At 34.4% G+C, this 72,089-nt stretch overlaps 2 protein-coding genes across 10 annotated transcripts; both read left to right on the top strand.

The window, feature by feature from the left end:
- Positions 1 to 7,899: 7,899 nt before the first annotated feature.
- Positions 7,900 to 30,371, top strand: LOC120782267 (tachykinin-like peptides receptor 86C). 9 transcript variants are annotated; one of them, XM_040114441.1, is made up of 11 exons: positions 7,900 to 8,341; positions 9,368 to 9,583; positions 12,751 to 13,057; positions 16,086 to 16,231; positions 22,504 to 22,717; positions 24,542 to 24,676; positions 24,979 to 25,059; positions 25,129 to 25,215; positions 25,286 to 25,546; positions 25,613 to 25,728; positions 29,853 to 30,371. In XM_040114441.1, the coding sequence occupies exons 3-11, from the start codon at positions 12,876 to 12,878 to the stop codon at positions 30,134 to 30,136; spliced, it is 1,506 nt and encodes a 501-aa protein (XP_039970375.1). In that variant the 5' UTR covers positions 7,900 to 8,341; positions 9,368 to 9,583; positions 12,751 to 12,875; the 3' UTR covers positions 30,137 to 30,371. The 9 variants fall into 9 exon arrangements, with proteins under 9 accessions (XP_039970375.1, XP_039970384.1, XP_039970379.1 ...); XM_040114450.1 differs by having other exon boundaries at positions 29,856 to 30,371; XM_040114445.1 differs by having other exon boundaries at positions 12,824 to 13,057.
- Positions 30,372 to 43,545: 13,174 nt separating this feature from the next.
- LOC120766611 (synaptic vesicle glycoprotein 2B-like) lies at positions 43,546 to 47,955 on the top strand. Its single transcript, XM_040092218.1, has 10 exons — positions 43,546 to 43,626; positions 43,681 to 43,920; positions 45,140 to 45,302; positions 45,358 to 45,536; positions 45,689 to 45,870; positions 45,937 to 46,151; positions 46,221 to 46,492; positions 47,184 to 47,343; positions 47,705 to 47,832; positions 47,900 to 47,955. Exons 1-10 carry the CDS (start codon positions 43,623 to 43,625, stop codon positions 47,953 to 47,955), a joined length of 1,599 nt encoding a protein of 532 aa, XP_039948152.1. The 5' UTR covers positions 43,546 to 43,622.
- Positions 47,956 to 72,089: the final 24,134 nt, after the last annotated feature.

The raw sequence follows: 72,089 nt of genomic DNA on the forward strand, positions 1-72,089 counted from the left end.
TTATAAATTAAGGGTACCCTGATATTTTTAAAACATCTGGGTTTCTTTGATTTTCCTATGAGGAGCAAAGGTATTTTGTGGGTCCCGGCAGCATTAGCGCAAACTAATATTGTTACTCGCTCTTTGCTTGTTTTATATCCTGGAGCTGAATTCTCTCGCCAAGAAGCTAAAGATTTTGAAGGTAACGACTTCCAGTTTAATCCAGTTTCATCAGCATTGTAAACAAAATCCAAGTCATAGTTATTTTCATTCAAATTCTTCTTAAAATTATCTTTAAAAGAGTTTGCTGCATCTACATTGGCTGACATTTTTTCACCTTGTATTTCCAATTCACGAATTCCATGACGTGATTTAAATTTGTACAACCATCCGTTACTTGCCACAAATGATTCATCGCCGCCTAATTTTTTATTTAACTGTAATGCTTTTTCACAGAGCAAAGGTCCAGATATCGGTTGCCCAGTTGATCGTTTTTGTAAAAACCAACAATACAGAGCTTCTTCTAAAAGTTCATGTTTCGGTCTCTTCCTCATTTTCCGATTTGTACTCCCATCTTCACTATCTAATTTGCAGGTGTACAACAAAATTGAATCGGTATTCTTCTTAATATCACTTATCGTGGATGTACCTACACCATACTTTTCAGCTAACTTACGGCCGGTTTCTCCTTTTTTTAGTGAATCAATGATATTTATTTTGTCTTTAAGCGATAACACCACTCTCTTACGCTTTGGCATGTTTAAATATGTAAACGTGACACACACGTCAGAGCGGAGTCACAATTGCAAACGAACTAAAACAATAATGAAACGCGCGGGGCAGCGGCAGCGACCCCACACGGCGCGAGCGGAATATGCAAGTTCCAACACGTTCATGATTCCAAAATTTCGACCTGTAGGTACACTTGTGCTCACATAATTAAGCCACTGCATAGCAAAATAACGTTTCTGAAAATAAGTTCACCGAATTATCTGTTCATTTGTATAACGGTATGCAAAAAGTTCTGTTATATGTTGGGAAGTTGTTAAGATCATATTCAGAGAAATAAGTATATAAATTGGTCGCGGTTGGTAGTCCGGATAATCGCGAATCCGTATAACTGAGGGCCGGATAAACAAGTTTCTACTGTATTGATAATTTAAAAGTAGCACGTAGTCATATTTTGTATAATTACACTCTTATAAGTTAATATAATAATTACTTAATGAATTATATTTATAATTACGCACTTTCGTAACAAACATATTTAAAGCTGTTTTTTTCTTTAACCTAATTAAAACTAATACAGTTTTCATCATACTTAAAAAAAAGTTCTTAACTAAAATTGTATTCTGTAAGCCATCCCGAACAAAAACAAAACCACTTCACTTTGGTAGTTTGTATTGGTGGAAAGACTGCCTGTAGATAATACACATGTGACAAAAAAAAATTTTTGAATTAATAAAAGAGAGATTTTAAATTTTTATAATGCACACTTTTATGTATGCACAAGAACTAATATGCATTAAGGAACTATACCAGTGTGACACTTTCAAAAAATCGTTTTTCATTTTGCTTTTTCGATAGTTTAAACGACATTTTCAAAATTGCAGACATCATAACTCAACGAGATATTGACCAATCGACTTCAAATTGAAAGTGAGTGTTCTATAGTATATTATTTATTCAAATTCAAATTCAAATTCTTTATTAAGTAGAAAAAAAAAATATCACATTATAAACTTAAATAGCGTACAATTCACAGAATATGGTATATAAACCTTAATTCTACAACATTTTTCTTTTTGTTATCACATATTTTATTTATTCTATAAAAGGTATTTCAGAGGAAAGTACTACTATATAAAAACCTCTGCTATAAATCTTACAAACTAGTTTGTATTGTTCGACTAGATGGTGAAAATACTAAATTATTATGGATGTAGATTAGATACTAATATATAGTCAGAGAAAGCACAACGTATCACGAATCTGTCAGTCAATACTTGAATTTGTTCTGATATTAGTTTGATGTTAGAATGATTATGGTAGAGAAATCCCATTATTTACTATACAATGACCTACGATCTTTTTGATTGGTTGAAAATTGTCAATTTGCCATTAAAATAAAGACTATTTTTTTTTACCTAAAAAAAAGACACTTTTTTTCAGAATTACGCCATTTTGTTAAATTTTGATACAAAAATTGTAGGTCATTATACAGGAAATACCTTCAACTTTAATAAACTTTTAGAATTCTTTTGTATCAGCTACTCATTCGACCGAAATCATGTCAGAAGTTGAGGAGCTTTTTTTTGGCACCTCCGAAGACAGCACAGAACTTCGTTATTTTTCAATATTTTTGTAAAAAAAAAAACTTAAAATATAGCTGAAAATATACCTTATTATGTGCAAAGAACTTCGAAATATTCGATTGAGTACTTTCTTTAAAAAAATCACGAAATTCGCCTAATTTTCCATGGGTAACACTGGTATAGCCCCTTAAACATTTGATGAATGTACAGGTATATGCATATTGATAAAAATTCACCCAAGTATCACTAAAATACCTAACACATATTCCAAAATAAATTCATACCTTGTTAATTCTCGTTCCGATGGGAGTTTAAAGAAGGATTCAGTTGCCGCACATCTGCACACACAAGATTTAGGCATTCTTCTGTAAACACAAATTTATTAAAAACTTCGACATAATTGACAATTTGTCAATTTTTATATGTATGTCAAACGACAAATTACCACCCAAGGATTGTATCCTATTGCATGCAAAAATTTAGAAATACTTGAAAACAACTTTTTTAACATTAAACAACAAAATTGAACAAATATGAAAAGCAATTCAATATAATCACTTGCATTATTTAATATCTTTTAAAGTGTTGCTCATCAAAATTCAGAATTTATATGTAGCTTAAATGCTAACACAACACCCTGATTACCAAAAAAAGTGTTACACAACACTCCAATATTTTCCAGAGTTCAGTATATGTACTTATGTATGTAAACAAAGCAATGGTTTAATACATCGACTCGGACCACTATCTTGTTGCCGCCTCTGTGCAAGAAAGGTTCTACGTCGAGAAGCCGCAATACTGTGAGACGGTATTTCAAGATCTTGACGTACAGCTGCAACCGAAACCATTGGTTTTCGGAAGATGCAAAAGAACAGCTGGTACGATGACGATTGCCGTGTCGCAGTGTAGGGAAAGCAGACTGCCTACCTAGCAACGTTGCAATCGATCACAACACGTGCGGAATGGAATAGATACCGAGAGTTGAAGAGGGAAGCGAGACGCTTTTGCAGACAGAAAAAGAGAGAGGTCGAAATGCGTGAGTATGAAGAGCTTGACAATCTCGCCGACAGGGGTAATGCTCGAAAATTCTGCGAAAAGATGCGACGACTAAAAGAAGGTTTCAAGACCGGAGCATACTCTTGTAGAATCAAAAGAGGTGACTTAGTGACTGATGCCCAGATCATACTAAAATTAAGCAGGAAACACTTCTCCAGCCTGCTGAATGACAGTGACAGTATAACGCCAAGAGAAAGCGAACCTGATTTCACAATCGATGACGATGAAGTAGACGTTTCATTGCTCGACCATGAAGAAGTTCGAATAGCAATTACGCGTCTGAAAAACAACAAAGCGGCGGAGGCCGAATTCAAACACGGCGGCGAAGAACTGATAAGGAGCATGCAGCAACTTCTTTGTAGAATATGGTCGGGCGAAAGCGTGCCCAACGATTAGAATTTAAGAATTCTCTTCCTAATTCACAAAAACGGAGAAACCGCAGTCTCCGCCAACTACCGTGGGTTTGTTTACAAAGCCTTATTAGTTTTGCGGCTTTGTAAACTGATGTTGATCAATACCCTAAGATCCGTAAGGATCGGAAAGGATCTCTCCAAGCCGTTCGATACAAAATAGGTTTCAGACAAGCCGGCTCCCTATCGTACGAATTCTTTAACACCCCAAAACTGTCTTTTGGTTCGCTGAACTATGTCAATGTCGTCATATATGTATGTATCTCATACAGCTCATCGTTTCATCGAATGCGACATTCGCCGTGGCCAACGCGCAGAGGACCATAAATCTTTCGTAGAACTTTTCTTTCGAAAACTCGCAACGTCGACTCATCAGTTGTTGTCAACGTCCAGTCCTCTGCACCATATAGCAGGACGGGAATTATGAGTGACTTGTGGAATTTGGTTTTTATTCGTCAAGAGAGGACTTTGCTTCTAAATTGCCTACTCAGCCCGAAGTAGCCCCTGTTGGCAAGAGTTATCCTGCGTTGGATTTCCACGCTGACATTGTTGGTGGTGTTTATGCTGGTTCCAAGATAGACAAAATTATCTACGACTTCAAAGTTATGACTGTCAACAGTGATGTGAAAGCCAAGTCGCGAGTGCGACGACTGTTTGTTTGATGACAGGAGATATTTCGTCTTGCCCTCGTTTACTGCCAGACCCATTTGTTTTGCTTCCTTTTCCAGTCTGGAGAAAGCAGAACTAACGGCGCGGGTGTTAAGGCCGATGATATCAATATCATCGGCATACGCCAGCAGCTGTACACTCTTATAGAAGATGGTACCTTCTCTATTTAGTTCTGCGGCTCGAATTATTTTCTCCAGCAGCAGGTTGAAGAAGTCGCACGATAGGGATTCGCCTTGTCTGAAACCTCGTTTGGTCGTTCCCGATCAGCGGACTGACGGAGCTTTTCGTCTTGCTCAACGTCAGTTTACACAGCCGCCTCTTTCTTTTTCTGTCTGCAAATTCGTCTCGCTTCCCTCTTCAACTCTCGGTATCTATCCCATCCCGCAGGTGTTGTGGTCGATCGTAACGTTGCGAGGTAGGCAGTCTGTTTTCTCTCCACTGCGACATGGCACTTCTCGTAGTTCCAGCTGTTCTTTTGCATTTTCCAAAAACCAATGGTTTCGGTTGCAGCTGTACGTAAGGAGTTTGAAATGCCGTTCCACCGTTCCCTTATACCGAGTTGTTGACGAGTGCTCTCAGAGAGCAGGAGTGCAAGCCGAGTAGAAAATCGTTCGGCTATCTGTTGTGATTGCAGCTTCTCGAACCTCCCTTGTGTTTGTTGACGTGCGTTTTTTGCTGCTCAGAGGCGGGTGCGCATCTTGGCTGCAACAATATCGTGGTCCGAGTCGATGTTAGGACCTCGGAGCGTACACACGTCTAGAACACTGGAGACGTGTATTCCGTCTATCACAACATGATCGATCTGGTTGGTGGCTTTTCGATCCGGATCACGATTTTGACATCGTGGCGGGGGCAGCTCTCATAAGTGCACTCCAAGCGCTCATAGAAGGCATCTTTGGTCACATTGTCCTTTTCTTCCGTCGGGGCGTGGGCGCAAATCAGTGATATGTTGAAGAACCTCGCTTTGATTCGGATTGTGGCTAGACGTTCATTCACCGGAGTGAATGATAGAACTCGGCGATGGAGTCTCTCTCCCACCACGAATCCCACACCAAACCTGCGCTCCTTTATATGGCCACTGTAGTAAATGCCACAAGGACCTACTCGTCTCAGTCCTTGTCCTGTCCATCACATTTCTTGGACGGCGGTGATATCTGCCTTTATTTTCACGAGGCCATCAACCAGCTGGGCAGCTGGTTCCCAATTAAGGGACCGGACATTCCAGGTGCATGCTCTCAATTCGTAGTCTCTATTTTGTTTGCCATGGTCGTCATCAAATGGGTCACTAATCCGATGCTTGTTGCTCCTTTTCATTGGTATGATTTTTTACGTGGCGGGTCCCAAACCCAACGCACAACCCTGCGGAGGGGATATTTCGCCTTCTCACTTTAGCTCGCCTTCAAACGGATGTTCTTAGAATACCCAGAGGATACTTGGTCAAAGAGCGGAAGTCGTGAGCTGCTTGAGTCATATGTAAAAGAATCGTTTCTGGCCACTCCCAAGTGAATGGCGATCAGGGAACTTTCCTCACGTACGTGAACCTCTACACATGACTCAATCCTCTTCCTGGTAACGTATTACATTCACTCTAAAATTTTTAAAAGGAGACAAATTCGGAAAAACTTATACAACTTTTCAGCATTTCTGCGGACAAAAACGAATATCAGGACTTAAACTGTGGCTAATATTTTAAAACCGCCAACGTTACACTATCGTCAGAATCATCATCTTTTTCCGAAAAATTTAAAATATTCTTCCAGCGATTAGCTAGGTACTTATTACAGTCTTTAATGTTACTTTCTTCATTGACCGGGGCAAATCAGATTTCGTCGCTGCTATTGAAGCTAGAAGTCTGTTTTTGTAGTGATCCATGTGTTGGGAATGAGGAGAGTAACGTTTAGTGGCATAAACATTGCGATCCCCTATTAGATTACTCATCCCCTATTAGTTCAGCTTCATCTGGAAGGAGCATCGTCGATTAAAAATAGGTCTTTAATTGGCATGTTTCAAAACAAAATTCGACATCATTTTATCAGCCTTTAGCTTTTTAATTGCATGCAGTATTGACAAAAAATGTATCAAATCTCTCAAAACTATCTCCTATATACCTAACATAAGATCTTCGAACTTTTCAAAGTTACAGTTGGCTTTATATCGTATATATCGGTCAAAATGTAAGATATCTTTTGAAAAGTAAGTGAACGTATAACACTGGATGTACTATAAGTTAATGCCAAGAATGTGAGAAATCGATCCACCAATTAACCCAGTTCCCATTACATACTTCATAAACCTTTTCGTTGTTCTGAGGCCAAATACGTCGGTCAGTGTGTGAGTTATGTATATGTATAGTATTCATTAAATTGTTTGGAAGCATTGTCAAAAGTTAATGCAATCGGTCCAGACTTTTCTTTGCCCAATATATCCATATAGTGATTTCATTTATGTTATTTAAAATGTGAGTTATTTTTTTTAATTTTGTGAGAATTTTGTTTTAAACTTCATATCTCTAGTATAATGAATTCCGATCCTCAGGTCGACGTTTTCCACATCAAGCGAATATGTATATTAAATTTTTGTATCTTAAGTTGAGTTATATGTACATATGTGATATGCAGTAAGGTTATTTATGATATAAGTGAATCATGTGAATTTATTTAAGAATGTATCATACTAGTGAACGAAAAAGTCAGACCGAATTCACGGAGATCTTTATCAGAAGATAAATCAATGTTCAATACCGGCCTTAAACGTAGTAATTTAATTTTACGGTAATAGTAAGTCCAAAAGACTCCGGAAGATTAAAGGTAGATAGGGCAGAGTAAGAGCCGTTGAAAACATTGACAAATTAATCCATTCATCAGATGGTTGGACTTCAGTTACAAATAAGATTATTTCTTTGTACTATGTCATATTTTTCACACCTGTTGTTGTGAAAAAATGTAAAATACATAAGCGAATGTTTCTAGTATGTCCATATTGTGTGCCCTTTGCCATCATCTACAGGTCATTCATCATTTCAGACAGCTCGCAACTTATGCATACGTACATACGTTTGAAAGTGTAAATATAAATATATATCCAAGGTCATGTGCTCTACTCAAAAAATATACTCCTGTTCGAAATAAATATTATATATTCAGACTATACAAGTGTATAAATATACACATATGTACATACATAAATGACCAACTAAAATTTATACAGTTTTATATCTGAAAACCCATATACATATATATTTGTAATATCTAATACATCCAAATACGTACGTACATACATATCCTTGTGAAAGCACAAAACAACCAGTTGATAATGTAAGGGTAAGTGCAGAGAACACATGGTATATACATAGGTATGTAATATAGAGAAGCGAAGCTTTTTCCGTAAAAAGTTCCTATAAAAGATGATAGGAAGCTCGTTCAAAAATTTCCAACAAGTAGCCAGACATTCTCTCAACAGATGCATGTGAGCATGAGTACAGTAAAGTCATAAGGATGAAAATTTTTGTGGTGTTCTGAAGCAATTGAAAGATATAAAAAGTCATACTCTCGACTCACGGGAACCAAATCAGCCAATGCAACATTAAATGTGTGGATAAGCAAGAGTACAATAAAAATGTGCATACAAAGATGACTCAAAAACAGCTCCATTATGGTTAACGTGACCACAGGTTTTAGCAGAGGCAAAACTCACGAATACGAATTCGCGAATTTCAGTAGAAAATGAAAGTTTGACAGAGACTCGTTCGTGCTATATTCATAAAATGCATACAATTTATCCAATTTTAATTGCTGTTAAGCAAAAAAGTTAATTGCCAAGAAAAATTGTGCAAATTTTTTATTTGTTTCGAATAAATTCCATAATCAAATCTTTAACGAGCTTTCTGTGATGTGTTTACAAATGTGTACATAGGTATGCGTTTAGAATATTATTAGGTTAATGTGATAACAAAGAAAATTTGTGATGAAACCATTAAAATATGCCTTAATATTTGATCGAAGTTGAAGTTTTTAAAATAATGAAGTGCCAAAATTTACAAATTTACGCCAACGCACTTTGCAGTCTACCACATAAATACTGAAGTACATACACACTCACGAATGTATGTACATACAATGTATGTACATATATACAAATGTGTTATAATATTTCTGTGCATACATATTCATAAGAAGTTGGTGCTCAGGAGCAATGCATGTTGGCGAGCAGGCTCTGCTCTCGCTGTTTTTGTCATCAAATCATCAACTTTGGTACCATCATTCTATTGACAATATGTATATAGAAGACGTACTAAGTACGAAATTATCAAAGATGTGAAGAAGAGACTAACGGTAGATGTGTCAAACACCTTACAGCGCCATAATGTCTGTCAAAAAAAATTTAACGTCAATGTTTAGTGAACTAACATTGAATTAATTAAATGAAGTTCAAAACAAATTAAATACAGATTACAACAAAAATTTGTCCTCTTTGTTTATTCTATCTTACAATTTAATTTTGAGTTCTTAATTCTTTTTTTATTAGTAAAATATATGTATATGTAGTAGAAGACTCACAAAGTGATATGAATGCCTAAGCGTTTGCAAAATTTGATAAAAATTTGTTAAATACCTATTTGAATTTTTTAATGTGACTTCCAAATATATGCAATTTCGTTATATTAAACAATATTTCGTATAGGACACATTTTTTATAATTCCTTATATAATAATTATATTATAGCGAGAGTTGGGGCAGAAAAACTCAAAATTTTAACGAACAAAATCGTATTACAGGGTTACAATTTACCTAAAAGTGAGAAAAAAAGTTAGTGGAGAATTAGAAACAAAAAACACCCCACCAACTTTTTCATATTTTGATATCCGAAGTATAGACAAATGTATGTGTATATACTTACGTGTAGACATTTAGAAATATTTGCATTGACCTGCATTTTAGAAGTTACTGCACTCTTTCAATGGCACCTGCAATTCAATTGAGAAATTGAGAGAATTATTCGTTAAGTGCCTAACATCGAACTATCTTCTTGGGAAAAATCTTAATGCAGTAAAATAAATTTAAAATTTCTAAGACGAATACTGAAATTTAACAGGGTTATGAATTTACACAGATTCATTTTGCGGTAAAAAAAAATAAATTTGTTATCATTCCCAGGTATGTACCATATTTATTTATGTGTTGGACTTGTATGAACAGTGAAATCTACCATAATTTTAATTTTCAATTTGTCATAAGTCTAAAATAAATAAATATCCGCGTTCTTTTTTGCACTATATGTCACTATAGCGAAATGAAATCACTTTATTATTTTAACTGCAGGTCATATAGAGTCACGTCAATGCCGTTTCCACTGATTCTTCTTCTTTACTGGCGTAGACACCGCTTACGCGGTTATAGCCGAGTTAACAACAGCGCGCCAATCGTTTGTTCTTTTCGCTAGGTGGCGCCAGTTGGATATTCCAAGCGAAGCCAGGTCCTTCTCCACTTGGTCCTATCCCATCCCGCACGTGTTGTGGTCGATCGTAACGTTGCGAGGTAGGCAGTCTGTTTTCTCTCCACTGCGACACGGCACTCCTCGTCGTACCAGCCGTTCTTTTGCATTTTCCGAAAACCAATAGTTTCGGTTGCAGCTGTACGTAAGGAGTTTGAAATGCCGTCCCACAATTCCCTTATACCGAGCTGTTGACGAGTGCTCTCAGAGAGCTGGAGTGCAAGCCGAGTAGAAAATCGTTCGGCTATCTGTTGTGATTGCAGCTTCTCGAACCTTCCTTGTGTTTGTTGACGTGCGTTTTTTGCTGCACAGAGGCGGGTGCGAATCTTGGCTGCAACAAGATAGTGGTCCGAGTCGATGTTAGGACCTCGGAGCGTACGCACGTCTAGAACACTGGAGACGTGTCTTCCGTCTATCACAACATGATCGATCTGGTTGGTGGCTTTTCTTTCTTGTGCTGGAATCTAGTACTACAGATAACCATATTTCGGGCCCCGGCGAAGTCGATCAGCCTCAACCCATTTGGGGATGTTTCGTCATGGAGGCTGAATTTACCGACCGTAGTGCCAAAGATACCTTCATAGCCCACCCTGGCGTTAAAGTCGCCAAGCACGATTTTGACATCGTGGCGGGGGCAGCTCTCATAAGTGCGCTCCAAGCGCTCATAAAAGGCATCTTTGGTCACATTGTTCTTTTCTTCTGTCGGGGCGTGGGCGCAAATCAGTGATATGTTGAAGAACCTCGCTTTGATGCGGATTGTGGCTAGACGTTCATTCACCGGTGTGAATGATAGTACTCAGCGATGGAGTCTCTCTCCCACCACGAATCCCACACCAAACCTGCGCTCCTTTATATGGCCACTGTAGTAAATGCCACAAGGACCTACTCGTCTCAGTCCTTGTCCCGCCCATCACATTTCTTGGACGGCGGTGACGTCTGCCTTTATTTTCACGAGGACATCAACCAGCTGGGCAGCTGGTTCCCAATTAAGGGACCGGACATTCCAGGTGCATGCCCTCAATTCGTAGTCCTTATTTTGTTTGCATGGTCGTCATCAAAGGGGGCTCACTCATCCTATGCTTGTAGCTCCTTTTCATTGGTATGATTTTTTACGTGGCGGGTCCCAAACCCAACGCATAACCCTGCGGAGGGGATATTTCGCCTTCTCACTTTAGCTCGCCTTCAAACGGATGTTCTTAGAATACCCAGAGGATACTTGGTCAAAGAGCGGAAGTCGTGAGCTGCTTGAGTCATATGTAAAAGAATCGTTTCTGGCCACTCCCAAGTGAATGGCGATCAGAGAACTTTCCTCACTTGCATGAACTTCTACACATGCCTCCATCCTCCACTGTTTAACCGCAGATTATTTTACGAGAATGAGTAATTTGTGTAGATTGATTGATCCTAATATTTACATTAACGTATATTTATACTCTTGCAACCTGTTGCTACAGAGTATATCTGTTTTGTTCACCGAAAGGTATAGTATGTATCATCTAAAACTAAGCGTGATAGATATAGGGTTATACAAATACATATAAGTATATATAAATGATCAGGATGACGAGAAAAGTTGAAATCCGGGTGATTGTCGGACCGTCTGTCTGTTCGACTATCCATGCAAGATGTAACTTGAGTAAAAATGAGGATATCTTGATGAAACGAATTCGTAGATGGTCGTAATCGAAATCGTATAAAGTACCATAAAAAGCAGTAAATTAAGATATAAAACTCTAAATTGGTGCAGGGAATCGCAGTAGCAAGGGACACCTGTGGCAAAACTTTTGAAAAAGTGGGCGTGGTCCTCTAATAAGTGTAATGTACATATCTCCTAAACCAATAAAGCTACAATAACCAAATTCGCCCACTTTAATCCTATAAGAACTCCTACCGATAGTGTGAAAATGTATGAAATCGGGAGATAACCCCGCTCACACCCCATACAACGGTACTTTTAAAAACTACTAAGAGGGCTTTATAAGGGCCGGTGTGAAAATTGGACAAGGGCGTGGCTCCGCCCACGTTTTGGTGAAATCCCCTTTCTCGGGACCCGACCACCCGATTTCGACAAAAGGACGTGGTCTTCTTCACTTATTCCTACGTCACGGACTACAACTGCGCCTACTTCCCATAGAGCACAATTTTAAATTCCACTTGATTCTTTCACTGTCCAGTGTACAAATCAAAAAGCAATTCATATAACGGGATAAAACTTTGCACGAATAATGCATTGAGTGTATGCCACCTTACGACCACAAATTGTTAAAATCCAACAAAAGCTGTTCCAGCCCCTAGGTACGGAATATTTGAAATTCAGGGACAATGGTTCGTCTTTAGGTAACAAATGGGTTGAATCGGACTAATACTTCCCTTAGTACCGCATTTATCGGCCAATATGTGAGTTATCTCAAAGAAAATGCGAGCGCGTGTTTTACTCATAACAATCTAACTGTGTGCCTAAAAGAGAACATCCGGCTAACTTTGCTCTATATGATTGCTTTTTTTAGTATGTGGCATTTTAATAGTATGTGATATTAGGAAAAAAATAAAATACTATCCTATTGGGTAGTCCAAAAAGTTTTTTCATAGTTATATATAGATGTGTATAAATGAAATTGCTTGGATTTCGACTCACTGGTTAACGTTTTACACCTTAAAGTATTTCACTGGCTATGATTCTTGCAAGTTGCTCGAGTACAAAATGTTCTGTTGCACCTGAACTTAGCCCTTATGCTTTAAGTGACACTATCTTAGATTATTATTGTATATTGTTCATTCACTTTTACACATTACATAAAAATAACTGTCTTTCTGCATACATATACACAAGAAAATATAAAACGAACTTTCAAAATGCGGTTTGCTATATGCATATCTAAATATGTACATATATATGTATATAGTTAAAAGACGAATTATTTAGTTGTGCGGTAAAGGTACGGTTAATTGTCAAAAATGTCGGACATCGTGGATACGGAATTACTAGTGAATTGTACAATACTCGCCGTCAGGCGTTTCGGACTTAACACTATTGTAAATTCATCTCTATTGAGCAGCCTGAATCGATCGGAAGTTATCAATCTACTTTCTGGAATAATAGAGAATAAGGACAACCTAGACAACATTAATGATGCAAAGTGAGTTTATAACATTTACATTATTTATTTATATAATTTTATTCAAAGTCAGATACAAATAATAAAACAAGTGTAAATAAACCAACTTTTGCTGCCATGGTATTGCGAAGTTTTAAAATGTGGTATTTTCTTATTAAATAACATTGTTTTTAGATACAAGTATAACTTATATAATTTTTTCCTAACTGTGATCAGAATTTCCCACTATACAAATAAAAACAAATATTAATGCCAAACTCTAAAACCTGCAAAATATTTTTACCTCTTTTTGTTCACACAACTGTACAATTCCGACATGAAGTAAATTCCCGCTCTTTAATTTGTATGCAATGCATTGTAGGTTTACACAATGATGCAATGTCAGTATTGCCGCAACCATTCTGCCAGAGATAAAGAGATGCCCTACTTATTTCTCATTGGAAGTGAGAGAGCAATTGCTAAACGTCAAAACCTCCTGAACTCGATCAGCTGTGAAAGTTCAGGAGATTTTGACGTTTAGTAATTGGAAACGAGCGATGGCCAGATTGAAATCTTACCAAAAAAATATGTAAACGGAGGGATTTGTTGCATTGTTGAAGACCACTTATAAAAAATGCAAAACAATAAAAATTAAATGAATTTGTGAAATTTAAATGTATTTTATGTAACGTTTTGTAATGTCAAGCATCATAGTATTATTTTCAATGGAAAATGATTAAAAACATTTATTGATTGAGGGCTAAAAAGCTAAAATCCCTTTATTGGGTATTGAAAGGTCAATAGTCGGTTCTTTTAACATACCAAGAAAAGATTTAAATCAGAGATCTTTAACTCCTCTCTCACTGGAAGTGAGAGAGCAATTGCTAAACGTCAAAACCTACTGAACTTTGACAGCTAATCGAGTTCAGTAGGTTTTGACGTTTAGCAATTGGAAACGAGCGATGGCCAGATTGAAATCTTACCAAAAAAATATGTAAACGGAGGGATTAGTTGCATCGTTCAAGACCACTTATAAAAATGAAAATTAAATGAATTTGTGAAATTTAAAGGTATTTGATGAAAGGTTTTGTAATTTGAAGCATCATAGTATATTTTCAAGGGAAAATGATTAAAAACATTTAATGATTGAGAGCTAACAAGCTTAAATCCTATTATTGGGTATAGAAAGGACGAAAGTCAGTTCTTATATTATTCTTTAAAAAGATGTAAATAGTTTCTCCATATAATAAATAACCACTATTTAGTAATTTTTATTCGTACTAAATGTTGGGTATTGGTTTGATAAATGCCCAAAAATTGTAATTTTGTTCAATCTGGCCATAATGCAAAATGTTATAAAAAACGCTAATTTTGAGGCGCTCTCACACTGGAATAAGTTTAACAACCCTTTATTCCTGATTTAAATAGTTTCTCTCTATATTAATTAACCACTATATAGTAATTTTTATTCGTACTAAATATGGGGAGTTTTAATTTAAATGTTCAAAAATTATTATTTTGTCCAATCTGGCCATAATGGAAAATGTTATAAAAAACTCTAATTTTGAAGCGCTCTCACACTGGAATAAGTTGGACATCCCTTTATCCCTGATTCTGCGATGAGCATCAATGTCGTCAACAGCTGAGATCACCTGATCGAAATAGTTAATTTATCGGCACAGAGATTTAAATAAAATGACTTAAATATAGTAAAGAGGTTGCAGTAAAGGCGCGTTAATGATATTTTTTGGGTGTTAGGTTCCCCTGGAAGCCTCTTTTCACCTATATAATATATACAACACTAAACAAAACTGTTTGTAATAATTTAAACCAAAAGTAGATATATGCTTCAAAAATTAAAAAAAAAAATAGAACAGATTTACCAATATTTTGATACAATTAATAATATTTTAATCAAAACTAGGTAAATTTAATATTTATGAATTTGAATAATCGAAATATATTTGAAAATGTAACAAAAACGTACTTAAAGTAATAAATTGTATAGCGTAACACGGCAACACACTCTTGCCTTATTTAAGGCATTTGACAGTTTTAGTATGTAGTAGAATATTTAAAAAACCCTAATGAAGTGCCTGGCCTTTTGTCCTGAGTCTCCCTCATTCCATGGCATTCTTAATGTAATTTCTGTCATTCTATTAGCTTTCGCCTGCGTATGTATGGGTGAAAATGATAGGATTTGTTACTTGTAGGTTTCTACAATGATTGTTATGGCACATGCAATATTTAATAGTAGTTTTCTGAATTTAGAGTTGAGTTGTGGCACTTTATAAGTTTTCGTTCAATGGCATTTTGTGTGCGAGGCTATCGCCCGATTGCGCCAATCTGCATTAGCTACCTCTTTATTTAGACAAGGATTACGATGCCACATTTTTACTCAAGTTATCGCAGGATTGCAACCCTTCATCCTGATTATTTATATTTATATAACTGTATATATATGTCCATATATATATCTCGATTAGTTTTAGATGATACAAACCACCGTTAGGTAAACAAAAATGTTATACTCTATAGCAACATTTTACAAGAATATAAAGATTATATGGATTGCAGTATATGCAAAGTAGAAGTGCTTGTAGATAGAGTGATCTTTGTGCAATGTTTGAAGTAGTTCCTGAGATATAGAATTTTACCCGAAGGTGAGTGGTGTCACGATCACTTTCCAATTTGTATACCGGCTTCTATGAAGCCCTTTAATGTTTAAAATTTTAAATTTCGTATTCCCTTATTAAGTTATCGCACTGTTAGTAGTTTTCAACATAACCGTTATATAATGAGTAGACGTGGGTATAATTCGATTATACCCAGCCGGACAATAAACATGCAGAATTTAACCCTTGTCCTCATTCTCATTATATGGATATCGTGGTTAATTTGAACAATTAAAATAACCGTTAGATGAACCAAACAAAAAAGTATGTGACAGCATGTTGCGAGAGTATAAAAATATAAATTAATGAAATATTCATTTTATTATATACTATAATATTACAGTTCGAACTTGCTTTGAATATATTTTGTATGAATAAAAAATTTGTCTTCACAGGGACTTTTTAACCGAATGCTTATTTCCGTCACCGACGAGACCGTACGAATTGCCATGGGAACAAAAAACTATTTGGGCGATTATCTTTGGTATGATGCTGTTTGTGGCAATTGCCGGAAACTGCATTGTCTTGTGGATTGTTGCTGGTAAGACTTACATAATAGATACCACAATTTCGATTTAAAAATATTTAAATTATGTTCGTTATACACTTTTTACATATGTACATACAAGTATATCATCAAGCATAATGCGAGCTAATATAGCACCACTTTTATTAAGTTTGAAGGAGAAGGAAAAACTATAGAAAATATAAATTACTCATATTGAAACAAAATTTTATTCGGCTTATGATTTGACAATTGTTCAATTCACAACCTGTCGTAAAGCATCGTAAAATCGTAAAATTATAAATTTTTACACTTGTTTTTTTATAATTTTACGTTTTTACGATGCTTTACGACAGGTTGTGAATTGCTCAAATATCTGATAGGAAATGTTCTAAAATACATTTTATGTATACGATGGAGCGAACCAATAAACTACTCAATTACGAATTTTATAATGATATGTTGTTTTGCTCTGTAAACGATATGAATTATTACTAAAAATGTAAATATCTACATATATATATAAAAATTCCGAGTCTCGTTTTCTCCGGGGTAAACTCCTAAGCTACTAAACCGATTGTAGTACATCATTGGATACCACCTAGGTAGGTAGGTAGGTAAGTGGAGTGGCCTTTAAGAGGCCCATTGTGATACCACTGTTAGTAGAGTCCCCTAAACTCTATTGGGTCCTCTTTGAACCACCCCAGATAAAGTTCATCACTACGAAAGGTTTTATCTGCACAACTTGGGGGACCTCGTCACGTAACCCTCGACCGATAATTGCTATAATTTTCCTACATAGAGCTTTACAATCCCATAGAAAACATTTAATTCTCTCTTTCTAGAGTTCTTATATCATTCCCTTTAAATTTTAATAGTCAGCATGTCCGAACCATATTCCATTCGTGCCACGTTTGCCTGTCGAGCAACCGAGACTCGAATATGTTATGTTGATTGTTCACTAAGAGAACAATAGATTCTTTCACTAACTTTGACAAATCAAATTTGGTATCATATTAACTTTTGAAGACCATAGAATCACTTAGTTTTATTACTATATTTTGCTTCCCATCCCGAAAAGTAAACTAAAATCGTTGGACATAGAAATGGAAGTGCTGATTTCATAAATTTTTTACATTGTTCAAGTATATTTAAAAACATATTTTCAAGCAATTTTATAAATATATATGTACATATACGTTCAAAAATTGAGTAAGGTCAGCTGGACGTTTCAAAATCATGAAGATCTGGAAGTTCGAAAATATTTATATAAGGAATAAGGAAAGTACTGATCCGATTCAACCTATTCTACAATCTGCTGCTGGAGAAAATAATTCGAGCTGCAGAACTTAATCGAATAGGTACCATCTTTTATAAGAGTATGCAGCTGCTGGCGTATGGCGATGATATTGATATCATCGGCCTCAACACCCGCGCCGTTAGTTCTGCTTTCTCCAGACTGGACAAGGAAGCAAGGCAAATGGATCTGGAAGTGAACGAGGGCAAGACGAAATATCTCCTGTCATCAAACAAACAATCGTCGCACTCGCGACTTGGCTCTCACGTCACTGTTGACAGTCATAACTTTGAAGTTGTAGATAGTTTCGTATATTTGGGAACCAGTGTAAACAACACCAACAATGTCAGCCTGGAAATCCAACGCAGGATAACTCTTGCCAACAGGTGCTACTTCGGACTAAGTAGGCAATTGAAAAGTAAAGTCCTCTCTCGACGAACAAAAGCCAAACTCTATAAGTCACTCATAATTCGCGTCCTGCTATATGGTGCAGAGTCTTGGACGATGTCAACAACGGATGAGTCGACGTTGCGAGTTTTCGAGAGAAAAGTTCTGCGAAAGATTTATGGTCCTTTGCGCGTCGGCCACGACGAATACCGCATTCGATGGAACGATGTGCTGTACGAGATATACGACGACATCGACATAGTTCAGCGAATTAAAAGACAGCGGCTACGCTGGCTAGGTCATGTTGTCCGTATGGACGAAAACACTCCAGCTCTGAAAGTATTCGACGCAGTACCCGCCGGGGGAAGTAGAGGAAGAGGAAGAACTCCACTCCGTTGGAAGGGCCAAGTGGAGAAGGACCTGGCTTCGCTTGAAATATCCAATTGGCGCCACATAGCGAAAAGAAGAAACGACTGGCGCGCTCTTGTTAACTCGGCTATAATCGCGTAAGCGGTGTCTACGCCAATTAAGAAGAAGAAGACTTTCGACAGATTTCCGTATTTCATTCTCATTTTCCTTAATGGCCTTGATAGTAGCTTCGTTTAAGCCAAAATCCTTGCCCGCATATGTTGAACCTTCACCTCTTGCCAGACAATGCAAGATTTTTAATTTAATTTAATTTTATTCTCTTGCTCTTGCCAAACCCTAGCACGGTGCATGAATTGCATATATATATTGCGATATATGAGCGCTTGGGCAGAAAGCGAAAACTTTGACTCGGTTTTTCATTTTTACGATTTTTCTTAATTGGCGGGCAGGATTGAAAAAAACTAAACGTATGGAATTGGGGCAAAGTTTATTATCTTTGGCATTAAACTATCTTCTATTTAAACTAAAAAAAATTAACAAAATTTAAGTTTGAACATATGTTTAAGCATCATAAAGTAACATTTTTTTGGTCGAAAACCACTTTTTAAAAAATTTAGAATTTTATTTTTTGAAATTTCCCTAGTTTAACTTGAACATAAGTTATTGACAAATATGAATCTCTTTAAATGTTTTGTTTCCGACAGAAATTGCGACCTGCATACTTTCCGCCGTCCGACAAATGCATACGCGAGATGCATCGGGCAATCGCTTCCCTAAGGCAGAATATCAAAGAATTCGTATCCAAAAAATGTTCGGGTGATGTTTAAATATATAACTATAAACCCTAAAAAGTTCGCTTTAATCAATTATTTCTTTCCCTCCCAAAAAAAAACATCAAGCCTCTAAAGCGGCTCCCCTTCTTAAATGTCCGAATTTTTTTTCGAAAACTCAATAATTAAAACATTTCGTACTTTATTCTTATGTTTTCTTCCATAGAAATAAAGATAAATCAATTCGTAACAATAAAATAACTCGATTTCTTAACTTACATTTCAAATCAGCAAAACCGATAAAATTGGTTTCTGTGACACCCAAAACCGAAAAAAATTCTGTTTCGAATATCAACCCAATAATGTCTGAATTCATGACACCTACTGCTTTTTTTGATCGGTTTCAATTCTGATTCCGACAACTACTGTTTACAATTTTTTTTTCAACCGTGTAACTTCAAACCAGTGTAAAAAGAACCGTGTAAAAAAAGAGTTGGGTGTAATTCTTCTTATATAGTATAAATGCAAGAGATAAACGTTAACCCGTAATTTCTGTCTACGATCCAAATTCCAAATAATATCAAATCGTTTTTACTGAGAACAATTCTGTTGGTATTTCTGACAAGGGAAAACTTCTTTTCATTCGCCCTTTCGAAGTTAACTTAAAGGAATACATCAAGTAAAACTTAAAGACTTAAGCATGATCGAAAGTTTACAAGTAATTTTATTCTATTTATAATAGGCGTATTCTCTTGCTCTTGCAAGACCCGGTGCACGGTGCAAGAATTGCAGATTTACAACGGCACAACAACAAACACACGCAGAAAAATATTTGCAAGGGCTGTAAAATATGTCAGACCAAAACCTATGTATATTTGCGTGCAATGTCACGCAAAAATATAATTGCAACCCTGTTGTAGTTGCCATTTTACATAAAGACATATGTATTTCATCGTTAAATTGTTGAGAAAGGTAAGTTTTAAATAGATTTTAAAATTTCTTTTTAATTTCTAAAGAATTTTTACAGTTTTCCACAAATATGAATAGCGAAGTTGCGCCACCAGCGAAGAGGAAAAGGCAGCAGCCAAACAAAAAGTGGAAGGAGAGTGAGGTGCACTCTATAATAGAGTTTTTAATGGAAGAGGCCGAATTTGAGGTAAGTTGATACGTTTTTTTTTATTTTTTATTTAATTCGGTTTTCTATTATTTCAGGCTCCAATTGCGCAATTGTTTTACAAACGATTTTTACATAACTCGCAGTTGGATGTCTCATGGGATCTGGTGCGGTGGAAGGTCCGGCATTTGAAGGCGCAGTACCGTAAAGCTAATGACTGGCTCGCGTCAACTGGTGCAGGACTACAAGATGGAGCTGACGGCAGAACCATCGAAGGTTAGTATTATACAGATATTTTAAATTTATTGTAAATAAAGCATTTTTTTTACTAATTTCAGCAAAAATTGCTAAAATTTGTCCATACTACGACCAGCTGAGGGATATATTTGAAAAGCGGTTGCCGGCCACGCAACCGTTACTGGTTGAAAGCAACCTTCCTTCGCCTCAATTATGTCCAGATAGTCCTGCACCAGAATTCGAAGCAGAATTCTTGGAAGAATGTGTACCTGCTGCGCCATCAAATGCCGCATCTCCGATCGCACCGATCTCCACACCGGTATCAACATGCCAACGGTCAATTCGTCCTCCGAAATCATCCGTTGGACAATTGGCGGCTATCCAAGCAGAAAAAATTGCTATGGAAGCGAAAAAACTGGAGTTCGATAAGTATAAATTCGAGGAGGAAAAGAAAATTCAAGAAAAAAAAGTTAGACATTGAGTCAAAAAATTAGATATAGAGTTGAAAAAAAAAATAGAAACTGAGGAAAAATTCAAAATGTTAGAATTAGAAAATGAAAGAAAGAGTAGCAATGTTTGAAATTGAAAAAATATGAAAATAAAAACAATTAAATATACTAAATAACATTTGTATTTATTTATGATTATTCATGGCAGTTAGATTATTTCTTTAGGTTTTGTAAGTATGAACTTATATAAATAGTTATATCAAAAATATAGTTGATATACCTAATACCAGTAGTATAACATACATATATTACTAATTAACGTTTTATTGATCACCAAACATTATTGTGTACAAATATATGCGCTTGGCTTTTGCCTCAGTTATTCGGCGGCCATTTTCATGTGAAGGAAATTCATCTGATTCTTCGTCGTTATCGAAAACTATATTGTCTACGTATTCAATATCGTTAGAAGTAGCTCGGAAGATGTTATGCAATATACAGCAAACAATAATCCAGTTAGAACATAGAATATGACTTTGTTCGTCTTGAATACGTGTTCTTAATTCTTTGAGGCTGCCAAAGCGTTCTTTTAGAATCCCAAAGCAATGTTCAATCCTCACGCGATATCTGCTATGACGCAAGTTGAATGCTTTACGCTTTGAATAGTCCATTTGTTGTGAATTTGTTCGAAATGGCGTGATAAGAGTGGTCAGCAATGGATAAGCAGAATCTTCTGCTAGCCATTGAGAAGAAGAAAAAAGTGAGCCTTCCTGAGTGGAGAGAGCACTGGTACGAAACATGCGAGCATCGTGTACACTACCAAAGTGTCCCGCTACTACATGCCGAATCCTTAATTGATAATCGCATACAACTTGTGCTTTTATGGAATAGATTCGGCTTTTTGAAAAATAAGCCGAATGGTTAACAACTGGTGCTTCTGCAAGTTTCAATTCAGTACCATCAATATATCCTATGCAATGCGGCAGCTCATTGTACGTTGTTTTAACGATATTTTGTCTTTCATTGGTATCAGGCCAAGTGATATATCTCAATTTTAACTCCAAAATTAACGAAAATACTCTCTTTGTAATCTTGTAAAGCGTTTAAATTCACCGAATCAGCCGTTCATATATCACTAGATTCTGCAATGGGTGCTCTCGTGCTCTTGTATATTTTGGTATAGTATTTTTGCAATCTGCAATCTTGCAAGAGCAAGAGAATACCCCTAATATGTATTGAAACTATTTTAGACAAAGTATATAATTTTAGAAGTTATATACATACGTATGTATGGATATTAGCGTTTTCTGGTGAGAAAGAATGATCGGTATTACAACAAAAACATATGCTCTCTCAGTCTCTCTTTGTAAATATAATACAGTTTTTCGTTAATTACTAAAGAATATTTGTACAGTTTTAAAATCAATGTTAACTCAATTATTGAAAAATGTTTATGATAATTCATATAGGAGTTCCATATTCTAGAAGAAAGAGAAAAAATCCGAAATTACACATTTTTCAATTTACAAAATAGTGCCATTTACTAAAGTTTGTATATTAATTATGCTGATAATAAAAATAAATCAGTCATTAGGTTAAAACTATGAACTATTGCTTGTGTTAATTTAATGTTTTATTTCTGTATTTGTTTACTACGCAATACTTCCGACGGATCCTTACCAAAGGTCATCGCAGTATGCGCACTGTAACAAACTACTTTTTGCTCAACTTGAGCATAGCCGATTTGCTGATGTCCTCGCTCAACTGCGTTTTCAATTTCATCTTTATGCTGAATTCGGATTGGCCCTTCGGTTCTATTTACTGCACAATAAATAATTTCATGGCGAATGTGACTGTCTCGACGTCGGTATTTACCCTTGTGGCTATATCACTGGATAGGTAAGGAACCGAACTGTTAAAACTGTAAATAACATAACGGAATACATACATAAATATGTTACACATTAGCCCATAAATAACATTTTCCTTGAACAATAAAAGGCAACGAACTGTTATTTTTGATCTAAGCCCCGTGGACCCGCATGATATGTACCTACACACATATGTATGTTAAGGGGTCCCGGTGGTCTAGAACCCTCAAATTAAGGTTGTTTTCTGGATTTTTTTTAAGGTTTAAAAAAAAAGCAATCGATTTAAAATTTTTACAGTTTATTTATAAACTTATGAAAAGTACAAAAATATTTTTTTGTTAAATAAAATTTTTTTTTTAACAATATTAAAAATGACGTCCAAAAAAGCTATCTTAAAAAATGACCCCCGGTGCCGTTGTTGATTTTGACTCTTCAGAACTTTGTTTATTTACTTAAAAAAAAAAGTGAAGTAAAAATGAATAAGGGAAATTATTAATAGAACGTTTTACGAAAAAATTCGTTTATTATTAACTATATTAAAAGATAATAGAGTGAAATTAAAAGTAATAATTCATTGTAATACGAATAAAGTGTGCGAAAAAGTTAAGAATATTGGAAAAATGGATAGCAAACTGTGTGTTGTTTATTTTCTGCCATCTAAAAATATTAAAATTTGTGTTTGTTAATATACTTGCGCATAATTTAATTAGCAATATAAAACTGTTTACCTCTGATGCTGTAAATGCAAAGGAGGCGGCAGGCTTCAAGCGACATCTGTCAAAAAATAGCAAACATCAGTCATTTTTGAGCAGTGTTGCCTACTCAAATTTGGTAAATTCAGCTAAATGCACGAAATTCGTGTGCATTACAAACTTGCACATGGATCAAATGCGCAAATAAATGTAAATTAAGCCCGCTAATGCATATTAGCGCTGTCGTCTGTCAGGGCTATTAGATCGAAAATAAATGGAAGTTCTTAAAATTAAAATTTAATCGTAGTCCCAGCGATAGATATTGATCTTATAAACACCATATTAAAATTTCAAGTGATTCGGATGGATAGTTTTTTTTCATCAACGGCACGCCGAAAAAAGTAGTTTTGAGATAAATGACGTCAAAGCATGCATGCATTGAGCCCCTTGACCGCGCGCTACCGGCTAAAACGGCTGTAGAAGCTAAAATAATGTGAATATTCTTCCAAAAATGTTACAGTATATTCTTAAAGGACGATAATTTCGAACTACATATCAAACAAAAAAAAATCGCTTTTTTGAAAATTCTTGACCACCGGGACCCCTTAATTGTTACTCAAGATGTATTTTGCACGGAAAAACTTATAGACAAACAGTTCGGCACCCGGAAAAAGTTCAAATCTCAGTTGTTGAGAAAAACCGTTAGCCGAACAAAATTATTAAACCCCATGCAAGAGACTGTAGGGGCTTTGCCTTATTAAGGCAAAATCAAACGGAGTAAAACATTTACTACTTTCGAAATGTTGACAAGGGCACAAAAGGTTTTAACGTTTTATAAAAAAAATGTGTATAAAGGCGGCTGTCGAAAGTAAGTATCTATTAAATCAATTTAATTGTTTGGTTTGTAAAACCAGATGATGAGATATGCAATGGTATACTATATACTACATATGTACATACATATACATATGTATATATGTTTGTATGCATTTTGCATATTGTTTATGCTGCATGGTATGGGGTTGTTTTCAAGTGCACAGCTTCCTACAGTTGCGTTTTTGGTAGGTTTAGGTTTAATATGAAATATTGAAATAATTCTTTCTTCACAATTAATAAAATTTTGCCTGTTATTTTAATAAATTTATTAAATTTTCTTGCAGATATTTTGCAATTGTTCACCCTTTGAAGAGACGAACATCAAGACGAAAAGTACGGATCATTCTGTTACTAATATGGGTTATAAGTTGTTTGCTAGCAGCGCCCTGCTTACTGTACTCAAGCACAATGACGAAAAGGTAATATTAAAATATCTAAATGAGAACAATGAACCACTTATTGAACCACTCTCATTATATATGAAATTATGAAAGCTGAATAGACGATTAATATACTAATATTAATTGTATTAAACATTTTATGTTGATCGAAAATTACAACCAAAACAATCTTATAATCTGTTATCAATTTTCGAACACTCAGAAGCAGTGTCGATTTCAAAGAGAAATAAATATTTAAAAAATTAGTTTATTTCATTATAAAAGAGTATAGATTTCTAAAACAATTATTTTTGTATACGTATCGCCTTGATTATTTCCAGATACTACAACGGCAAATCGAGAACTGTGTGCTTTATGCTGTGGCCAGATGGACGCTATCCAACATCGATATCAGATTATGCGTGTGTATTAAATTTGACTAATTTGTATATACATATCTTTTTAAGAAGCCAAATATTTTTGAAATGCAGTTACAACATCATAATCCTGATACTCACCTATGGTATTCCAATGGTTGTCATGCTAATATGCTACACCTTAATGGGTCGTGTTCTCTGGTATTCAAACATTCCTTGCAATATTGCATATGTGTGTTTAAATCCATTGTAACCATCCGTATTATTATAGGGGAAGCCGTTCTATTGGAGAAAACATTGATCGTCAAATGGAGTCGATGAAGTCGAAAAGAAAAGTGGTACGGATGTTTATTGCCATCGTTCTAATATTTGCAATATGCTGGTTGCCATATCATATGTTTTTCATCTATGCTTACCACAACAACGATATCACATCCGCCAAATACGTACAACATATGTACTTGGGGTTCTACTGGTTAGCTATGTCAAATGCCATGGTAAATCCAATAATATACTATTGGATGAACAAAAGGTGACAAAATTTATACTCGTAGCTATACTTAAATTTATTATTAACGGTGTTGTTTTTGTTTTTTAGATTTCGATTGTACTTTCAAAGGATCATATGTTGTTGTTGCTATGGTGCAGTCAATCACAAGACGGATTCCCCGAATTTAATTGCAAATAAAAACAGTTTTCAAAAGTCTATTAAAGGTACATAATAACTTTTTATATGTACTCTAGCAACATGCTGTTACAGAGCATTAAGGTTTTGTTCATAACATCTTAAACTAATCGGGTTAGATATGGAATTACATATGTACATATATGTACGTACACAAATGTTCAGGATGACGAGACGAGTTGAATTCCGGGTTGTCCGTGCAAGCTGTACCTTGAGTAGGAATCGACATACATATATATGTATGTCATTTCAATTTCAGAGAAAATCATTTGCCGATAAGAATGCCTAAAATAGGTAAAATCAGGGCAATACATCCCCCTTCATATCTAACTTAGCAGACTTTATTCCCAATATGTCAATTTTCAGCCAAAGCGGTTTAGCCGTTCTTGAATTATAAATAGTGTAACTAACACGACTTCCTTTTATATATGCATGTAGATTTACTAAGCTCAACACAATTTATTACCAAAACTTTATAAGGCAAAAACGTATAGGTACATATTTTCTCTTGGTCGCATAATTGAAATTTTATGTTAATGCTTTCGTATTTGTTTGAGGGGCTTTCCGTTTTTAAATCACATAACCATTTCATGTCTGTATTTCTCGTGCGCGTTTGGAAACTTTTGTTAAAACCGGTCACGAAAATTCGTGGAAAAACAGTATTCGTAAACTCTTATGAATTGCATATAACGAATTCCACTTCACAGAAAAACTATTGTATGGTGAATTAAGTTGTCCCCCAAGTTATTCTGCCTTATTATAACTTATTCATTACGGCATTTGAAAAATCTACCAATTAAAATGTACCAATTGATTACTAATTTTTTTTTTAATATTATGAAAGGAAGGGCTAAATTCGGGTGCAACCGAACATTTTATACTCTTGCAACTTGCAGGAATCAAAGCAAGAGAAATATCTTAAGGTATAAAGTGTCAACCAGAGGTACAGAATCTAAATCTAAATCTAAGCAATTTTATATACACATTTGCTATATATAACTCAAACAGTGACCGACAAATTCGGCATAAGATTTGTTAACAAAACGAAAATCATAATACGTAGAATATGGGAGTTGGTGTAGTATCGTTCTATTTTATTTATTAACTATTATTATGTCACATACTAAAAAAATGTTCCCTGGGTATCATTAAGGTACCTCACATAGAATCACCAATCATATGGAGTAAAGTCATCCGGATGCTCGAAAATCCTGATATTAGTTATATGGGGGCGAGGTCAAGTTTCCGACTAATTCCATTTATTTCAGAAACAAAGATGTACTGTTATGAGTAAACACGATTAGTCATTACACATAACATAAATATTGGGCGGTAAATGCAGCATAAAGTCATCCGGAAGTTGGAAAATCTTTATATTAGGCATATGGGGGCTCAAGAAAGTATTGACCCGATTCAACCCATTTTTAATATACAGAGATACTATTGCCAGTAAAAGATTATCTCTGAATTTCAATTGTACATACATCGACCGAAATTTTCGGTCAAAAGTCAACTATAAATATTGGGGTCTACATATTCGGTAATTAGGGGCTTGAACACTTCTCCAGCCTGCTGAATGGTAGTGAACGCACAACGCCAGGAGAAGGCGAACCCGATTCCCCAATCGATGACGATGGAGCAGATGTTCCATTGCCCGAAGATGAAGAAGTTCGAATAGCAATTACCCGCCTGAAGAACAACAAAGCGGCGGGGGCCGATGGATTACCGGCCGAGCTATTCAAACACGGCGGCGAAGAACTGATAAGGAGCATGCATCAGCTTCTTTGTAAAATATGGTCGGGCGAAAGCATGCCCAACGATTGGAATTGAAGTATGCTCTGCTCAATCCACAAAAAGGGAGAAACCGCAATCTGCGCCAACTACCGTGTGATAAGCCACCTAAATATCGCATATATGGTTCTACCGAAAGATTAAAGCCCACCGTCAACAAACTGATTGGACATTATCAGTGTGGCTTTAGACCTGGCAAATCAACAACCCACCAGATATTCACCATACGCTAAATTTTGGAAATGACCTGTGATAGAAGAATCGACACACCCCACCTTTTCGTCGATTTCGAAGCTGCTTTCGACAGCACGAAAAGGAGCTGCCTCTATCCCCGCAAAACTAATACGGCTGTGTAAACTGACGTTGAGTAACACGAAAAGCTCCGTCAGGATCGGGAAGGACCTCTCCGAGCCGTTCGATACCAAACGAGGTTTCAGACAAGGCGACTCCCAATCGTGCGACTTCTTCAACCTGATTCTGGAGAAAATAATTCGAGCCGCAGAACTAAATAGAGAAGGTACCATCTTCTATAAGAGTGTACAGCTGCTGGCGTATGCCGATGATATTGATATCACCGGCCTCAATACCCGCGCCGTTAGTTCTGCTTTCTCCAGACTGGACAAGGAAGCAAAACAAATGGGTCTGGCAGTGAACGAGGGCAAGACGAAATATCTCCTATCATCAAACAAACAGTCGTCGCACTCGCGACTTGGCTTTCACGTCACTGTTGACAGTCATAACTTTGTAGTTGTAGATAGTTTCGTATATTTTGGAACCAGTGTAAACACCACCAAACAAGGTCGGCCTGGAAATCCAACGCAGGATAACTCTTGCCAACAGGTGCTTCTTCGGACTGAGTAGGCAATTGAAAAGTAAAGTCCTCTCTCGACGAACAAAAACCAAACTCTATAAGTCACTCATACTTAATTGCCGACCTGCTATATGGTGCAGAGGTTTGGACGATGACAACCACTGATGAGTTGGCGTTGTGGGTTTTCGAGAGAAAAGTCCTGCGAAAGATTTACGGTCCTTTGCGCGTTGACCACGACGAATATCGCATTCGATGGAACGATGAGCTGTATGAGATATATGGCGACATTGACATAGTTCAGCGAATTAAAAGACAGCGGCTACGTTGGCTAGGTCATGTTGTCCGAATGGACGAAAACACTCCAGCTCTGAAAGTATTCGTCGCCGTACCCGCCGGGGGAAGCAGAGGAAGAGCAAGACCTCCACTCCGTTGGAAGGACCAAGTGGAGAAGGACCGGGCTACGCTTGGAATATCCAATTGGCGCCACGAAGCGAAAAGAACAAATGACTGGTGGGCTGTTATTAACTCGGCTATAATCGCGTAAGCGGTGTCTACGCCAATTAAGAAGAAGAAGAAGGGGCTTGAACAGTTTTGCACAGTTTTTTGTCCTAAAGTGGCATATTTTAAATGAATTATTAGTGCAAATTTTTCTACTGTTAAATTGACTACTTCCTGATTTGTACACTGGAAAGTAAAAAAATCAAATGGAATTTAACACTGTGTTATATAGTAAGTGGCCGTGGTTACAATCCGATTTCGCCCATTTTTACACCGTGACATAGGAATATGAGAAGAATGTCACATACTAAATTTGGTCGAAATGCCGTTGATGGTGATTTCACCAAAAAGTGTTTTAATCCCTTCTCCCATAAAGGCTTCTCATATCATCTCAGACGTTTCAGAGTCTCCAACAGTACCGTTATACATACATTTATCCATTTCCACATTGACGGTAGGAGTTTTTATGTTTTTTAAGATGGGTAAATTTGGTTGTTGTAGATTTATTAGTTTAGGTGATATGGACATTACACTTTTTAAAAGTTTTTGCCACAGGTGCCCCCTACTACTGCGATACCCTGTGCAAAATTCCAGTTCTATATCTTAATTTACTGCTTAGTTATGGAGCTTCATAAGTTTTCGGTTAATGGCGTTTTGTGGTCGAATACGCTCATTTACGAGCTCGTAATTTTTTGTACTAAGGAAGTCTTACCAAGTTTCATCAAGATATCTCAATTTTTACTCAAGTTACAGCTTGCTGGACGGACGGAAAAACAGTAATTCACTCCGATTTCAACTTTTCTCGTCATCCTGTTCATTTATAAATATGTAACTCTATATCTATCTCGCTTAGTTTTAGGTGATACTTACAACCGTTAGGTGAACAAAAATAATATACTCTGTAGCAACAGGTTGCAAGAGTATAAAAAATTTAGTTAAACTTTTAAAACATTTTTATTTTATTGCTTTCAATGTTATGCCATGTATGTGAACTGCATTATAATTTTAATCAATATTAAATATGCGTACTTTTACTTATTCTTTTTACTTTAGTAGAGGGCAAAAATATTTGGAAACGTAGTACCATGGAGACACAAATACAGGTGGCGCAAACTTCACTTCGGGAGAGAATCACCATGGATAAAACTCCGAATAAAGTCGTTGTGGACTGCATACAAGAGAAAGCCAAAAATGACAGTTCTCCAGTTTATATTTCAACCAAAAGCGGAACTGATCAGCAACGAATTATAATAAAATGTATTTCCTGTGACGAGGACAATAAATATGGTAAAGATATTCAGGGAAAGAATGAAAAGGATGGAAAAGACACACTCTGATTGTAAATTTAGGCATAAGAAATGTTTACATACATACATAAGTACGTATGAATTTGTAAATACCTTAAATTAAGTAATTCAATGTCACATATGAAATACGTAACCCACTTTTGCAGAACGACTTCATTAAACTCATGATGTATATAGTTAGATTATTGAGCTTTAAAAATATCTTTATTGATTTAATCAACTGCAATTGTATCAAATTACAAGTTGGCACTGCAAATATTCAAAATTTTTAGTTTGTTTTGGATCTACATACTTATTTATACTCTCGCATGTTGCCACCGAGTTAAACTCTTGTTCACCTAACGGTTATTTGTAACACCTTGAACTAATAGAGATGTGCATAAGCATATTATATGATCAGGATGATGAGATGATGATAGCGTAGATAGAAATTGAGATATCTTGATGAAACTTGCTGCATATATTCATTGGCAGAGCGGTTGTCGTTTACCTAAAGTTTATAAAGTGTTATAACTTATTCGTAAATCAATTTAAAAACTACTATTTGGTAGAGGGTATCGAAGTATTAACGGTCATCCGGGGTTAAAAAAGTAAAGAAATGACCGTGAAACGCTCCTTAATAGATTGTAAGTACATATCACACATGCCATTGAAGCTAAAGCGACCAAATGTGTTAGGAGCAAGTCTTTCCAGTACATCTTTATAAAGTGAAAAAAATTAAATTGGATCAAAACCACGCTTACTCCCCATATAATGATATAACGGATATGTTGAAAACTAATTAAATAAATACACCTGGGCAGTGAGAATTGCCACACTGTTTTTAGTTGAAATTTCATATACTATATCTGGATTGCATTACCAATCTCAATTAAGATTATATTAATGTAATTAATATTTAATAATAATTAATGTATAATATTATCCCGATTTGCTTATGTTACAGTGTGAAAATGTGCCAAATAGAGTCTTTACGGAAGCCATCTTTTATGCAAAAATGCCAGAAATTGGACTATAAATTTTTAAACCTTCAGATCGCATGGCTGACTTTATATCGAAAAAACTAAGATTAGCCCTTTCGGGTGTATCCGAACATTTTATACTCTCGCAGAGTAGGAAGTGCTTCCTCAGTTAATTACATTTATTTCTGTTGCTTGTTTCCGTGCTATCTGTCGTCAGTTCTTTAATTGGAGAAAATCCTGGTATATCAATATTTGAACATAAGATATCTGAATGATAATGTGAGCGTGGAGACTCTGACCATTATGGAATAAAATTTGATGTTCGGGAAATCACAAAAGTGAAACTTGTTGTCAGAGCAATAGTTGTGTTCAATTTCATAAGTTCCCTATATACAGGATCCGATTGAGAAAATTTGTTAAATGGAATTAAAATTCCGTTAACAAAGAAGCCATATGAAGTGTAGCTCGACTGAAAGCAACATACATACATACATATATGTATATGTATCAGAGAGCTGCCACAAGTACGATTAAATCAGAACAAACACTCGTTCCAAAAACACTAGTATCAAATCAATTCAATTCATCATAGGCAACATTGTTGACCAAACACGAACAATCTGTTCTTTCACGGCAATCACGATCGAGTAAACGGTATGGCTGGCTTCAGTTTAAATCGTATCATGTCAGTTCATAGCGGGTAAACTACGAGTAAATCTACAAGTACAGCAAACAACATCAATTTTCCGCTGGACTGATTTGAATCATATGTGGAAAAAAATGTATCAGCTTTGAAAATGTGCGCATGTTACAAATTTTCGATGCGTAAACAATGGAAATCCCATCGAGTACGTATGTACCTACATACATACTTATATGCACACATTTGTTGTATGTGTGTACTCGATGGAATTCCCATTATACATATAACATGTGCATATACACACATATGTATTAGATATAGAACAGAAGTACACGAGTAAATCAGTGTTTAGGAGATAATATACAAACCAAACGCTGTCTATCATTTTAATCATTGAACCATAACTATTGTACCATAGCCGGGAATTTTCTGCTAATGCGAACGTTCATTAACAAATCAGATATAAGCTGATCGCTATTGATTCAAAGTTGTTCTCTATCGCTGATTTGACAACAAACGGTTCGATTCGTGTACATGAATCGAATTGACAGAATCAGACAGAGTAACGGATCAATACCCGATTATAAACAAAATTGTATTACTCGTTGCAGTCTTCTGATATGTACATATATTCAATTGATGAGGCTTTTTTGAACACGCTATCAAACTAACAGAAGATTCGAAGAATATAATTCACAGAGTTGATGGAAAAGATCAATGGAAAACAATTTTCATAAGTTGTCCAGTATATATTCACTGTAATCATATATTTGGCGGAGGTTCTTAGTATCAATTTATAGAGCAATCCACGAGTTTCAGAAGTTTTGAAATGTTTAACTTTTTCCATAATATACACATTTTTACTTAAATTCATTCTCTTCATTGGACCAAGATAAATGTGTGGCTTCATCAAGACCTTTCTCGAAATTAATTGCTCCAGTTTCAATTAGTGATACGTCATCAAAAGCCTGATCCTCTTTTTTCCTCATTATTTCTAATCAAAAGTATTTAAATAACTCCTACAAAGGGGAACCAGCTGAAGAGCTATATGTATCTGTTTTGTAATTGTTTTTAATCTCGGATAAACAGAACTAAATATGCGAGCGCCTACTATCGATATTTCTACAATTATGATTAACTTTAAATCGAGAAATCTAGAATACATACACTGAATGCATTATGCCATTGCTAAGGGACCTAAAACAACTATTAAACTGACTAACATGTAAAGAGAATATTCAGGAAAGTGTAAATCTGCCTGTTCCGAATGCTGATGTGTGTTCCAGGTGTAGAATAGTACTTTTTCCTACACCTGCACCATCGCCAAAGAACTCATAAAATGGGCGACTTGTTTTTAGCTGGTTCATCAAAGGTGTCAAGTTCTTTGCTTTATATTGAGGCTTTGGCTTTTGCTAGTCAATATTGAAATTTAATTCAGTGCCATTATTTGTTGAATCGTCACCATGCGAGTCCAACAAATTTATTTTAAATTTATTTCTGGAAATGCCAGCACCCTGAATTTATTTTACAGAAGAAGTAGTTGATTTTGTGCGCTTTCTTCTGAATCTATTTCATTATAAAGACTTTATACGACATTTTCAAGTAACCGTTGACCACATCTTGGCTAATAGTGCAACTAGTGAATTCTTTTCCGCCCTTCCGTAGTGACAACGTAGTTGCAGTTGTTCTCTTGTGATCACATTTGATCAATGTTGCCAATACTCAATTTGTATACCTGGTTTTGCACACATTTAGGTTTTCAGTTATAATTTTTCATAACGAAAACCATCAAAACTAAAATTTAATTATCAATCTCGTTAAGAGAATAAACTCGTTTCTGCGGGAAAAACACAATTTTGGCAAACATGCCGTAATAGCCTTGACAGACGGCAGCATTGATCCGGATTAACTGCGCACTTAATCAGATCCAAATATGGAGGTGACAGACGGAAGCTATGCGAGTATGAAACTCTCATAAACAGTAATTGTCATTTTTGTAATATTTTCAATGAAAATTAATAGAATATAAACGTTGCGGTTGTTAGCCGCCCAATTGTTACAAAACCATTGTTTATTACAAAAACATATACAAGGTTTGGTTGGCACTTTCTGCTATTTTGTCATCTGCCCCCTCTTCTTCCTCATGATCAGGGATGGGCAAAACCTTAGCATGTGCTAAAAGAGCGTAAGTGATTGTATATTAACATTTTTGATAAAACCAGCCGTATCCTCATTTTTTTTAATATGTGAAAAACGTGAAAAATTTAAAAGAAAGGGCCTAAAGTCAAAATTAAGTACTAAAATGTTTAGCAATTGAATATGTTTTAAAAACCACTCAATAAAATATGCGGGGGATGAAATAAACACTATTTAATAAATAAATAGGTACGCAAAATATTATACATTTTTATGCTAATGTATGTATATACATATATATGTACATTGTGTGTTCCAAAGTAAACAGGACTGTTTGACCTGGTGGCGTCATCTATATGTCGACTGGTGCGTTAGAATCGGCTCTCTTTATCGATTGTCCAGTAACATTTCATTGATTGGAAGTGAAGTTATTGCGTTTTAAGTGCCAGTATGTTTGTGTTATCGGTGCGAAAATGAGCTTCGAACAAAGACCCAATATTAAATTATGTTTTAAGATTGGTAAAACTTTTACCGAAACGTTTAAATTGATGAAACATATGAGGCGATGATTGCCTATCCCGTAGCAGAGTGCACGACTGGTTTCAACGTTTTCAAAGCGGTCGTGAGGACATAAATGACGATCTACATGAGAGCCAATCAAAATCCGTGATCACCGGAAATTCCATCGAAACGTGCGTGTGCGTGAATTCATCAAAAATCATCCGAAATCATCATTGAAATTCATGGAAATGAAATTGAACATCTCCAAAACATCGATTTATCGCATTTTGACCGAACATAACATTTTTGATCAAAAATCACAATTTAACCATTAACCACTGCCTGCGACTTCTTCCTTTTCAGAAAAATGCATTTGCCCATGAAAGGAAAGCATTATGCAGACGTAGTGGCCATTCAAAAGGCTTGCACCGGCATACTGGTGGCCAAACTGGCCAACGAGCTAAAACACTCGTTCAACATGCTTTTGGACTGTGCAAAAAGCTGTATCGAAGCAGAAGGAGACTATGTATTTTGAATAAAATAAATTGATTTGATTTTACCGAAAAACCCATTTGTTCTGTTTTTTTTTTAAGTCCTGTTTACTTTGGAACGCACCTTGTATATATCTATAATTATGGTACATGCATTTCATTATAAATGTTTTAATACCAAAACCTGAGCTACCAACCTCGCTGATTTAATCCTCTTTTTTACATAACAAACATAAAAAATCTCTATGCTTCTATCTGCTTACATGTATTGTAGGTATTTAAAATGTAATTTTAGTATTGAAGTTCCCGCTCACTTCATTAACTTCAGATTAACGAATGTCGCATAACTGAGATAATTACTATAACTGTTATTGGCGGTTCCATGTCAAGTTCTTGATAAGAGTTTTGCTTGTTCTCATATCAGAAGCAGGTTTTTGGATGCTCTGCCATAGTTCAATGCAGTCGTTTAAATGAAAAACTTTACTTATTGGTTTTCTCGTGTTAAAAAAAAATTAGGATATTACAAATATGAAGAAAAAAATGTCGACTTCAATTATTTTATGCAAAACGTAACATGATTAAGGATATTCAATTTCAAACCATCTGCATTAGATTTAATTATAATATTCGTAACATGTTCAGTTAACTTTAATGAGAATAGATATAGAGCTTAAAGTTGTTATATTTCGTACACGGGTCACTTGAAGAAGGCATGTGACGATTACATATAAATTTAAACAAGAAATGTTCAAATATTATTCATAACAGCACGGCAGATCGGCTGAAAATATTGAAAAATTGAGGTACACATATTCGTATCTGGGGACTTGAAGAATTATATTTCGATTCGACACTTTTTGGACGTGAGATCGTATACTTTAAGACCACTTTTCGTGCAAAGTTTTATTTCGATAACGTCATTGGCTTTCGATGCATATGTATACTGTAAAGTAAAAAAATCATATAGAATTTAAAATTAAGATATATGAAAAATAGGCGAGGTTATACCCCAATTTCGCTTATTTGATGTTCTTTCGCATTTATTTATTAATTTCTCGCACTTTTAGTGCGTAATATGGGGGCGGAGTTAGTATTTGGGCCCGAATCGCGGCAGTCATGAGCGAGCGAGCAATCATACCGAGTGAAATTTCGTAACATGTCTAGTGTCCGGATCGCCGCGAAACAAATAGAAATTTTATGAACGTAAATATTTAAATTTGATATACGTTTATATAGAAGTTTATTAAATTTTGTTTTTGCTGGCAACGATTAATTTCTCAAAATTTTTATTGACATTGGCTTGCGTTACTTCATATGCGCGTAAATTGGATTTTAAAAGAGAAAGCTTTTCGCTTCCGACAGTGGGCTTCGTTTTAGTTGATTTTGTAGCTCTGCACTGGTATTTGGTGTCGGATCTTCCTCTTCTTCCTCGCTGTTAATGACCATCTCTACCAACTAATTTAAAACTTCTTTTGGCACTATATTTCAAAAGTTTTAACTGTTGTCAACCCTTCTACTGCAAGATCTATCCTTGGAGCTTGGAGGAGTTGCTCTTCTGCTACAGTTACCACCGTCAGTCCTTTGCTCGAAGCTTTGTTTAATAGAACTATCTTTTTATATTGTGGTTTTGATTAGCAAATACCTATTTGTGTATTTAATTATTATTTTTAATCATTAATTATTTTATTTATTTAATTATTGTTATATATTGATGTTACTTTTCGCCAAATTTCCCCTTTCATCGGTGGCCCAGCAGCGTTAAGTTTTAGCGCCAATGACTCCCATAGTTTCGATTGTTTGTAACTGATTTATTTAAATTGTTTTTGATTTTTACTATAACGTTTGTCAAATAGCTAACGAGTGACATTGCTACTCTTTCGTACAAACGAGAACACGTTATCGAATGAGGTAATTTCAAATTTCGAAAGTGTGTATTCGATAACGAGTACAACGATCCGAAAACAAAAATAGACATGAATTCCGCTCGGTAACGAGTGCCGCGATTCGGACCCTGATTTCAGTTATTTTCACACAGTCGTTAGAAGGGTCTAAAAGATTTGCAAATATATACCTTCAGTGGCGTAGCTAGGGGGGGCGAAGGGGGCCGTCGCCCCGGGCGCAACGTCTTGAGGTATTCAGAAAAATACTTCCACAAATTTTTTTACAAAATTTATTATAAAAGATAAAGAGTTGTACACTCACAATGTAATAATCTGAATAACAATGAAAAATATTAATTTTTACTCGAATACTCTTCAGTCTTTGAATTTGTCTTATATCTTTCTTAAAAATAGTGATAGAACTTAAAAATGCATTTTTCTAGCTTTGTCTAGCAACGTGTCACTCTCACAGTTACCCTTTGCTTTGAATGTAGTAAATACTTTTATTTCTCCAAATTTTCAAAAATGGTATTTAAAAACTTCAATTCGGGCAAAAATTCCTGCAAATTGTGTCAAAAGTGTACAAGATATAGGGCGAAAATGGATTTTTTCTATGGGTTTCTTAATAAGATGTCTTGTAAATTTACTATCAATTTCCTCAAAAACCGTATTGTGAGAATTTTGGAACTTCAGAATTTGCGTGGCGTGTTCTAGTTCCTAAATATTATTTACTTAATATCGAAGATATTTTGTAAAAATTCACTTTTGTTCGAACCACCTCATGAAACTTGTAGGTAGGTAGATAAAGAGGGGCGGCAGAACATCCTTGGCCCCGGGCGCCCGAAGTTGTAGCTACGCCACTGTATACCTTGGAAGATAAATACCTTTAACCGATTATGGGGTGGGCTACGGCCACTTTTTAAAGATTTTCTATCAGACTTCTTATGGTGCTAATGAACGTGCGTACGAAATTTCAGCAAGATATCTTGATTTTTCTTCAAGATACAGTTTGTATGGACGGATTTCAACTCGTCTCGTTATTCTGATCATTTATGTATATATATAACCCTCTATATATCTCGATTAGTTTTAGGTGATACATACACTAAATATATTATAGCTTAATGTAGAAAATGTGTGAAATCGGTCCACGAATTACCTCAGTTCCTGTACATATGTATATGTATTTCAAAAACGTTTTCGTTACTCTATCAGACCTCTCACCGAATATGCCAGCAAGTTTGTAAGATAGATATTTGGATATTGGAACAGTTTGTCGAGTATACCCGCGCGATGTCAAAAGTTAATTCAATCAACTGTATGTACATACATATGTGTGTATTTGCAAGCCGGCATACAACTTTTTATACATCTGAGTACTCCTTCAACCAAATATTATAACTTGCATTTTCAAATATTTGTAATGTTGAATCATTACTCGCAATATGAAATAATTTAATAAATCGAACTATTTGTAATAAAATCAAAGTGAAACTATCTTTCATACATATCTGAAAAAAGATAAATAATAAAAATAGCACACATATACAATAAGTATTCCACTGTTGTTCAACAGTAGCCGGTCGCAATACCTAATAAAAATTTTGTTAATGGTTGCTTAGTTGATACTATTGTCGCGCTGGTCATACACAATAGGGGTTTATAGTACATTTATCGTTATAAATAATATAAATTTTTGTCCGTTGGAATAATTCATGATGCTTTTATAAAAACAGTAACAATTAAAAAAACACATACATATGTTTACCATGTTAACTAATTGTGGGCACTAACTATATTTGTTGTCAGTACCGTTAAATATACGACTTGTGTTGTGATTTGATTTTTATAATATTATGAAACGATAACAACGAAAATACTTGTATGTAGAGGCAGTTTATGGACAGTAATTTTAATTTGTTAACGGTATTTATGGCACAAAATGGCAATTGTGTTTGAAATCATCAAACTTTCAAACCAAGTGCCTAGACTACCCTAATTAAACCGATTTTGCATATCTTTCATAATAATTAATGTGTACATATGTATATGTATATAAAATATTACAATAGTTATAAGTATATATGTAACATACATGTACTATGTCGACAGTTATCTTATAGTCCACTGACTGCTCAAAATCAAAATATTTTAAATAAAAAATAAAAATGTTATAAATAAAAAAATATACAAAATAATTGTACAGAAAATATTAAAAACATATAAGAAACTAATTTTAACAATATATGTATGTAAATATGGAAATAATTTTTAAATTATTTTAATTAAAGATTTTACTAAATCTAATGGAATACTTTCCTATTAATGTGAATTTATTTTCTTCAAAAAAACTATTGAGGAGCTAGGTTAGGTTAAAACGCCAATCCACTCACAAGCACCAACAGAGATCTTACTTCGACAGCTTAGAACGTTGGTCCATTGAGATACCTAAAACTCCTATAAATTGATCATAAAGACCTTAACAATTCAACAACGCGTTTTGAGACTACCACAAACTTATTGAGGAGGGTAATATTAGCTTCTGCTAACCTCTTGCAAAAGCTGGATAATTAGGAGAAAGGATTTGATTACTTCAACCTCCCCCCTTCATACAACTTTGACAATTTGCATCCGACAAGATTTTTTGCCGTACCTCACGGGTGCCTATTAGACAAAATTCATTAAAAACTCCTACGAATGCGGCCTCTTGCGAGCTTTTTAGTTTTCAGTTTCTAAAGATTGCGCTATTGCCATGTGTCCCAACGAGTCTAATAATGAGGTAGCTTAATGCTATTGATACTACTATAGAAAATTTTTCTTTTAACCAATCCCTTGAGCTTCGACTTATCTATGAAAAAGCTCACTGCACCTCTTCTCCATCGCCCTCGTCCAAATATCCCATATCAGTATGTGAGCAAAGAGCTATCAGGAGTGGACTCTGCAAGTTTTCAGGCATACAGTTAAAACCTAGAGAATTTTGGAATTTTCATGTTTGGTCTGTCTCATATACCCAACTTACCTGAGCCTTAGAGCGACCTTTGCAGCAATACACTTACTGGCTGTATCCACGGATGTTACGTGCAGAATAAAATGGAGTACCATGATTCCTACGTTTGTGGTGCACCGCAGATCACGTTGGGAGCCACTCGTTGGACAAGTATGTAGATGAGCTTTTTCAAGTAAGATGACCGCAAACTTAATTGTGGTGGTAAGACATTGCTCTAGATTTTTTCTGGGCGAAAGATCAGACCAAATTATAGAATAACATAAATAACGGATCGTGTGCACCGACATTTCATAAAACGTAATGCTGCTATAACAAGTAAGCAAGAACTAAGACCAACCAGACGTTTGAAAATCTTTTATTAGGTAAATTAGAGACAGGTGTAGTATTGACCCGATTTTACATATTAATTTTGGCATTACTACATATTATTAACAGAAACAGGGTGCAAGGTCAATCGGAATGTTTAAAAATTCTCTTGTTCCCCGATCTTATTCTCGCACGCTCTATTTTATTAAGATAACTCACATATCGGCCGATATGTGAGGCATAAAGTCAGCCGGAACTTTGAAAAACGTTTTAGGGACGTATTAGGGATATGGGGCTAAGAAAAATATTTACGCGATTTAAACCATTTTTGACACACAGGCATGTATATTATTTCTCTATTGAACTAAATTTTCGGTAAACAGCCAGTCATGATCTTAGCAATTTTTAGACCTGAGATGGCATACCTTAAAGCATGGGTGGGCATATTAGACCTCAGTGGCATTTTGCCCGTTCAGGCACGATTGCACATTTTGAGGGCTAGATGAGGGGATCATCGCGGGCAAACATGAAGAGGGAAGTGAGAGCAACGTATTTTACCACACCATGTTTACAAATGAGAGTGCGCACATAAGTATATGGGAAGTTGAACTGTGGGTAATAACTGTAGAATTGCCTAACAATTTTAAGTTTCTTTGTAATTACTATAAAATTTTAAAATGTAAGACAAATAACAAAAAGTATAATAAATATTTTGTTTTAGTAATATTTTTTTTTAATATGTCTAAATAACAGCATTTAATTTAGTTTATTTCAAATAATAAATTTCATGTTTGGTTTAACCTCATTTGCTGCAGCTACACGCATTATTGTATCAAAATTTAAATCAAATAACCTACTTTTTATTTTACGTTTGTTTAATTTCATTATTGAAAAAAATTATTGACAAGTGTAGGTACTTCCAAACATAGATATAATTTTCGAATCAAAAAGTTTCAAACCAGGTTATTTCTTTAAACTTCCTAATAAAAAGTAATTTTAATAATAACTTCAGTTTATGAACCACTGTTTCTTCAAACACATACATATGCCCAAATGAATCTTATGAGAGCGCAATGTGAATGATAAGCCAACACCGCTTCTACCGCCCGCTTACCATAGAATTTCCAACGATTTGGGGTTTTCCCCGTAGAAACGCGTCAGCAGATTGCTCTCTCACAACGCAGGGTTGCCAATCTCGATATACTGTAGTAATTATAAAAAGTGTCTTCAATATGTTCGAAATTTTCTTAAACTAACTCAAAATCAGAGTCGAATGCTATTATTTATAAATATATAAACTAGTTTTACAAGCAGAAGCAGAATTCTATGTTTCTGCCATTAGCGTTTGTATCCACTCTCAATCATTAATGCCATACCACGCAAATATATATTATATGATGATTTTTTATATTTTTGAAAATATGTGTTCCCTTTGTTTAGCGCGTATTATTATTTTAATACATTTCCAGAGGCAACTTATATTTTTAAAATTTAACAACCAAACTGAAAATATCACAAATTATATATTTATATAAGCATTTTCATTAAATAGAATTGCAATATGTTTAAACAAAATACATATTATGGTCACAAGTATCTTTTCTTGTTTATATATGCAGATATGTATATAAAACTACCTTGCATATGTACGTACAAAAGCCCACAACTTGAGAAAAGTTTTCTCAATTGTAGCTAAAATTAATTTTTACAACTGGCATCACCACCATTAACTGTTCTATCACATGTACAGTGGTGTGAAAAAATAGGAACAACCATAAGGTGTTGTTAAGTTTTAAAATGTCCTTTTTAGTTTCAATTGTTGTTTTCCTAACAGTGATTAGGATTTCCCACCATGCAAAGGTAAATAAAAACCAATATTAATGCGAAACTCTAAAACCTGTAAATTATGTTTACCTCTTTACCACAACTGTACAATTCCGACATGAAGTAAACTTTCGCTCTTAAATTTGTCAATGTCAGTATTGCAAGGCAAGATACCTGCCCATTTTTTATCCCGATATGTTAATTGGTGCTTGATTTGTATACTGGAAAGTGAAAAAATCAGATGGAATTTAAAGTAGTGTTACGTGGAAGTAAACGTGGTTGTAGTCCGTGTAATGACTGTAACGCATTTACCTAATTATTTTTAACAAAACCGTTATAGTGCTCTTCCGATTTTTCCGCTGTTGCAAGATGTGTCAAAATTAGTTCTACTTTGTAAAATTAAGTGATATAGCTTGAATGGTTTGGGAGATACATATATACCAGAGAGCTGCAACGAGTATGATAAAATCAGAACAAACAGTCGTGTCAAAAACACAATCAAATCAATTCAGTTCAGCATAGACAACTTGATCAATTCGATACCCGCCAGCGTCAGCTGATCTGATGCAACACAAATAATCTGTTCTTCGGCAATCACGATCGAGTAAACGGTATGACTGGCTTCGGTTCAAATCGTATCATGTCGGTTCATAGCGTTGCGACGATTGTTTGAATCGATGTGAAACTGCAGATAAACTACGAGTAAATCTACGAGTACAGCAAGTAATAATAATTTTCTGCTAGATTGATTTGAATCATGTGTGGCAAAAAAAGGATCAGCATTGAAATTGTGCGCATATTACAAATTTTCGATGCGTAAACAATGGAAATTCCATCGAGTGCGGACATATGTACATATATACATTCATTTGTTGTATGTATGTACTCGATCGAATTTCCATTATACCTATAACATATGTATATACATATATGTATACATACATATGTATGCATTTGAAATAGAACAGAAGTGCACCAGTAAATCACTGTTTAGCGAACGTGCCGATCATTTCAATCATTGAAGCATGAGTTTACATCACTTCGGGTATTTTCTGCTAATGCGAACGTTTATAAACAAATCAAGCATAAGCTGATCGATAGTGATTCAAAGTTGTTCTCTATCGCTGATTTGAAGACAAACGGTTCGCTTCGTGTATGTGAACCGAACTGACCGAATCAGACAGAGTAACGGATCAGTACTTAAGTATAAAAAAAAATTTATTACTCGTTGCAGTTCCCTGAAATGTACATTAAACTTATCAGGGGGCGGGGCTACGCAAACTTTTTAAACATTTCTAAACCGCAAGTGTCCCTTGTTATTGCGAAAGAACGTTAAGTGAACAAAAATATTATATTCTGGCGGAACATGTTGCGAAAACATAAAAATAAGAGAGTTAAACTGATAATGTAGGCTAACATGACATAATTGCCCTAAACAAAAAGGAGTCTAGATACGAAAGTTTAAACTCTGAATTATTGCTTCACTTCTACTTTTAAGTTCTACAAACCTAGTCAAACAATTGTATAATGTCTTAATTTTCGAACATTTCTGTTTGTTTACTGTCATTGTATATTTAGAAATTTATTGATTATATTTATTTACATCTTTGCATAAGAAGCGGTAAATACAATAGTTCAATTTTTTTTTTAATCCTTTACATATGTTTTAAAATGTATTTATGTGAGTATTAAATTTAACTTAATGAGTTACACGATTATTTCCTGCCGATATTTCAACCCAGCCATAATAATTTTCGTGCCAAGAAATGGGTAAGTATGCACCGTAAAACGATGACAATCTCAGTAAAATTCGGTCTTCAGCAGCTTCGGGCCCACAAACTTCTAATGGCCGGTTTGATGAAGCACCACTTAAGGATTTTGAAAGTGCGTTGGAAGCGTGTGGATTTGGCACATTTAACTACTGTCTCCTCTTTGTGTCCATGCTGGCAGTAGCCGCAACTGTGTTTGAAACGTCAAACATATCGTACATATTGCCCACTGCAGAATGCGATCTTCAGATTGGCTTATTATCAAAAGGAGTACTGAACGCTATAACTTACGCAGGTAAGTACAGATGAGAATACCAATGTACATATGTCTGTATGTCTATTCCCGCATGTAATGAGATATTCTGAGCAGTCTTATCGGTGTTTTGATTTGTCGGTAGTTTGACGGTCAGCATTCTAAATTTCGAAAATTTGATTGTCGCCATTACGTTGTACAACCAATTTATGCACTACTTTGTTAAAAAGTTTTTCTGCATATCAAGAAGCAAACCCTATATCAAAAGTTGGACAACTCTGGGTTCGTAAACGTAAATCCACCTTTAAGTAGAAAAAGTATTACAAAAAGATTGTCCTTCGAACTGCAACAGATATGCATAGTAGGTCGTCAGCAATGGAAAAACGTATTGTGGTCTGATAAAACTAAAATAAATATTTGGGATTTAAAAGAAAAAGAGGAGAGAGTAGTTAAATTTGCCAAATCCACACGCTTCCAACGCACTTTCAAATTCCTTTTTTCTTTTGCAATCGGGATGCTTTTCCGCCTCCAAAGTTAGTCCGATATTTTGAAATGAAAAAATATTTCCAGGTTAATATATTGTAGAAGTTGATGCAATCATATGCCGAGAAAGAAATGGCCTTAGAATCGGAATTTATTTAAAACAACGTCACGAAACAGAACTTGTTAAAAAATGGTTCCAGGACCAAAAATTTACCTAAATCTGATAGAGCACATTTTAGTATTTTAGTAAAATAATTTGACCAAATTTAATTTTACTTAGTTTTAAGTGTTTTGCTTATATTATTTATTCCAAGGTAAAAAAACTAAATTTAAATTTTTCCTCCAAAGATATTTTGAAAGATCTTTTTGTACCATATAGTAAAGTATACTCACACATACATATATTGAAAACAAAAAATGAAGTAAATAAAATAAATCGTTCTGACGCCGATACAGCGTGCGTTTTTCTATTACTTTTCCGACACATTAAATCCAGTTGTGTATCAAAATAATTAAAACAAAACTTACTTGCGTTCTATTCTTGCTGACTAAACTTTTCACTAAAATTATTAATATAACTTATCCAAATTCACTTTTTGAAAGAACACGCGAATCCATCAAATTCAAAGAAAGCATGAATGCAATCAGCCAAATTGACTGTAGCTTGAAACACTTTCAGATAAATTTCCTTCAGAGATTTATATGCGAGTACATACAAACGTATGCTTTTAAGATTTTTTTCATTATGAATTCAACTAACAGTTCTTTTACTAATAAGGTATGATCATATCGGCAGTGCCTTGGGGCTACCTAGCGGATACCACTGGCCGAAAGCATGTGTTAATGTACGGACTTCTTATTGGCAGTTTAATGGATATGGGATGTGCTTGTAGCCAAACCGCAATTCAATTAATTGTCTTTAAGTTTTTAGCCGGCCTTATGTAAGCGTGAAGTACCTATTAAATGTAAAAATTTAGTTTCATCAACATATTACAGTAACTGTGGTCCACTTGCAGTAGTCCTGACATATTTATCTGAGTTCCATATAAAAAAGCATCGGTCTCGAGTATTAATGATTTTAGGTATGATTAAAACTATAGATTTGCTTATATTGCCCGCGATTGCAACAGCAACTCTGCCATATCATATAGCGTTTGAAATATGGATTATGAAATGTGAGTAAATTAATTGTTATAATATCCCAGCCAGCCTCGAATTGGCCCTATATAGAAAATTTCCGAATGCCAGTTATAATTCACCCCTCTTTAGAATATAAGTATGCTTGTGTTAAGTAAATTAGACTTATTTATCCTTAAAACAAATTCAGTTCATACATGGCATGTTTTCCTCGCTATTACTGCTTTACCTGGCCTTATCAGTGGTCTAGTACTTCCTTTTTTTCCGGAAAGTCCAAAATATCTAATGTCACAAGGAAGAAACGTAGAAGCTTTGGCAACTTTCAAAACCATATACGCTTTGAACACGGGGAAAAATAAAGAATCTTATCCGGTAAACAAAATTAAATGATAATTATAGTAACATTAGGGAAATATATACTATATATTATTTTATTAGGTAATAGCTTTATTTGAAGAAGCGCCTGAAAAGGCTGCAAAGATAGCGGCAAAAACTGATAAAGAGCAGGAAGCGACAAACCCTTTGAAAAACAAGCAGCAGAACGTCAAAGAAACGTTTAAAGATGGTCTGAAGCAATTAAAGCCCATGTTTTCAAGCCCTTATTTGAAATTTTCTTTTATGGTGTACCTAATGGGGTTTTCCATATTATTGGGGTAAGTTTTGAACCAAAAAATAGTAGACATACGTAGACGGAATACATTTTTTCCCTATTACAATTTCAGTCAAAATTCGGTCCGGTTATGGTTGCCTCAACTTTTCGCATCCATTGTAGAGTATGAACAACTTTATGGCAGCACATCTAGTATGTGCACCATATTAGAATATAATGTGAATAGAACTCATCTAATTAAAAACGAAGATGAGATAAAAACGTGCGATGTTCATATCAGCTGTGAGTCTTATACAAACAATATTGCTGTTTCCGGATGTACCGTTTTCGGATTCTTTTTGGTCAGCTTTATAATCAACAAAATTGGAAATAAAACCGTGCTGAGTAGGAAAAGTTGTTATAAACGAGGGCGGTCCGAAAGGTATTAAGTCCAAGAGAAAATTAAAATTTTGAAAAATTTAAATTATTTCTCTATACAGTTTTATTTTAGTTACACTGTACTTGACTCAGGGATGATTCGAACTCTCCGTCTGAAATATATATTACTTGGAGGTATGAAAAGTACGCCTCAATGTCAGCAATAACTTCCTCATTCGACTAAAATTTCTACTGGAAAGTGAATTTGATGAAATATGAAATAAAGACTAAGTCACAAATTGCCAAAAGTAACAAGTTTGCTGTCTAATTTAACCAAAATGATAGTGGTATGGCAGAAATGTGAATGCGTTCGTTGTCACGGTGAAAAACAAATTTGTTTCTGCAATTTGCCGTCGAGTCAGAGGATTCATGTTTCATCCACGGTCGCGACCGATCCAGAAACTTCTTCTGATTGCATATGAATTTCGACAAACACTGTTGTAAGGTAGTCTCAAAGTGCTCTAAGTAAGCAAACGCCCCACATTGTCGCTGACAATTTCTCCTACCCAATATTTCTTGCCGAATATTACCCATTCGCTTTGCTTACTATCTCAGATGTCTCCCGCACGTTGGTTATTTTTTGGGCCGCCCTTATACATAACAGTACAGTAATTAATTTCTATAAACAAACATACATGTATTATTAATTTAACTGCAGATGCAGCGCTGTTGACATCCTTTATTTTTGCTGTATCATTTTATTGGTCCTTATCTGAATATTCTACCCTAGCCATATCGGCAATTTTCGTAACAGCCAGTAGCATAGCTGGTACCACCGTTATAAGCGTCTCAGTCAATTTGTTTCCAACTGTAATGAGGTAAGAAAGTAAATTCTTTTTTTTATAATCGATCGTAACTCTAGTCCACTAGTAATATACTTGAAAGTATATACTCAAAACAATTATTATTTTGTACAAAAAAATTTAAATGATAAAATAAAATATTGGATATTGAATTTAAAATAATATTTTGCACTTCAAAATAAAATTAATTAAAAATGAATTAAAATAAACACTAGAAATACCATTAAATAAACTTTCACTTTATTTTATTTCCTAAAGTTTTTGTAAGACAGTTGATTAATATTTTCCAGTAATTTAACATAAATTTTATAAATTTTAGTTTCTATATAGTATATTCAACATACATAACTACATATGTTATCTTTAAAAATTCCAGAGCAATGGTTGTTGTACTTGTACTTACTTCTGGACGACTGGGCTCTCTGCTGGGGAATGTTTTGTTCCCAATATTTATGACCATGGGTTGCATACCGCCGTTTGTAATGATTGGTGGCGCAGTATTTTGTAAGTTACTATATGTTTATTTCATTAAAAAGTCGTTTAAATAATTCATTGAAACTCATTAAATTAGGTGCCTGTATAATTTCATTTTTTGTACCAGAAGCAAGCAGCGAAACATTCAAATAATTTGCACCAATGTTGTGAAAAGTTTTTATTTTCGTTTGAAAAATAAAATCCATTAAAAACGATATTTTCTTCACTCCCTCAAATTCGTTTAGCCCTATAGTGTTCAGTTCTACTATACTCTCCTTTCACCATAAGAACTACGTCGAATTTATATCGAATGGAAGATTTTCTGTACGTAATTCCTAGTCAATCAACCTATGAGGATTTGTGATTTTTTTTTAGTTTATTCACATTTAGCTAATGGATATGAAATCACCACAATATTTGGTACCAGAAAAAGATTGCCTCTGAGGATAAATGCTATAAAGACAAATATTTATGGGGGCAGGGAAAAGTATTCGCCATGAGTATACTCAGGCGCCATCGCAAGCAAAAAATGAATCATTCCTTCGCCATGTTAGAAAGCAGCTTTGTCCCATTTGGCAAATACAGAGCACCAATCACGTATTAAGCGTCTAAATTGGATGTATCTAACAACAGTGTTGCCGCCGAAGTTACTTGTACAATTGGGAACAGTTCAAATAACAAAACAGCAATTGTACAGTAACGTTGTCACAGACACTCCGTTTGGAATAGGTACAGCTGCTACAAGCCACGTGTACATTTCAAGCGATTTAGAGATTGATGCACCCTCAATCTACGCAACGACAATGCCTACATTCGCCAATATAAGTTCTACAGCCGCAGTCATTGAGTTTGCCAAGGAAATTGCAGGTTTCGCCAAACTTTTGTGGACAGCCGGAAGATTGGCCAATATTTTATACGGTTTTCATCGAATCAAGCGCGATTTATGAGTACGGCCAATACGAAAACAACCAACGCTTATTAAAGAGCTTGAAGGGTTATGCGCGCAACCGAACAATGTCGTTAATATAATTGAATTGTTAAAATTTTAATTGACAGTTGATCCAAAGCCCAATTAAAGAAAATCATACCCATTTGCAATGTCGAAAGTCAAACCATTTCAACAAAGGTATGGCGGTGAATTAGATTTTTCAAACTCTAACTAGTTACTCATTTGCCGGTCACCCTATGCGGAAACCAAAGGCGTGTCGACACTTACGCACTCCTGGACGAAGGTTCATACATCACATTGATAGACCGTGCTCTTGTTCGAGATTTTGGAATGCATGGATGTGAGCTACATTTGAATGTTCACTAATTTGGAGAGTATGCTGCGAGGCAATCAACGTTTGTGGCAGCTTTACTCATCAGTGGCGCCGGATGCAGAAACAACACAAATTTCGCAATATCAACACTGTGTCGAACTTCCTCTACACAGTTTAAGCCAGGACGATTTGGATCGAAACTTTAAACATATAAGAATTTCTAGTACAACTTTAGGCTCAGGCATAAGCTATTGATTGGTCTTGATCATTGCCATTTGGGATTACTATCGACAACCATGAAGGAAAAGCAGCGAAACATTTATTGCCAATACGGAGTTGGTATGGTTGGAATTGAATCCAACATCAACTAAGCTACGATCATATGGAGGTCTGACAAAGTAAGGTTACTGACAGCTATCTCATGGCGTTGAAACACTGGTCAGCGTAGAGGAAAGGATGATTTGCGATGCAATTTTCTCCTACCAATAGAAGTACATCCTGCACTCCCACGTCAGAAAAAACTGTCGCCAGTAAAAGCCGCTGAATATACACCTACGACTTAGTATTTGCCACACTTCGTCATTCCTAATTCATATATCCGGAAGAGTCCACAATTAATTTTCGTGAAGATGTGGTTGTGGAGTTGTTCCAATAAGTTACTATGCGCAGTTAATCGCAAAAATCGTACTAATGCCCCACGTCCAATCGATAATAAAGAAGGTTTCGTTGGAGAGAGGTGCTTGGTTTGTTTTGGCAGTCATCATCAGATTGTTTAGGGTTTACATTGGAAATACACAGGGTTCCTAAATTTCCTATTAAAAGATAAATCCCAAGCATTATAAGCCTTTTTATAGCATAGAATAGAAGAGATATTGACCACAACAAACGTTTTTAATTTGAGATGGCTGCTCACTAAGCTCAACGTAGCCGAAAAAGCTACTCGTATGGTTACATCAATTTTTGACCAGCGGCGCGTTAATCGCGTGAAGAGTCACAATCTAAATTTGCCTTAGTCATCGTGAGTTGACTTGTATGCGTTATCAACAATTGTCGCGCCACTGCCCACAGCTAGATCAATGCCGTAGTTCAACCGCTAAAGAAGTAGAGAATGCCAAATGCCTCTAATGACACCTGAACGTTGTACTGAAGTGTTAGAGATCCAGTCCATCGAAAACGGACACGAACAACAATGTGCTCATGACAAGATATTACCATTTTAAAATCGAGACAATTTACCGCCTTAAACAAATGCGAAATTCTGCGCCCTTCTAAGCCTGTTTTGCTTTAAGGGGCTATACCAGTGTGACACTTTCAAAAAAAAATTTTTTTTTTTTTTTGCTTTTCTCAATAGCTTATGTATTCAAAAATATCCTGTGAAATTCGCAAGGTCGTATTTTAAATAGTTTTTGAATGGCAGCGTTCTAAATAGCGACCGCTCAGAGGTGCAAACATATATAAGTGAAACTTTAAACGCGTTTTTCTCGAAACGACATTTTTCAAATTTGCTGACATTATAACTCAACGAGAAATTAACCGATCGACTTCAAATTAAAACTGGATATAGTTGAATACATTTGCTATACAATAGACTACGATCTTTTTGATTTGCTGAAAATTGTCAATTTGGCATTAAAAAAACGACAATTTTTTTCGTAAAAAAACGATTTTTTTTTCAAAATGGCGCCATTTTCTTAATTTTTGATATTTTTCAAAGATCGTAGTCCATTGTATAGAAAATATATTTAAGTTTAATAAACATTTTGAATTTTTTTGTTTCAGCTTCTCAATCGACCGGAATCATGCCAGCAGTTGAGGCACTTTTTTTTGGCACTTCCGCAGACAGCACATTACTCCGTTATTTTTCAATATTTTTGTAAAAGAAAATTTTTTTATATAGCTAAAAATATACTTTATTACGTCCATAGAACGTCGAAACATTCAATCTAGTACTTTCTTTTAAAAAAATTCACGAAAATCGCCTAATTTTTCATGCGTCACACTGGTATAGCCCTTTAATAACAAAACTTATAGTATTTGAAAATTGTTAGGGTAATTTTTTGAAAAAACAAAAGTTTAACACATACCCTTATTACGGTTTTACAACAATTCAATTTTAGATCAACCCAACTAGTTTTTTGGTATTACGAACTTCTTCTATTTTCAGTCAAAATTTCATTGGTGCTACCTTAAAAATGAAGATTTGACAGATAATTAAACAGCTGAAAATTTTTAAATCAAAAGTAAAACAAGTAAGGAAGGGCTAAGTTCGGGTGTCACCGAACATTTTATACTCTCGCATGGTAAAGTGATAATCGAGATTTCATAATACGTCATTTACATATTTTTCAAATACCGTATTTTTGTAAAGTTTTATTCCGCTATCATCATTGGTTCCTAATGTTTATACTCGTATTATACAGAGAAGGCATCAGATGGAATTCAAAATAGCGTTATATTGGAAGAAGGCGTGGTTGTGAACCGATTTCACCCATATTTCGTACATGTCATCAGGGTGTTAAGAAAATATTATATACCGAATTTCATTGAAATCGGTCTAGTAGCTCCTGAGATATGGTTTTTGGTCCATAAGTGGGCGGCGCCACGCCCATTTTCAATTTTTAAAAAAAGCCTGGGTGCAGCTTCCTTCTGCCATTTCTTCCGTAAAATTTAGTGTTTCTGACGTTTTTTATGAGTCGGTTAACGCACTTTTAGTGATTTTCAACATAACCTTTGTATGGGAGGTGGGCGTGGTTATTATCCGATTTCTTCCATTTTTGAACTGTACATGGAAATGCCTGAAGGAAACGACTCTGTAGACTTTGGTTGACATAGCTAGAGTAGTTTCCGAGATATGTACAAAAAACTTAGTAGGGGGCGGGGCCACGCCCACTTTTCCAAAACAATTGCGTCCAAATATGCCCCTCCCTAATGCGATCCTTTGTGCCAAATTTCACTTTAATATCTTTATTTATGGCTTAGTTATGACACTTTATAGGTTTTCGGTTTCCGCCATTTTGTGGGCGTGGCAGTGGGCCGATTTTGCCCATCTTCGAACTTAACCTTCTTATGGAGCCAAGGAATACGTGTACCAAGTTTCATCATGATATCTCAATTTTTACTCAAGTTACAGCTTGCACGGACGGACGGACAGACGGACGGACAGACAGACATCCGGATTTCGACTCTACTCGTCGCCCTGATCACTTTGGTATATATAACCCTATATCTGACTCTTTTAGTTTTAGGACTTACAAACAACCGTTATGTGAACAAAACTATAATACTCTCGTTAGCAACATTGTTGCGAGAGTATAAAAAAGGCCTCGGGATAAGTAAAATCTAATTGAACTCCCTAACATCAAGTAAGCTAACGTTGCAGATTCATACGTTATTTTCGTTTAAAAAAGGAGGCAATTTGTTTTTTTTATAATTAGAATTTTGGCGTATGCTCCCATATCTTTGGTAATTAAGACAATTTTAAATATTATGAACACAGCTTTTGTGTGTAGTGGGTGAAAAACAAATAACTGAAGACGAGAAAACAATTTTATTTTACTTGAAAAGTATATTTCTTTGACTATTTATGTTCGAAACCCTTCCCTCAGTCCCTTACTGTCATATTTGTTGTTTCCAAATTGTAGCTTTCCTCGTCCAGCTTCGGAATTTTTTTTCAAAGGCTCAACAAATTTCTAACCCTTCCATTTAGTTATACAAAATAATTGATTAAAATAGTTTAAAATTATAAATTTCTATTTTCCGTTTTCTATTAATATATTTTTCTAAATAAACGCCGAAATGTTCAACTAATACTACTTCGCAAATGTTGACATTTTTGACTGACACAGATTCGAAAACCGTAATACCTCAAAAAAGTTGAAGATTGACAACACTTCAACCGAAATTTTTCTTGACGGGTTGAGTTGATATCGATAATACCTAATTTCAAAACTTCTACCTACATACAGACATAAATGCAGTTGTGTTGAAAACCGTAATAGGGGCCATAATTAGTAGTTTAATATACAAAGTTAAATATTTCAATATAATTTAATTTAGAAAAATCGGACACAACTGTCTTATTGTTAATAATTTAAACCACTTCATTTTCAATTTATAACAAAAGCCTGTCAATCTTTCTTGAAACATTAGAAAGCAGGTAAATTTTGGACAAGAAGTTTTCGCAACACCTGAATTCCCGTAAAGAAATTCGTTAATTCGTTTGAACAAATACAATTCAAAACCTCCAGATGTGTAGTTTTATACGCAAATTTGCTGCCAATAGCTTGTACTTCGTTGCATACATAAATCTGTTGCACCTAGGTATATCCGTCAATCCAACGTGAATCAGTTATTATTCACATCATGAATTAAGGAGTTTTTACAATGTTCAAAAATGGATTTGTATGAAAAACTTTGCGGCGGATAATATTAAAAAAATTCAAAAGTTTTAGTATTTTTCATTGATGACAATGCAGTATCCAGAATGGCAAAATAGAAATTTTGCTAGCATCGCAAATTGACTCATCTTCCTCATCATAATTGAACTATATTTTCTGTTTTCTCAGCAAACTAGTGCCGTTTCTTATCGAAAGTACATTCCTACATACTTACCTAAGTATGTAATATTTTGTGTGCAAATCAATGCAATACTCGCAATCAGCGTACAGCATAGAACAAAAACGTATATTATCGGAGAAAAATGGACTCGTAGTTTTGTCGGAAGTCGAGATAAACCATTTAAACACTTAAAATTCAAAAGTCTTTACCCTTCTTCCCAATTTTAGATCACACGTAAATTATTTTTCCCTCCTACATAAGTACATATGATAAATCTAATAATTTTGGAAAAACCACTTCATAGAGGAATAAAAAAGAAAATAACTTCAGTGTCAAGAAAAAGTTTTTACATAATACTTTTGGTGAAGAAAAATCTATGTAAAATTAATATAAATAATTTTAATATTTTGTATGTTGACCTTTAGTATCAATAACGGCTTGTAGTCTGCTTTTAATCGACATTATTATTTTTGAAAAATCATACTCGTTCAGAATTCTAGCCCATTCTTTATTATTATACCGTATCAACCAATTACAGTTCTTCGGTTATTATTATTATTATTTTTTTTTTGGTATCTGAACTGTGGGACGGTGTATTTAGTACTTAGTCGCAGATATAAAGCAGCAATGTAATTGCTTTGTATTTCTGTAATAGAAATAAAGAATATATATATCGTCACCTGAAGTGCAAAATAACGTAACAACATTTTCGGAAATTTACAGTGGCATGAATGAAACACGAAATAAAATGGAACATGAGGGAAACAAAATTTTAATATTGGTTAAAACTGGTTTATATCTGACCGCAGAACCTGAAAATGTTGAACATACGTAATATTATGTATGTAATTTGAAGTAGTGAAGCGTAATCAATATGACATTCAATTTCGAATTTTTTGATGATACGTTATTTTGCATTTCAGGTGACGATATGTACTTCGAAAAACCATGTAAAAAAGTTGAAAACTATAAAATTTCAGATATATATACAAATTGTATGCTCATATGGCATTCTATTGAGCATTAAACTTAAAACTTCATACAGGTGAAAAATTGGTAGAGCAAGCAAAAAACAAAAATTAGAATAGAAATAAAGAAAAAATATTTATATAGCTATATAATTATTCGTCGCTAATTGATAAAGAGCGCAATTGTTTACGATGAACTGAACTAAAGTCGGTTTCATCACTGGAGATATCCATTTCATCAATGTAAATATCATGCGAACAGAATTTGTAGGTTATCAAATATTTTCACATATTTCACATACATACATATGTATGTTCTTTTCAGCAATGGTGCCAAGTGTGGTAAAAACAAACATAATTACAAAACAGTGATTTTGAAGACGTACTAGATTAAATTTTTTTTTTCAACCGTGTAACTTCAAATCCGTGTAAAAAGAAACCGTGTAAAAAAAGAGTTGGGTGTATGCTTTCTTATTCTCTTATTATACTTATATTAACAAAAGTTTACATAAAATATCATATTTTTGTTGTAAGATCGCTTGGTTGAAGTAGATTGACGTTCGGGATGGTTGAAGAATTGAGTGGCGCGCAAAACCGAATGTATAAAAACGAAAAATGGTGTTGACGCGGCGCGTCTATACTCTAAACACTATGTAATAACATATACTTATGTATGTACATATATAGTAAATGCTTAATAGGATATTAACATAGAATTGGGTTCCACATTAGGCTTACCGTGCGATTCTTCACTGTGATACAGTCTCAAGTCTCTAAATTTGAGATTTTAAGTTAGAGACAATTTTTGAGACTTGAGACGATTTTGCTATGCTGTAAGTGACAGTCACAAAATCTATTACATTTCATTATTCAGAGATGTTTTTACACTTAAATGAAAATAAATATGTCGATAACAAATATTAAATTTTCTATAACATAGTCGAAAAACATTATTATCAGTAAAAATAAAAATAAATGTTGACTTTGCTTCATAATATTTCCGAAATTTATGTAAAATTGATTTATTTTTAACCCTTTCGTGTTTGAGTTGCTTACAAAATATAAAAAAAACGACAATCGATTAATATCTATGATGATCCCTATTCAGTATATTCAAGATGGCAGACAAGAGTTGTTTTTAGTTTTGTGACTTGCTAACTATCAGGTCTCAAATTTGAGGCAATATTTTGAGACTAATGCTAGAGACTGTTTAGCGAATAGTAACTAGTCACAAATTGAGACTTTACCTCAAAATGTCTCAAACAGAGACTAGAGACTGGTTACAGAATCCCGCTATTAGTTGCGGAATAAGAGAGTGAGCGTATTTCGGGTATGCTAATGCCAACTCAACTAAAAACATAAATATATATACATATATACATATATATATATAATATATGTATATATACATAAATATATATAAGTAAACAATATGGAATGATAAAACGGTTAATCCTAACATTAGAAGCGAACTAACAAAGAATGTTAGTACAGTTAGCATTAGGATAAGTAGTAGGTAAACTAATAAAAAATGTAAAGTTAGTTAGTCTTAAGATTCACTTTAATAAAGACTGTTGTGAAAAAAGGCCGAAGCTCTTTTATTCCTAAACCATAACTGGCGCAGTCGGGTAAACTTTGATCAAAAGATCAAAGAAATCGAATCGTATTGCCGAAAATATTTAAAAAGTTTAATTGAAAAAATAAGCGAAAGTTTTATGTCGAAAAGAAAAAAAGAATCAAAATAATCATTAATATTACAAAAAAGTAAACGATGCATAAATCAGTGAAATTAGTGAAATATATAGAACAAACAAAAGTGCAAAAAGTTTAAAATAATTACTTAAATATACATTTTACAAAAAAAATTGATCGCGAAAATAGTACAAAAATCTAAAAAAAACGAAAACTACAGTGAAAAATCAAAAAAAACATAACATTTTTTTAGTGAAAATCGAACTCAAATTTCCAAAAAAAAAAAGAAAACGAAAGCTACAGTGAAAAAAAATCAGAAAATTTTTTGCTGAAAATCAAACCCAAATTTATAAAAAATCACATGAAAAATGTAAAGTGAAAATAAAGCGTTAAACAAAAAGCATTAAAATCTTGAAGAAAAAGAGAAGCGAAATAAGTGCTAAAAAAAGAAAATTTTTACAAAAAGTTGCAAGTCGTGCTAAAAAGTCACGTATCACAAAAACAAGAGTACAGTATCGACAAATATAAAATTTACAGCTTGCAACAGTAACAACGGAAATTGCGGTATATATATATATATATATATATATGTACAATATGATAGAATATAAGATTACGACACTAGTTTACAGTTAGTTTTTTTCGGTTTAGCTCTTGACAATTCTTACAAAAACAAATACATTGTTCAACAATTTCGTGACATAACAGTTTTGCGTTGAGAAGAACAAGCATAGAAATGCATACAAATTGTAAACAGAAAAGTAAACACTTTTTGAAATTCCCAAAATAATATTAATTCATTCGTCTTTGCAGGAAAAATTTCAGTGGAATGTTTAGAATATTGTTGCGAGAAAATATGTACATACATATATAATTAGTTTTAGGCACATCCACAATAAATAGAGTAGCATGTGTGGAAATTGTTCAAATGAAGAAAACCAGTGAAAGTGTACTGCTGTATTTATTTAAATTTCTAATCGATTATTTTACGAGAAAACTCGATTTTCCAGTATGATCGGAATCGAGTTTACCATCCCTACTGGCAGCCATCGCGTGCACTTATAATAACCTCCGTACAATAACCACCACAAAAAAATTATTATTTTTCCATGTAATTTATATGGAAAACAGAAAATTTAAAAGAGGCTCTTAATATTAATATTAAAAGCTCATCTTTTGAGTGACTTTTTTTTACACATTTCGAAAGTTTTGAGCCTGTTTTTCAGTTGAAAAAAAAGGTTGTCTCAAAATGGCACACCCTAATGTATATATTATATAAAGCACAGTTTCGAAAAAAGCAACTACATTTTTAAAACCGTTTTGTGAAAAGCCACAAACAAAAAAAAAAACAAGTTAAACACAAATATTTTTGCGGAACCAACAAAACCCATTCACAGTTTAAAAAAAAATAAAAAAAATCACATGGTAACAAAATTAAAGCCAACTTTCAACATAAAGTAGTAAATAGTGCTACCTATCTTACTCTTCATCATTTTTTTTTATCGAAAAAAACGTTCTTTTCACATGTGTCTAAAAATACATATAAGTATATACATATACATATATATTGAAAAAAAAAAAACAAATAAAACAAAAGCGGAAAATATTAAGAAAAAGAATTGAAATATTATTAATGTGTCAAAAAAAAAAAAATATATATATATATAAATAAATAAAACAAATGAAATAAAACAAAAAAATTATAAGAAAATGAGTTAAAATATTTTTGTGAAAATTAAACAATTTAATAACTATTAAAAAAAAAAGAAAAACAATATTTCTAGAACATAAAAATATATACAGTTACGGACAATCGAATATAACCATCAAAATAAAACAAAACACAGTAATACTGGTTATTGTGAAAATATTGAAAACAGGAAAAAAATTAAAGTTTAAAAGTTTTCTAAATAAAAGGAGAATACTTTTACGCAACTGGTCCAAAAAGAAATACTCCGCGGACCACATCTTCAAACCACAATTAAAACGACTTATTTGCAACTACTACTACAATGGAGAATCTAAACCAAACCATCGCCGAGCTGGAAAGGGTTATCGCAAGGCAAGAAGAATTTGCTATAAACCCAACAACAAGAAATGCAACAACAACATGCTCAACATCTACTACAACTACAAATGAACCAACAACCACAATTCTACTGATTTCATATGTATGTCACCAAGGGACATCATGGACCAATTCCGGAGAATGAAGCCACTAGACGACCGTCACAATCCAAAAGCAATTATTAAAGCGGTCGAAACCAACATTTCTCTTTGCGGCACAGACCAGGAACTCATTCAACATTGTATCAATATCAGAGCAAACGAAAAAATACTGGGCACCGCTGGAAAAAGAACGAGAGAACTGGAGGACAACTCATCGCTGGAAGCGATTAAGGCCAAAATTCTACAATGATCTCGTTCAAGGAAGACATACGAAGAGGTATTCAATTTTTGTAGGACGGTCAAAGTAAGTAATCTTAATAAATTATTTATAATTTTTGAAAAATGTAAGGCAGACATAAATGAAATATACAGATTTGACGCTTTAAAACCGGGCATTTACAAACCTGAAAATGTAGATAGGGACCTTATTGATATACTGTTAGAAAAAATCGATAGGCCTATAAGGGCACATATAACCGAAACGGAAACACTAAATGATATAATCGTAAAATATTCAAAATTAAAATTTCTGCAGGACAAAAGAGCGATAGATTATAGACATCGAAAATATGTCGATAAAAACAAAGCAAATTACGAAGGTTTCAAGAAAAATTATAGATCTTACGAAAATAATAAAATTTCAGACAATAGACAAACCAAACCAACAAACGACAATAGACAACTAAGCGGGAACAATAACAATTACATAAGAAATACAAATTTTAATCGTAACGATTCCAACAATCGGCATAATTACGATTACGGGTACAAAAATTCTACAAATAAAATATAACCAAATTTACCGAGACAAAATAAAAGCTCTCATATGAGCGTCGATTACAATCCAAGTACAAGTCGTTTGTCCAATAATTCAAATTTGATGGAAATTGGGAATGGTGAAGAAAAAGAAGTAAATTTTCTGATACACTTAGTCGAGACCAATGGTGCTAGGCTAGGCCTAGGCTAGTTTACATACATTTGTATGGAAATACATGTTGTATTTACGCTCATATATGTACAATATAGAAACATTTTTGGAATTTCTTACCCCTCGATTTGATTGAAATCAAATTAACTGCCTTGTTCACTCTTGACGTGGCAATAGCGTTCACAAAAAATGTAACATTTTGAGAAAAATTACATTTTTCTTAACTTTTAAAACGTTCTAGCGGCTAAAGTATTTGACCTAGATAAACATACAAACCAATTTGGACATGTAGCGAACATGAAAACAGATAAATCAACCGTGCGAAGTGATAGAAACATACCAAAGTTCATATATTTTCATACAAAATATATGGGGTCTAGCCAAGCATCATTGGTGCACTAAGGTGTAATATTATAATATCCTTTTTTCGTCCTTTTCGATACGATATCCTTGAATTTTTTTTCTGAATTCTATAGACAATAAAATTCTAGGAAGCTACCTGGAAGCGAAAGTCGTTTGCTACACTCTAAATATATTTAAATAACATTTAAAAACAAAATATGCCTGGCCAGACCCGAGGGTCTCGATGAGGGTTAATAGATACAGGTTCAACAACTAGCATCATAAAACCAAACGCCCTATTCGAAAATTTTCAGAAGGAAAAACTTTCCAAACTGTTATGCTATGGAACTATCAACGGCGTTAACGAAATAAAATATAAAATTGTAACACCTTTTCCGAAAGAATTAAACGTCTTAGATACTTTATCATGGAAAGTAATAGATTTTAACAGCAACAAATACGAAGCTATGTATTATAGGACAAAATTTTCTTATTCCTTTTAAAGCTAAAATTGATGTAGAAAACACATTTATTGATATAGGTATTAGGAAACATAATTAATTTTGATCAACGAATTCCTTATGAAAAAACGGAAATTTGCGCACTCGAATTCAGTGATATGAAAAACTTAAACTTGAATCATTTAATGCCCCTTGCGGTTTTCAACCCGACTTGGTCGAATTGAAGTTAAGGCAATTCAACTTCAGATCAACCAAACTCTTTTTCGGTATTGCGAACTTCAACTAAGTTCAGTCGAAGTATGATTGGCGTTGCCAACCTAAGAAAGGGAATTTTGACAGATAGTGAAACAGCTAAAATTTTGTAAACGACATATTTGAACAATTGAATTCAGTTGTCGCTCGCGAAAAAGTGAATAAACACTAAAATAAATAAAAAATGGATATAAGTTTTGATTTATATTACATTGACGAAAATATTGGGGGCAAAATTGATGTGCTACATATACGAAAAAGCCTTCGTGATCACTCAAATCCGTTGGAGCTTCCAAATGCAAAGTAAGCCATAGTTTTTTCAAAATTGAGTGGCTTTTAATAATATTTGTTGCTGATTCATAAGTTATTTTCGATTAAATAAAGAAGAATTTTGTTTTTTACTGAATGAGATGAAGGAACATTTCCACAAAGGTGTGCGAGGAACGGCCATACCTCCTATATTAAAATTATGCGCAACTCTGCGTTTCTTTGCTGACGGTGCAGTGGAAATGATTTTAACATTGGGTTGGCGCAACCTACGATATCTTTCGTAATTAAAGAGGTTCTAAATATAATTGAACAACGTATTTTTGCCCAATTCAAATTCAATTGAAATTCAAATGACTGAGGAGGAGCAAAACGCTTCAAAAGTTTAATTTTATTCAAAAAGTGCTTTCCCGGGAGTAGTTGGTTGCATCGACGGGACTCATGTTCGCATAATTTCACCAAGAAAAGAAGTTCAACATCTTTATCTTAACAGAAAGGGCTACTACAGTTTAAACGTGATGATTGTATGTATAAAATCTGAATTATATTAGAAACAAAATGGTATAATTTCTTAAAATTTTTAGCTTTGTGATTATAAAATGTCTATTCGGTATGTGGATGCTAGGCATGCAGGCGCAAATCATGACTCTTTTGTTTTCAATGTTAGCGATTTGAAAGTACAGAACAACATACAGAATAACACTTGGATCTTGGGTAAGATTTTATCGTATTTATTGCTAAATAAGTGGAGTAATGTAATTTCTTAGGCGACGCTGGCTATCCTCTGCGCAAATTTTTAATGACGCCCTATCGCTTGGCGGAAGCTTCTTCACCCCAAGCACGCTACGATACAGTACACTTAAAGGCCCGTAATATTGTAGAGCGGACAATTGGTGTACTCAAGAGTAGATTTCGATGTCTTTTATCTGTACGAGGTTTACATTACACTCCTGAAAAGGCTACGCAAATTGTGAATGCTTGTTGCGCATTGCACAATATTTGCCAACACTTTCAAGTGGAATCTCCGGAAGAAATACCATCTACTTCAAATACTACAATGACCAATGATGTTTTGGACATAGAAAGAGAAGAAGAGGATACGGCTCGAATAATTCGCAATAATATTATGACTTCCCTCTAAATAATTAAAATATTAAATTTCATTTATTCTTTCTAATGTGCTATTTATTCATTCATTTATTTAAATGTTATTTAAATCAATTCATTAAATAAAAATATCACTTAATTTTTTAAAGTAAACTTAAACTATGGTACATAGTTACAAATATAAAATATCACTTCATTCCAGAATAATTAAAAATAAAATAAAAAAATGTTGCTTCGTGCGTTAAATAACCAAAAAAAAATTAAAATCTTTGCGAAGATTTTATTTAGCAATTTTGAGGCGCTGCACCTCAATTTTAAGTGTATGGAGTTCATGCGCCTCGTTTGCTTTCCTTTCGTATATCTCCATTTTCCTTTTTTTTAATCTAAAGCTTCTTTTTGGAGAGTATAAGATTTATGTTCAGTTTTCTCCAACTATCCAATTTTTTTTTTAAATTTGCTATTGCGTTTCAGCCTGGGTTGAAGGGAGTTGCAGCCTTTCCGACTCCATGCAATTGTTCGCCCTCCTTAACTGAACTCTCCTGGAAGGAGTCGAGCGTTCCTGCACAACTGGAGTGGACAATGGCAAACGTTCAAGGGGCATATCGGCAACAGTAGGAGGTATATTCTCCACACCAAATACTGGCCCACTTGGTGCAACTGCTTCCCTTAATTTAATAAGCTCGGCCACGCTCTCTTCCACTGGGCTCAGCGACTGCTCTTGCGACGGTCCACCACCAGTCGCAAGGTAGTTATTCCTGTTGTTGGGAAGTTTTTTCTTTAGATTTGCCTTATAGTTAACCCACACCTAATACAAAAATTTTATTTTTAATTAATATTTTTAATGTCATAACCATAACTTATTCGTCCCCATTCGTAGGCAGTTCTGCTTGGTGGCCCTAAACAATTTAACTGCAGTGCCACACTCTCTCACAATTCTTTGATTTTGAATTTATTGTTTCCAAATTGTGGCTTTCTTCTTCCTACTTCTGGAAACTTCTCCATTAACTCCACCAATTTTTCGAATTGCTTTTTTGTTGTAACTTAATTTTTTCAAAAAATTTATAAAAAATATTAATTAAAATTAATTTAACATTAATTAAAATAGTTATTTTACCCGTTCTCCACTTTTCTTTAATATTTTTTTGTATTTCACTGCACGAATGTTGAACTTCAACTGCTATTAAGCAGTTGAAGTTTATTTATATACTAGTCAACCCCACTTGTACAGAGTTAAAAACCGCAATACCAAAAAAAAGTTGAAGTTCCATCATACTTCAACTGCAATTTTTTCGACAGATTGAGTTGACGTCGGCAATACCGAATTTTTAAACTTCGACTAAAATGCAGTTGGGTTGAAAACCGCAATAGGGGCATAAATATCGAAGAAAGCCAATCGATAAAAGATCTATTACAAGAATTTAAGGAATTATTTTTCAAGGATGGAGATAAACTTTCTTTTTCGCATGAAATCAAACATCAAATTATTACAACAAACGATAGACCCATTTATTCGAAAATTTATAGGTATCCACAAGTTCATGAATTAGAAATACAAAAACAAATAAAAGAAATGTTAGAACATAATATAATTAGAGAAAGCAACTCTGCTTACAACAGCCCTTTGTGGATAGTCCCCAAAAAAGCGGATGCAAACGGAAATAAAAAATGGCGTATCGTCGTCGATTACAGGAGATTAAATGAAATTACTATTAGCGATAAATTCCCGATACCTAATATCGATGGTATCATGAATAAACTAGGAAGAGCACAATATTTTTCCTCTATCGATCTCGTGAAAGGATTTCATCAAATACTCGTAGATGAAAACGACAGGAAGAGAACAGCGTTTTCTACTCCGTGAGAACATTATGAATTCTTAAGAATGCCATTCGGTCTTAAAAATGCTCCATCGACATTCCAACGTCTTATGAACTCAGTACTTCGAGATTTTATAAACAAGATACGCGTTGTATACTTAGACGACATTTTGATTTTTAGTACTTCTTTGTCAGAACATATAAATAATATGCGGAAAATTTTTACAAAACTAAAACAAGCAAAATTAAAAATACGTTTAGAAAAATGTTTTTTAAAGAAAGAAACAGACTTTCTAGGTCATATACTAACTCCTGAAGGAATAAAACCAAATCCAAATAAAGTTGAAGCTATCCAAAAACTAAAGTTACCAATTTCTCAAAGGCAAATAAAATCTTTCTTAGACATTACCGGCTTTTACAGGAAATTTATAAAAGACTATTCTAAAATAGCTTATCCTATGGTCGCATATCTGAAAAAAGATGCAAAGATTAACGTTAATAACCCAAGTTATATAACCGCTTTCGAAAATTTAAAAAATATTATTACAAATCCCCCCATTTTAAGGTATCCAATTTTTACAAAAAGATTTAAATTAACTATACACGCTAGCAACTTTGCTATTGGCGCAGTTCTCACACAAGACGACCACCCAATTTCATATGCTTCACGCACAATAAATACTCACGAGAAAAACTACTCAACCATCGAAAAGGAACTATTAGCAATAGTGTGGTCAGTAAAATACTACAGACCCTACTTACATATATGGAAGAGAATTCGATCTAAAAACAGATCACCAACCACTTAAATGGTTACAGAAGAAAAATTCTGGTAAGGATATAAATCCAAGACTTCAACGTTGGCTGGTAATTAATAGTGATGAAATAAACATGATGAATTCCGAAAATTTGGGAATGACCCTTAACAAAATGTTGCAAATAAAAGATTTAAATGCTGGTGAACAACTAGACCAAACAATGCTTTCAATAGAAGTCCAAACTAGACATTCTCATGAAGAAAATCTTTATAATCACTTTACCATTCTCAATACAGCCGTAAATCGTTTCAAACAGCAATTAATTTTAGTCGAAACAAAAAAAAAAAGAAATAGAAAATATTTTCCAAACTCATTTTTATCGATATAAGAGATATTAACTCTCACAATGTCATTAATATTGTAAATAAACATTTTGAAAAAGGTAAGATCGCTATATATTTTCAACTTAATAAAAAAAAACATAATGAACAACAACATTATTCCAACTTACGAGGGAATGAAGCATGAAGTATATAATCCAGAACTAAAAATTAAAATCCATGAAATAATAAATAATTGCGACATATGTAATGGTGGAAAATATGATAGAAATCCGATCAAAGCTAAAATTCAAATTACCGAAACACCAAATCAGCGTTTGAAAAACTACGCTACTCTCGTAGCATTTTATTTTACTCTTGCTACCGCTCTCACTTTGTCGGGAGCCACAGCGTAGCCTTAGTATAACAATGTAAAGTATGTGCTCTACTCTGCTCCGAGTTTTGTTAGGTAAAAAACTATAGCTGGAGCGGGATGGTACAAGTTGGTATATAGAAGAAAGTCGTTTATAACTCAAGAACGGCTGAACCGATTTGGCTTAAAATTGGTGGGGAGGTAGTTTAGAAGCAGGGTAAGGACATAGGATACATTTTATCTCTTTATACTAAATTTCAATGCAGCTCATAAATACAAAAATTATATTTCAAATCATAAGCATTTGTTCAAAATTTATGTAAGAATCATTTGAAAATTTTAGTAATTCAAAAATAGAAAGAAATAAGTAAAAATTTTCATTTCCAAACATGCTTAATATATGGGTTATACTGATTTTGCTTCTTAACCAGGTAGTTTTTTATTTTAAGACGAGCCCGTCCGATATATTTAATATCACAACAAAAAATGGCATTGGAATTTTCATCGTCAAGGCACTGCGGATACTTTGCTAGATTATTGGTCAAGGACGCAAATGCATTCATAACAAACCAAACGCGATATCTAACATAGAGATATAACGGAATAATTGGAGTGTTGATAAAAAGGTTTATTATAATTTTAGATATACAGAAATCTTTTCGATTCTTTGCAATATACATTGAAGTATGTATATGCGTACAATTTCAAACTGATTCTTCCTAAAAAATTATAAAATTACTAAATATTGGGAATGGTAGAATAGAACTGCAAATACACAGTGCAATGGATTAAAACTGGTACTGGTAATCAGTAGATGAATATTAACCACGTGTATTCCAAAAGATAAAGGCGAGGTATCTAAACCTGATTTTTCCACGAAATTCGCATTTTTTTGTATAACTGACAAGAGCTACAGCGTCTAAAGTCAAAGCGATGCCATAAAATACCCCAGATCTGTAGGAATTTAAAGATAAAAAACCAAGATTGTAGTGTATTTTCTATGGAAAATTTTTACATGCCTCGGACCAGTTCTTAATGTTAATATGTAGGGCTAAAATTTTCAGGGAATTTTTTTTTGGGGGTATTTCCAAGGACCGAACAAAATTAATAATTCAAAAAAATAAAAACACCCTAATGTATATAAAAAGGGGGAAAGTATATGTAGTTACAATTAATTTCGAAAATTCATAGTAATTGAGTATTGTAATACATTTGGAATAGATAATGTTCTTGGTAATATAAAAATGGTAAATATTTTACATAATAAAAAAAATTTTATAATTTATTCAATTATTATCTAATTCACTTTATTAATATATTTCTTAAAATATTTGATTTTAGATTTATAAAGGCACTTGACGCAACAAGTGCCAAAATGATTTGCATAACATTGTTTTGTTTGAATTATTCAATTATTTCAAATATTATGCCAGAAAATAGCAAAAAGAAAAAAAAAACAACAAACACATGCGGGAGCTGTAGCACATGAAAATTTTCATTTGCTCTGCTGTGCTACCGCTCCCAATTTTTCGCTACCGCTACGCCAGCGCATAGCGCGGAACTTAATTTTTTGCTCCCGCTCCAGCTATAGTTTTTTACCTAACAAAACTCGGAGCAGAGTAGAGCACATACTTAACATTGTTATGCTAAAGCTACGCTGTGGCTCCCGACAAAGTGAGAGCGGTAGCGATAGCATAGCAATAATTTTAGAAATCTTGCTGCTACGGAGTAGTAAATGAGAACCCTGCACCAAATACAGTTAATGAAATTGTTCATATAGATACTTATGTTAACAGTAAACAGTCATTTATAATATTTATCGATAGATTTTCAAAACATGTCATTTCTTTCTACGAGTATTTACCCGATAGCAATAGTCAAACGATCATAGATAAAATTAATGAATTTTTGTCAATTAAAGGCCATATAAAAAAGTTTGTTTTCGGTAATGAATTTAATTCAAAACCAATCCGGGAACTTTTAAATAGAGAAAATATAGAATCATGCCACTAAACCACATAGCCATACGGGAAATTCAGATGTAGAAAGAATAAATAATACTCTTACCGAACGTATAAGAACCCTAAATTTAGAAGAAAAAGTTCCAATTACCATTCAAAAGTGTAAAGCCGTAAAACTTTATAACAATTCATTTCATACCACAACAAAAGCTACTCCTTTAGATGTTCAAAACAACAAAGTTAATCATAGCATAATTAAAAATGGGTTAGAAGAAGCAAAATTGAAGATCATTTCTAAACATAACACAAGAAAGGAAAATTACTTAGAAAAAAGGAGAGAAGGTTTCTTTCGAAATTACAAAAGCAACACAAAGAAGAACCAAAATTTATTAAAAGAAATCTAGAAAACGTACATACCTCAAATATTAAACGTCCTTTTAAATTTGCAAATGACAACAATGACAATAGAACCTCTAACGAGCCCGTTTTAAAACAAAAATCCCCCTTCAGTGTAATGCACAGTATACATATATCTTTTAAAAGAAGATAAAAAAAAACTAAATATAAATTTTTTTTTAATTCCGGTTATATTTATATAACCTATATGCCCATCGATCGTCTCAATTTTAATAAATATATACTTACCATTGCTGAAAACAAAATTGTAAAAATATAAAACAACGTTTCTTTTGTTTAAGCACTATACATAGATACGCTAAGCTATTAAAATCATATTTAAAACAACTCCAAATAAAAAATGTTTACAATTTACATATTTATAAAAAAAACGTATTTTATACTACTGAATTAATTAAAATTTATTAAAATTATTATATAATTTTGTAATGAGATCAAGGAGAATCTCAAATCAAAGATCTAAACACGATGTAGTATCATATACTTATGTATGTACATACATATATAGTAAATGCTTAATAGCATACTAACATAGAATTGGGTTCCACATTAGGCTTAGTTGCGGAATAAGAGAGTGAGCGTATTTGGGGTATGCTAACGCCATCTCAACTAAAAACATAAATATATATATATACATATATATAAATAAAATATATATATATCATAAATATATATAAGTAAACAATATGGAATGATAAAACGGTTAATCCTAATATTAGAAGCGAACTAACAAAGAATGTTAGTACAGTTAGCATTAGGATAAGTAGTAGGTAAACTAATAAGAAATGTAAAGTTAGTTAGTCTTAGGATTCACTTTAATAAAGACGGTTGTGAAAAAAGGCCGAAGCTCTTTTATTCCTAAACCATAACTCGCGCGGGATGGGTGTTGCAAGCGGAATGTACCCTAAACGATGATCCAATTCCTTTTTTGTCTGGTGATCATGCTTTTTGTTGCTTGTTAGTGTGAGGTGTCGTTGGTGCTGACATCGTGCTGAGTGTGGTGAGGTTCTCAGGTGTGTTGTACTAGGGTGCGCCAGTTTTCTCGAATAGAGTAGTGTGGTAGGAGGAGGCTTAGCTCATTTAAACATCTTGGGCCCCTGGGCCCCCTAAGCGTATGTTCCATATATACGATTGCATGTATTTCGGTGTACCGCTGGTAGAGTTGCCGAGGGCGAAGAATACATTGATATGTATTTTCTTTTAGGTTCGTATTGTATTATAGGTGACAATTTTTCGACTTTTTGGAAAATTTTGTGACACAAGTATGTAACATTTAAGTGCGTATGCAGTAATTTGACAAGTAGTAGTGCGCCGCCTCTCAAGGATTCGTACAGGATTGTGTTTTTTTTCATTATTGGCGAAAGCCGTCCGAGGTCGGAGCGAAGTCGAAAAGTAACATATATGTGGGAACGAAGAAAGGACAGACTAGAAGCGGGCGAACGTACTAATAGTAACATGCAACACTGACCGCAATAGACAACGAGTAGCGTCGAAGAATCGCCAACAGGTGCTACTTCGGACTGAGTAGGCAATTGAAAAGTAAGGTCCTCGACGAACAAAAGCTAAACTCTATAAGTCGCTCATAATTCCCGTCCTGCTATATGGTGCAGAGGCTTGGGCGATGACAGCAACCGATGAGTCGACGTTACGAGTTTTCGAGAGAAAAATTCTGCGAAAGATTTATGGTCCTTTGCGCATTGGCCACAGCGAATATCGCATACGATGGAACGATGAGCTGTTCAAGATATACGACGACATTGACATAGTTCAGCGAATTAAAAGACAGCGGCTACGCTGGCTAGGTCATGTTGTCCGGATGGATGAAAACACTCCAGCTCTGAAAGTAATCAACGCAGTACCCGCCGGGGGAAGCAGAGGAAGAGGAAGACCTACACTCCGTTGAAAAGACCAAGTGGAGAAGGACCTGGCTTCGCTTGGAATATCCAATTGGCGCCACGTAGCGAAAAGAAGAAACGACTGCCGCGCTGTTGTTAATTCGGCTATAATCGCGTAAGCGGTGTCTACGCCAATTAAGAGAAATAAAGAGAAGAGCGTCGAAGAAACGAGTAACGAAGACTTTGGAAACGACAGTCAAGGGCTAAACATAATGCTCGCGACAGACCGCAAACAACATCTGTCAAATATTAAAATGCACACGTTCTTATGGACACTGTTATTTTGACAGCTGCACGACTACATGACTGCAGGCCGACAGTTGTCGCTTCAATATATTCTTATATTTACCAACGACAGTAGAGTTGAAGGAGAGAGATGAGGTAGAGTGTGATGCCACTAATATGTAAAATTATTCAAAGCTCTAACAAACCTGACGTTATTATACAAATAAAACCATAAAATAGCTATATTATATCATTTGTAATAACATGGTAATTTAAAAAAAATAAATTTACCTATTTACTTATTTTTTGCATAAAAAATTTCACTTTGAACGAGAGCCAGTAAATATCGATACTGAAAGTTTAATATCATATTTTATTGAGGGTATAATAGATATGAAATTTAACAAGGGAATATAGTGACAACGTAGTTATTCAGGAATTGATAAACTGTTATAAGCCCCAATGTATTGAAAAATGTCAATATAAATTGAAGACTGTTTTATGTGACGAAGTACCGGTAGTCCAATGTCCACGAAGATTGTCTTTAGAAGACAAAAATTTCGTAAGCCAGCAAGTGGAAAATTGGCTTAAAGCTGACATTATCCAGCCATGTTTTTCGAATTACGCATCTCCGATTTTTATGGTAAATAAAAAAGATGGGTCAGAAAGGTTGTGTTGCGACTACAGGTTGTTAAATAGGAAAATTATTCGAGATAACTTTCCTATGGTACGGATCGATGACGTTTTGGACACGTTGCAAAAAGCAAAAATTTTTACAACACTAGACGTGGAAGATGGATTTTTCCATGTGCCTGTAGCTGAAGATTCGATGATATATACAGCATTCGTTATCCCAGATGGGCATTACGAATTTAAATACGTTCCATTTGGTATATGTGACTTACCAGCTGTATTTTGTAGGTTCATAAACTATATCTTCAGAGTCCTTATAAAGGACGGAACGATTGCTATATATATGGACGACATCATTATTCCATCCAAAGATGTTAATGAAGGAATAACGAAATTGAGACGAGTTTTAGAAGTAGGATCGCGATACGGTGTGCATATCAAATGGAAAAAGTGTCAATTTTTAGAACGGAAAGTTAATTTCCTTGGATACGTCATTGAGTCGGGGACATTTAAACCATCTGAGGAAAAGATTCAGGCCATTAAGAATTACCCAATGCCAAATGATAAGAAAAGTGTCGAACGATTTCTTGGATTAACTTCTTACTTTAGACGATTTGTTAGTGGGTACGCATAACTGGCAAAACCTTTGTTAGATTTGCTAAAAAAGAACAGCAATTTCCAAATAGGAACAGAACAGGTAATGTCTTTTCAAAATTTAAATAGTGCCTTAGCCTCCTCATCAGTTCTACGGTTATATAACCCTCATGGTGAAACCGAAATTCATACGAATTCATCCAAATTTGAATATGGAGCAATATTTATGCAAAAGTGTAGTGAAGATCAGAATTTTCATCCAGTTCAATTCTTAAGTAGAACAAGTAAGGAAGGGCTAAGTTCGGGTGTCTCCGAATATTTTATACTCTCGCATGATAACGTAATAATCGAGATTTCATTATCCGTCATTTACATATTTTTCAAATACCGTATTTGTGTAAAGTTTTATTCCGCTATCATCATTGGTTCCTAATGTACATATATGTTATACAGAGAAGGCATCAGATGGAATTCAAAATAGCGTTATATTGGAAGAAGGCGTGGTTGTGAACCGATTTCACCCATATTTCGTACATGTCATCAGGGTGTTAAGAAAATATTATATACCGAATTTCATTGAAATCGGTTTAGTAGTTCCTGAGATATGGTTTTTGGTCCATAAGTGGGCGACGCTCCGCCCATTTTCAATTTTTAAAAAAAACCTGGGTGCAGCTTCCTTCTGTTAGTCGGTTAACGCACTTTTAGTAATTTTCAACATAACCTTTGTATGGGAGGTGGGCGTGGTTATTATCCGATTTCTTTCATTTTTAAACTGTATATGGAAATGCCTGAAGGAAACGACTCTATAGAGTTTGGTTGACATAGCTATAGTAGTGTCCGAGATATGTACAAAAAACTTAGTAGGTGGCGGGGCCACGCCCACTTTTCCACAAAAATTACTTCCAAATATGCCCCTCCCTAATGCGATCCTTTGTGCCAAATTTCACTTTAATATCTTCATTAGTTATGACACTTTATAGGTTTTCGGTTTTCGCCATTTTGTGGGCGTGGCAGTGGGCCGATTTTGCCCATCTTCGAACTTAACCTTCTTATGGAGCCAAGAAAAACGTGTACCAAGTTTCATTATGATATCTCAATTTTTACTCAAGTTACAGCTTGCACGGACGGACGGACGGACGGACAGACAGACATCCGGATTTCAACTCTACTCGTCACCCTGATCACTTTGATATATATAACCCTATATATGACTCTTTTAGTTTTAGGACTTACAAACAACCGTTATGTGAACAAAACTATAATACTCTCCTTAGCAACTTTGTTGCGAG

The sequence above is a fragment of the Bactrocera tryoni genome, chromosome 1 (genome assembly GCF_016617805.1).
Source record: "Bactrocera tryoni isolate S06 chromosome 1, CSIRO_BtryS06_freeze2, whole genome shotgun sequence".
NCBI lineage: Eukaryota > Metazoa > Arthropoda > Insecta > Diptera > Tephritidae > Bactrocera > Bactrocera tryoni.

Coding starts and splice junctions, on each gene's coding strand:
- LOC120782267 (XM_040114441.1), top strand. CDS start 12,876: ATGTCGGACATCGTGGATACGGAATTACTAGTGAATTGTACAATACTC. Junction 22,718..24,541: donor GTGGCTATATCACTGGATAG/GTAAGGAACCGA, acceptor ATTTTCTTGCAG/ATATTTTGCAATTGTTCACC. Junction 25,729..29,852: donor TTTTCAAAAGTCTATTAAAG/GTACATAATAAC, acceptor TTTTTACTTTAG/TAGAGGGCAAAAATATTTGG.
- LOC120766611 (XM_040092218.1), top strand. Junction 45,537..45,688: donor TGAAATATGGATTATGAAAT/GTGAGTAAATTA, acceptor AAACAAATTCAG/TTCATACATGGCATGTTTTC. Junction 46,152..46,220: donor GGGTTTTCCATATTATTGGG/GTAAGTTTTGAA, acceptor TTACAATTTCAG/TCAAAATTCGGTCCGGTTAT.